This window comes from Melanotaenia boesemani, chromosome 24 (assembly GCF_017639745.1).
Source record: "Melanotaenia boesemani isolate fMelBoe1 chromosome 24, fMelBoe1.pri, whole genome shotgun sequence".
Taxonomy (NCBI): domain Eukaryota; kingdom Metazoa; phylum Chordata; class Actinopteri; order Atheriniformes; family Melanotaeniidae; genus Melanotaenia; species Melanotaenia boesemani.
In genome coordinates, this window is record NC_055705.1 from 11,103,441 (window position 1) to 11,164,388 (window position 60,948).

At 36.8% G+C, this 60,948-nt stretch overlaps 3 protein-coding genes across 4 annotated transcripts; 2 read left to right on the forward strand and 1 right to left on the reverse strand.

Moving 5' to 3' along the window:
* Window positions 1-27,095: 27,095 nt before the first annotated feature.
* On the forward strand, window positions 27,096-34,359 carry LOC121635167 (protein FAM171B). Its single transcript, XM_041978253.1, has 8 exons — window positions 27,096-27,489; window positions 28,143-28,376; window positions 28,910-29,002; window positions 29,133-29,291; window positions 30,745-30,915; window positions 30,999-31,115; window positions 31,196-31,319; window positions 31,426-34,359. Exons 1-8 carry the CDS (start codon window positions 27,270-27,272, stop codon window positions 32,741-32,743), a joined length of 2,436 nt encoding a protein of 811 aa, XP_041834187.1. The 5' UTR covers window positions 27,096-27,269; the 3' UTR covers window positions 32,744-34,359.
* A 5,478-nt stretch (window positions 34,360-39,837) lies between these two features.
* On the reverse strand, window positions 39,838-44,809 carry zswim2 (zinc finger, SWIM-type containing 2). The gene is made up of 10 exons (XM_041979042.1): window positions 44,705-44,809; window positions 44,095-44,251; window positions 43,936-44,012; window positions 43,522-43,562; window positions 42,044-42,278; window positions 41,531-41,782; window positions 40,626-40,710; window positions 40,402-40,484; window positions 40,161-40,329; window positions 39,838-40,085 (listed from the first exon to the last, which is right to left on the reverse strand). Exons 2-10 carry the CDS (start codon window positions 44,242-44,244, stop codon window positions 39,888-39,890), a joined length of 1,290 nt encoding a protein of 429 aa, XP_041834976.1. The 5' UTR covers window positions 44,245-44,251; window positions 44,705-44,809; the 3' UTR covers window positions 39,838-39,887.
* A 1,047-nt stretch (window positions 44,810-45,856) lies between these two features.
* calcrlb (calcitonin receptor-like b) lies at window positions 45,857-60,471 on the forward strand. Of its 2 annotated transcripts, none has more exons than XM_041979326.1 (13): window positions 45,857-45,983; window positions 48,382-48,450; window positions 50,310-50,460; window positions 52,016-52,126; window positions 53,813-53,925; window positions 54,019-54,110; window positions 54,212-54,317; window positions 55,379-55,532; window positions 55,616-55,676; window positions 55,763-55,829; window positions 58,960-59,178; window positions 59,286-59,327; window positions 59,443-60,471. In XM_041979326.1, the coding sequence occupies exons 2-13, from the start codon at window positions 48,385-48,387 to the stop codon at window positions 59,647-59,649; spliced, it is 1,389 nt and encodes a 462-aa protein (XP_041835260.1). In that variant the 5' UTR covers window positions 45,857-45,983; window positions 48,382-48,384; the 3' UTR covers window positions 59,650-60,471. The 2 variants fall into 2 exon arrangements, with proteins under 2 accessions (XP_041835260.1, XP_041835262.1); XM_041979328.1 differs by having other exon boundaries at window positions 48,385-48,450.
* Window positions 60,472-60,948: the final 477 nt, after the last annotated feature.

Here is a 60,948-nt window from a genome sequence, read left to right on the forward strand (position 1 = left end):
TGCCAACATTGAAGCTGCTTGAAGACTCAGTCACAAAAGTTGATGCTCCTCCTATAATGAATGACTTTTAAAATAAACTTCTGGTTAAATCAGTTTTGAAGACAAAAGCCAAAATTTAATATTGTAAGCCACTAAAAAGGAAAGTTACTTTCAATTTATACATACTTTAAAATAAGTATGTGTACCTTCTAATTTTCAACTCAATTAACCAGAAACATTTACAGTAAGCTAAATGAGCCCACATCATTTAGCTCACATGGACATTTTCAGTTACCTGTTTCGCAGCTGGACTTGCTTTTTCTTTGCAAGAATCTTCAGTTTCACCTGTTCTTAAATAAAAAATAAAATCCAAGCATTCAGAAGAAAAAAATTCCCACTCATGTCTAAACTACACAATACATTTGATATATGTATACATTTTAAGTTATTATTGTTATTTTAAATCAAGAGTGCACTCATCAAATGTTTGCTCCATGTGCTCCCACCCATAAAAGTCTATACTGTCAAATGGAAAGTAGATGTTCCAGTTGCATTAATGGACAGGGGATTCTGGATTTAAATCACTTTCAGGTCATGGGCAGCTGGTAAAACCAGCTCCTAGGTTCAACATTAATACAGAGTGGCCTGCAATGTGGAAGGGAGACTTGCAAGAATAATAACAGCAGGGGTTTAATTATTTCATGTTTGTTTGAGTGACTTCATCCTTTAGTCTGGTGTTATAAACACAAACTAAGGTTATTGTTTTTGTTAAAAAAAAAGTGCTTATATCAGTACAAAAGGATTAGCAGAAGCATTAATGATTTTCATTTTAAATTGTTCTTTACTAAAGAATCATATGGCCATATGTGGTTTACTATGGTTTCAAAATTCTTCATTAAAGGGAGTGAAAAAAAGATCCAGAAGTTCAATCAGACTTTAATTCTAACTGATACGACCTGGAAGGGATGTAGCAGACAGATCCCTTGTACAATATGGTGCTTCAGACTTTTGAAAATGTTCATACAGTGACACCTGCTGGACATTTTAATAACTACATTCACTGACTGCTAACGGTTGATTGATTCTTTTTGCCAGCAAACTTCACTGTTCGTAGAGAACACTGAGGAAATGTAAGTAAGGCGTTTACCTTTTTAAAACAGAAATGTGTTAAGGTAACACATCAGAACCAAGTGATATCACCATTCATTTTATATTTTTATCACCATACATAATATTTAACTTTTTCTAATTTTATTGATATAAACTATATATAATTTATATAATTTATTTTAATTTTCTATTTGAGGAAGTTTTGGTTCTCACTGAGAATTCCTTTGCTCCATTGAGTACGTGAAGCACTTGAAGTACTTGAAGCCGTTGTCTGTAAGCAGCAGATGTAATTACAAAATCTGACCAGCAGGTGTCGCACTTTAACCTTTTCCTTACGAACCTAACTGCTTTTCAGAAAGCATTTATTTATATACATGGTAACTGTAAACTATTCTTTAATCTATATTATTATTATTATTATTATTATTATTATTATTATTATTATTATTATTATTATTATTATTATTATCATCATCATTATTATTATTAGAGTTTTGACCCCCAAAAGTCAGGGAAGACATTTATTTAACATCTTGAGTTATTCTATGAGACAATGGTCTGTTCAAAAATCTTTTAACTATTTTCATTTTTAACTAATTCCTATTTAATATTTAAACATTCTCTCTGACCTATTACAGAGATATGAATATATAAACAAAATCATTCCACTTCCTGTTTGGACCTTTACCTGCAACTGGGTGGATGGGAGCACATGGAGCAAAAGTTTAGTTGAAAAAAGTTAGTCAATTTTCATATAGTGCAATGATAATCACTTTGAATCTATATATGCATCAAACTGACGGTGTATGTATAGTTCAAAAGGTTCCAGAAGTGTTTAAAGTGGGTTCAGATAGGACTGAGATTGGATTTTGGTAAACCAAAGAGTAACTCTGATTTTGATGTGTTGAATTCAAGCTAAACTCTTTCCTGACATGTTAATTTAAATTGTTTAATAACCTGCATAAAATATTAGTTTTAAATGAACAACATTCGGATGTAGAGCTGCATACCTTAAGGGTCAAGTTTATTTAGTTTAGAGTCTTTGTCTAGTTATTGTCTTCCATTTTGTTTTCCCCATTTTGTTTTTTGGTTTGGCCAAACCACTATAAGTTATTGTCATTGTGTTAGGTCCGTTTTTTCCCACAGTTAAGTTTGATTTTATTTAAGTTACACTTTTGAGTACCATTAAATTTAGTTGACCTCTTTTAATGGCCGGCTAGTTTATTAATTCTTTTGGATTTTTGTATTATTTTTGGGTCAATAAAAACCTCATTGCTCATTGTCCTTTGCAGTGCAACTCAAGTTCAGTCAGACTGGATGGTGAACAGCAGTTTTCGACTCTTTTCATAGACTCTCGTTCTCAACAGTTTCCTTTTAGTTTGCTTTATATCATCCTTCCCTCTGATATTACATATATACATATGTACATGCAAGCATGGGCAGATATATACATATGTACATGATTATATTGAAAAATGGTGGAACAAACTTCCAGAAATACTTAACTATTTTTATTTAAAAACTAAATTCTATTTCTATACCATCCAACCGCTTAGCCAATGTAAAAAACATAATTCAGTATTAGATTGTGTTTATTTAAAGAAAGAATACACAGACAATAATTAGCATAAGAATAAATATATTTCATTTTAAACTGTTCTGTACTAGAGTAACACGCAGCCTAGTATGGTTTTAGACAATCATACATTAAAGTGAATGAAAGAAAGGTCCAGTCAGACCTTAAATCTAATCTCATAGTTCTAACTTCATCTGTTAATAATAGTTAAATATGTTTATATTTATCACATTCTAACCATCATACCTCTGGTTTTTCCATGATTAATCGTTGTCAGACATAATCTAGGAGAGAGTTTCAGATGTGAACTTTCCAGTGAAGCTGACATGAGCTCATGATTTAAGTAACCAGATAATTTTCAAATAAATTAGTTTGCATACATGATGTTCTCACTTGTTCTATTGTTGATATGTGAGAGGGCAGAGACGTTATCCTTCAGGGGTTTGTGATCATCATGATCGGGTCATTTTTACAGTGCTGTAACAGAAAAACTGGGTCAGCTGGAGAGCTGCTGTCAGCTTCACTGGAAAGTTCTCATCTGAAACTCGTTGTTTTGGTTTGACATTTATAGTCCATGAAAATCCGGAGATGTGTTCATTTAAATTTGGTAATAAAAAATATTTATCTAAGCTTAAAATTGAGCTGGATAGATGCTGGATTTCTTTTAAAATACTCATCTTTTTGTCATTTTACTAAATTCAAAAAGTGGTGTTTGAGCAGTTTTTTTGTTTTAAATAGTGTTGTCTTTAAATTGGATTTTATTTATTTATTTATTCATTTACGTTGGGTCCAATATGGTATAAAACAGGTTAAAGTAAAGAGAAAAAAAAGAAAAACAAAGTTCCAGATGAAGTTTAAATGTCAGTTCTGGAAATGGACTAATTTTTATTACAATAATAGCTGCTACCATTCAACAGTAAATGATATTTTCATCTGAAACTAATCTGCCTGTGTTTCAATGTGAGTAATAGAGCCTCATATCTTCTGAGGTGGTACGGTATGTAAATAAACTGAAAGCCACTGGTCTAATTTTAAAAATCTGGATGATATGTACCAGACAGAATATCACTGCTTCACGTTCTGAGAATGTTCACACAGTGACACCTGCTGGACATTTTATGTAACTACATTTGGTGACTGCTGACGGTTGAGTGATTGACTTTTTGCCAACAAATTTCAGTGTTTACAGAACTCACTGAAGAAATGTAAGTGAATTTTTAAATGATTTTTTAAGTAGTAATGTGTTGATATACGCTACTCATATTTTTCCTGACTCTAAGAACTTTTTTACTCTGTTAAATATATGAAGGAAAATCTTGAAGCTGATGTCTGCGAGCAGCAAAAGTAATTCCAAAATCTGACCAGCAGGTGTCGCACTTTGCCTTCTCATCAGCAGAATACTACAGTGACAGCTTTTACAGAAGTTATTCATTTAGAGACATGGCAAATCTGCAATGCTCAGTTTTTATTTAGAGGGCCAGAGAAGATCATTTACTAGAATTAATGGTACTTTTCATTTCCAATAAATGGTTGTTGATTGATTAGGTGAATCAATAAATTATCACCAGGCTTAAATCATTAAAATGACATGACAATGAACAGAGAATGAAAATAATTTAAAAACCACAATTATTTAAATGGTCACATAAATATATATAATAATTGTAAAAGACACAAGGTTATCCAGGTTATTTCCAGTGTTCTCAGACCCATTTCACCGTATCTCTTGAGGTTCATTCAGGTTTTCCTAATTGTAAAAAATGGAAACATCGATTTAAACCAGTTGTTCCAACACTAACAAATTCTCTTCATACTTTGATGATTTCTCAGAGCACTTTTAAAACTTAATTTTTCAAATTAAATAAACAAATAAAATAAAAATGGAGACTTAAAATGTCCAATTTCAGCCACAAATTTCATTCTGTGATATTTATCCTTTATCATATAAAACATTGCACTGTAAGAAAATTAAATAATTGCCTTTGCAACCCCAAATAGCTCTAAAACCCTGAGCTCTTTTCTCTATAAACTTTTTTTTTAATAATTAATTAATTTGTTTGTTCATTTATTCATTATGGGGGTCAGACTTTCAATATTAAGTAAAAGCATTTATTTATTATTCAAACAGTGGTCTGTTCTTTTTTTATAACTCCATATATTGTTATTTGACTTTAAAATTCAAAGAAAATTTCCCTGATCTTAATTTTAAAAAATAACATTCAGAGATATTAAACCCTGTGTCTCTTATTCTGTTGTTTTTTTTTAAAAAAAACAACAATTAATTAATGTATTACTTAATTTATTTTTACGTAGTCTGGTACAACATCATGACAACAAAATTATACACTTTATATATATATATATATATATATGTGTGTGTGTGTATGTATATATATTCTATAGTGTAGTTCATTATGAGCATTATACAATCTAATACAGCAGGTGTTGCCATGATATTAAATTGGATGAGTAATTTTACTTCCATCATAAACTCTGGTTCACATTCATCATTTTTTTTGCCCTTAAAAACTCTGTTTTCATGCATTACAGCCTCACTGTCTCCACACAGAAGACACAGCTTTGTTCTTTACATACGTAAACTTACTCTCTGTTTTCAAATTCCACTTTTCACTTAGCCATTTTCATTTAGGTGAGCAGCTAAGTCAATGCTAGAGAACGAGCAAGGGACGACCTCGGGGATCCGTGATTGACGTGGCAACGCGCTGGCAGTGCATTGTGGGAATTGTAGTATTACAGTGGTGCGTGCGCTTTATTAACGGGCCAGCTCTAATAGTGATTAAATATGATCATCCCGGCCAAAAATAATTCATTCGCGGGTCGGATGTGACCCACAGGCCTTGAGTTTGACACATATGAAATAGAAGAAGCAGTTTTTGTTTGCAGGCAAATGCTAAATATTGGAAGGAAACAAAAAAGCATGCAACATCAGGAAGTATTAGCTGTTGGATGTTGGAGATTAAACACAAATTTAATTCCTGAATTTCAATGCATGACTCCTATAGTGAAGAGCTAAGATATATAACTTATGGCAGAATTTCGAGCCTTGTTTTATATCTCCCATCTGTATTTAGCATCCTCCTGATTGGAAGGTTAAAGTGCGACACCTGCTGGTCAGATTCTGTAATTACTTTTGCTGCTTGCAGGCAGCAGCTTCAGTGTTATCTTTCATGTACTCAACAAGAAATTCTTACAGTCGGAGCCAAAACCACTTTAAATATTAACGGATATAAAATGAAAAGAAAGGATAGAAATATGAATAATATATATAAATAAAATTGGCTGAAAAAGTAAAATGTCAAATATAAGATGGTCACAAACATTTAGAGTGAATTGTGATATCACTTTAAAACTTTTTCATATGAGTTCTGATCATGACAGTGTGTGAAGATCGGTGTGTTACTGATAGGTGTCTCATATTGTTTTACTATTTGCAATGGCAATAAAAAATATTCTTATATAAAAATGTGATGTTTTACGTTATTTCTGTTTCATATGCTTGGATTACAGAGCAATGTAACAGTTCTGTGTTGTGCTTATGTGCGACCTGAGCACATTTCTGATTTAAAAATGAAAATACTTTACTTACATTTCCTCCGTGTGTTCTGTGAGCTGTGGAGTTTGATGGGCAAAAATTAAATTAATGAACTATCAAAGGCAACAGATGTAGTTAGACAAACTGTCCAGCAGGTGTCACTGTGTGAACATTTTTAGAAAGTAAAGCAGCAGAATTGTGCAGATCTGTCAGGCACATTTCATCCAGGTCGTGTCCACCGTACATATGAATGTATCTGCATATGCATGCACGTGTCCATCAGACTACACAATGATGTCACACAAACCAAAGTACTAATGTGGTTTTTTTTGCAGGTCTCTCTGCAAGCTTCAGGCCACCTTGTGTTACTAGGGCTACGACCAATGCCTTCACATCAAGGCACAATCTGCAAATTACTGCTCTTCAGCCAGGACCTCAGACAGGAGTAAGATCTTAGGAGTAAGATTTTATCCATTTGTTGACATCAATAAATTGTGAAACACGTTGTGCTCATGAGCCCTTTCTGGCTGACTAATATTACCATCCACTAAGAGGATATTAATAGACTATTTGTGTGTTTTTGCTGTTATGCTTGCTTTACATCACTAGATAGGAGAAGTACACAAACAATTACAACCTCGGCAGACCAAAAGACAAATATCATGGATAAAAAATGCTTTACTCTTTTTTTCTGATTAGACATTCTATCTGGTGGTAAATATCACTTATTTTCAGCATTTCGTCCAGTTTTGTCCTCAAAGGCGCTCAAAGAGTGCAAAGCTGTGTTTAATGTTCACCCAAACGATGTTAGGTGTGGGCGTGTACGTGCGCACGCATTTATGTGCCGCGAGTTTGTACGCGTACATGTGCGCTTGCATGTACTATTAGGCGTAAAATTCGATTTGTTCTTCGATTCGTGACAGATGACGCATGAAGGCCATAAACGTTCTGACATTCTGTTTTTGACATTCGGAAGAAACTCGAAGTCAGAAATTTGGAGAAAAAACTTCTTGTTCACCAATTATTCAGCGAACATTTTCAAATTATAACAAAGTAAGTCATTTTTCATAGTTATTTATACAATAGCAATAATATTTTAAATAGCTTTTCCACATTTTCTATCAGAAACTTTTTAAAATCTGTTTGTAGTTTTTTTAAAAAAAAAAACATTTTTTTAAAAAATGTTTTTGTCAATATATTTTTTGTTTTAGTTCGTGCAAAGCTCTCCAGCTTTGCACGAACTTAAACTTAAAATTGCGCTTGTTTTCAAGCGCAGTTTTAAGTTAGGCTGCTTGTTTGATTTAAGTTTTACACAAACTAAAAAGTTTATAAGCTCTTCTGACTCCCTGTTAATAATTGCAAGCTTAACAGTTACTATAGCTGAGAATTTACAATTTATTCTTGCCATGACATGGAAGTACATGATTTTATATTTAGCTTGCAAAAGATTCAATGAAAATACATGATGTTGAATTTTAAAGTTACTTTCATGTTTGGTTAAATGTAAAATCATGTTGTAATGTTTTCTTATCATATAGTGATGACAAAAATCAGCATAGTTTAGACACAGAACTAAAAAAAATCAGTCTTTTGTGAAATTTTATCAATCCACTGAGTTGTTTCTGATATTAGATTAAGAATTAAGAGGAAAAAAATTTTTTAATATATTTATTTTGTGTCACTAACCATCTCTCCATTTTTCTCTTTCGGATTACAGTCATGTCACGAAGAAGTGCTCGACTGATAGCCCTTGGGCACGATAGTAATGGTCTACCGACCATTAATTACAAAGCGACACCTTGGAGGTAAGTTAAAGTATTAATATGCATATTTTTTCCCCAGCCCTGTCATTTGGTTTTCTATGTAACAACTTTAAAACTTGTAACTAACCTAAGTTGTATTTTTCACATTCAGATCAAGTAAAAGGCGATTAGTTCGTCCTCAAGTCCCGGAGGAGATGATATCTCCTGGAGGAGATGAGTTTCCCCTTTTTGACAATAACACTTTTGAAAGAGAAGAAGACTGCAATAAGAGGGAAATGCCAATTTCCATCATAGGAGTCATTTTAATCATCTTCGCTGCTGGTAAGTAATCTCCCTTCTCTAAAGTTATTCAGCAACCACTATTTGATAGTTTTCTATAATGTTTGTTTTTTTAACCATGCCACTAACCTTATCATCTTATATTTCTCCCACAAGGACTTGCATTTCTGATTAATGGTATGAGCATATATGGCTCAGAACTGTATTTTAAACAGCCATGTTTTAAAGACATGCATAAGTAGGATCTAAAGATAAAATGGAAGGATCTACCAGAAGCTGAGTTTCTACCAAATGTGGCTCTGGCATCACTAGGTAACTCATCATTTTCAAACACAACATGGAATTTTATATTTATCAGACTGCAGGTTTTTGTTTTTGAGATTTCTAACTAACTTTATTTGTATGTTTTTTGTGCAGGAGCAAACATTGTAACTGGCAGGACCTCAGCATCATACCAGTGGATAAAACCATCTTTATTCAACTTTCTCCAAACACGCAAATTAGTTTCTCCAAATGTTGTCATACAGGTATGTACTACATCCAGAAAACATAATGATGAGTGATTATTCAACTAAATCTGACAATTTTTTTAAACATTAGACTTACCAACTAACCATAATTTCTTTTTCTGTTCAGGGATCATCAAATCTGCTTCCTGGAAACTGCTGGTCCTTTGCTGGTCAGCAAGGACACATAACTGTTTTCCTGTCTCACAAAGTCCCCGTCAGCCATGTGACACTGGGTCACATATTGAAGTCGGTGTCTCCATCTGGCACCACATCAAGTGCACCTAAGGAGTTTTCTGTCTATGTAAGTCACCAGTTTCTCACTACTTTAAAATCCTGTCTAACCCTTTTTAACTTAACAGATACAGAAAACACATAGAGTTGACCAAAAATATATATTTTATCTTCCAGGGAAAGAAAACAATAGAAGATGAGGGAACTCTCATTGGAACCTTTATGTATGATAATGATGGAGACCAGTTCCAAACCTTTAAGATAGATGTAAGTATAATGCTATGCTATCATGCATGTGGGCATGTGCATACATAAAATGTATCTAACGTATTGCTTTGTTTTCATCATTTATTTACATATGTCCCTCATCACAATAACACTCATTTGTCTTATTTTGTCACACAGGACCATAACGAGGACATGTTCAGTTTTGTCAAGTTAAAGGTGAACAGCAACTGGGGCGAGCCGAAATATACCTGTCTGTACAATTTCAGAGTACATGGAAAGATAAGTAGCCCACACCCCATCCCTTACCAGAAACTACTAGAGTAGAATATTACACATAAAAAATATGAATTTAACTAAACAAAACAAACCCTAAAAGATCACCTAACAGAACAAAAAATGCAGATAAAACAACAACCGCATAGAAAAACATGGATTAGAATTTTTGTGATCCATGGAGATGTGACTAGGAGATACTGTCAGGGCCCGGTGTGGGGACCCAAGATGCTTAACCAAGCAGGAGGAAGGTGAATGGAGGCGGTGCATGTTTATTAGTAAAAAAAAAAACAAAAGTCACTGCTACAGCAGTTTCCAGAGAAACACAAACCAAACTTAAAAAAAGGAAACAGTGTACTGAGGAAACAACTACAACTACAAGGAGAAAGGTACTAAGTAATAACAATGATCAGGCAAGGAGAAACTGAAACCAACGGGTTATGGCAAGCTGTTTGAACATTTATTCCATATCCTTGATATCAAACATCAGTTTCCTTTACTAGTTTGCGTTATGCACAAACCAGTTAACATGTGCTCACATTTTATGGGCATTTTTAATTAACTAGTGGAACTCAAAATTTGACTAGTAACAATTTTTTAACAACTAGTGACACTTTTGTGCAAGTAGTTTGAACAGAAGGCGTAGAAGTGAGGCCACTTGCTATAATAGTCAGATAAAATGAATATTTAGTCAGCGTTTTAATGCACTAGTAGGACCTTGGACCAAACTAGTTGACTAGTATGTTTTACTTGTTAACTAGTAAACTGCACAATATCATCACGTTAACTAGTCAACATTTGGTCTTCTCCTCTAGTTAACTAGTGGCCAGCAATAATCTGCACTAAATAACCAAGTGAAGACCAAATGTTTAACTAATTATCTAGTAAATATTAAAAAAGCTTACTATTTAATTAGTAAAAGCCTATTTTTATCTTACTAGAGAACAAGTGTGACTAAAGATGGATTACTAGTTAACTAGTTAAGCCAAAATACCCTCTAGCAATACTAGTGAGTGACATATCTTCTCAGCTTGTGAACACCCGACTGACGAAATCATCACTAGTGGACTAGTTAAAACGTAGCACTCCCTAGTTCAACTAGTTGATTTTATGCAAATAAATGGGTGGGGGAGAGGCTTATTGAGGCATCCTATTGGCTCCCCAATTCAAAATTTAAAATGCCTACGAATCATATCTCCAGGATTTCATAACAGCCCACCCAGTTCATTACCATTTGAGATACTAGCTAACATGTGGTCCAGTGAACTGCAAATACCCACCTAGTGGCTGCAAGTTGCAGCTTACACGTAAACTTGTAAAGACAAAGTGCCAACTAGTTGACTAGCTGAAGTATACTTTGATGTTACATGTTACTAGTGAGACTAAAAACCATGAACTAATTAACAAGTGAGGATCTAAATGGTTACTAGTTAAACAAGTTGGTATCTTGTTTGATATTACTTGTTAACAAGTAACATAAACTATCTTTTACTTGTAAACTAGTTCAGTGGAAAAAAAGTATCTACTTTACCAGTGAACCTAATGTGTGTCTTACTTGTTAACTAGTGCAGGGCATTTTTATCACTAGTCTGATTATTTTCAAAAATGTAGGGCCTTAGGCTGAACATGTTGCTAATTGTTCTGACATGTTGGACTTTTACTTTAACTTGTTGCCCCTAATTAAGCACAAGTACACAACTATAACGACTAGTGAGAGTTTGTTTTCAACATGTGTGTTTTTTGTCTCACTAGTTGATATTATAGATGAACTGGTTAACATGCATACCTTACTACTTCAATAAAACCGCTAACTAGTCAGCATGCACCAACAACTAGTCAACTAGCAAAGTGCTGCATGCGCCGCACATGTTAACAAGTGAAATGCTATTACTTAAACTAGTTAACTGGTTTCAGCACATGTTGACTAGTGTGCACTTTTCTTTGACTGAGAAGATTTGAATGTAAACTAGTGCAAAGGAAATGTTAACAAGTGCAAAAAAATGCTAACATGCAAAAGTAATGTCTTACTAGTAGCATATACTTATCCACAAGTAACAAGAAATGAATAACTAGTTAATGGACAGATCTAACATGTAAGAAAAATGGCCAACATGTCATGCCAAAGGCTTTACATGTTTGACAAATAGTCTGGCTGGTAGGAGACAACACTCTCCACTTGTTTACTTGTGCAAAATAGAATAGGTGTTACTAGCTTACTAGTAACTGTTTTGGTAGCTTACTAGTTCACTAGCAAAATTGTAATTGTGTTACTTGTTAAAGAGTGAAATAACAAAAGTGGATCTCAAACAATTTGTGCCTCACAAGCTAACAAGTAAATCTTTATGTCTTACTTGTTAACTTGTAAAATAAAAAGTGAACCTCAGCTAGTCATCTGTTGGCATTTTTGTCTTGATAAGTTGGCATGTAACGTTTTAAAACCTTACCATAATGCTAGATCAGTAAGAAAAGACTGTAGCTAGTGCAACTAGTTAGGATTTGGACCTATAGTTAACATGTAAACTGAAATAAGCTGCCCCTAGTTAACTTGCATAATCTTAAGGTCAGCAGGTTCACGTGTATATTGTATGTAAATTAAAGAGGCGGGAGAAGGATTCTGATTGGTCAGTGATCAAACTGTGTGCTTCAGAACCTTAAAGGGCCCTTTCCTAATAATGTGATAATATAATAATAACAATTATGATAATAATAATAATGATAATAATATTGATAAAAATAATCATCATCATTATCACCAGTTGCTGTTTGTGTGCACAGTGACAGTGTGTAAGGGGGGCTATCATGAATTTATTTTTTAAATGGCTATGTATGTATTTGTGTGAAGGTTTGTATTATTTTAATATGCATGAACTGCTTTTTTTTTTTATCTGTGAAGCACTTTGTGTTGCCTTCGCTGTGAAAAGCATTTTACAAGTAGAGCTTGGATTTGATTTGATTTGATTTAATTTGATTTGATTACAGGACCACACCTTGAGTAAGAAGCAGCTCAATTAGCTCCGTTGTTATGTCAAGATGGGGTCTTGCAATAGGCAAATGATTCAGTTATAAAATTTTAAGATACCAAAAATAAATTAATTTCAATTTATTGCTATGTTGTGATAGGACAGTTAACTTTTGCATTCACACTTGAGACCACTCTACCCATTGACCATAGAAAACGTCTCCACAAAAACTGCACAGATTAGGGCAGGATGGGGTCCACACCATGGCCATAGGAATGCAGTAACTTTAACGCTGCATCACTGAGTAATGAAAAAAAAAATGGTTTCTTTCCTTGAACTCTGCTATTTCCACCTCTTGATGAACAAGTGCAGGAAATTTGAAACTGCACTGGTGTTACTAGTTATACTAGTGTTACTAGTCGCACTAGTTCAATTTAACAAGAAAAAGTTCTCACTAGTTTGCTCGTAGGAAATTTGTGCAGTTTAAACTGCACTAGTGTTACTAGTCATACTAGTGTTACTAGTTGCACTAGTGTTACTAGTTCTACTAGTTCTACTAGTCGCACTAGTGTGACTAGTTGAACTAGTTAAATTTAACAAGAAAAAGTTCTTACTAGTTTGCTTGTAGGAAATTTGTGCAGTTTTAACTGCACTAGTGGTACTAGTATACTAGTTTAAATTAAAGTAAATTCTTCACTTGTAAACTAGTAAAATGGTAAAACTTCACTGGTATTACTAATGTTATTTGTGGAAAGCAGATGAATGACGTAAGGTGCTGTAACAAGTGTTTTTATTGGTCAAAACACAATTATTTATCAGTTTTCTGAGAACCTGCTTTTAACAGTTGGTCAAGACTGAAGCAATATGTTTGATAACATATTGATTAGACATCATTATAAAGAACAACAGCCTGTCCGAAACATCACATCGAAACACACAGTTGAACTCTGCAAAGGTCTGTGATCATGGCCGGTCTGATCAGATCACATGACATCTTTACAGCAACGAATAAGGAAAAAACAAAAAAACAAAAACAAAAATAAAAAACAAGAAAAATTGGTCACCTTGAGGCTGCTCTCAGCTGCACAAGAAACCTCAAATATGAAACTTATCCAGTTTTTTAGTTTTTTTTTTTAGGTTTTTTTTTTTTTAAATAGGGATATGATGGACCAGTGTTGCATTTCTCTCTATATTAGTAATTTTTGCTATTTAACTTAACAAAATAAGATGATCTTTGGGTATTTTAATTGTAATAAGTAGTACATTTATTTTTAATTAAGATTTGATGATTTTCTACATTTTGGGACTAATATGAAGCACAGCAAGCCATCATTACTTCACAAACTTTGTAAGTAGTATGTGATTATTGTTCTTTGTGTTCTTACTTTGAATTAGACTATCATTATTTCCTTTCTGGGTATTTTCATTGACAATATGTTTTTGACCAAGTTAAAAAGAAACAAAGGGAAACTTTCACAGATGGTGAGCTGTTGTGTTTTTTCTGCTTATATCAGAAAACGATAAAACTGCTTTGTGTTTCAGTGTTTAAAAACAGCTAAAAATAACAACACAACAGTAACTCTTTTAAAGCCAAAAACCATGTAACATGTTTTATTTGGCTGTGCTGAATAAAATAACTTATTTTTGTTCTACATGTTTCGTCAGGCTTTCCTCTGCAAACACAGTGAAAATGTGTCGGGCTTTAACGGGTTAAATATCCACTGGGTGGAGCTCCGGCTGGAGATCCAATCAAATCATTTTGCTTAACCTCTCCCCCGCCTCCTGATTAGCATTCAGTGCAACTAGTGTAACTAGTGACAGTTTAGATCTTTACTTGTCAACTAGTAAGCATTTATGGTACATTCAAATAACTAGTAAGATCAAACCATGCTTTAAGCAGATAACTAGTAAACATGTTGGACCTCTCTAGTTGACTAGTGGTGTTAGATTTTTATTTAACTTGTGTAACAAGTAGACATTTTGGATTTTACTAGTTAACAAGTAAGCCTTTTTGTCACAACAAATAACTAGCTAGACCAAATGGGCTTTATCTAGTTAACTAGTAAACATTTTAACATCTACTAGTTGACAAGTAAGCACTTATGCCTTTACTTGTTAACTAGTAGGCATTGTCATGCTCACTAGTTAACTATCCCAGGAAATTATAAGTTAGTAGTTAACAAGTAAACAATTTTTTTTTTCTTGACCTGTGCACATGTTAGAGTTTTTGTATCTCACTAGTTAACAAGTACGGCATACAAAGTAAATAGTTCAGCTCATGGGGCCACTAGTGCATAAAAAAGGCAACTAGTTTGTTTTTTTAAGGCGCTTGTATGGAGCTTTGTTTTACTAGTACAGCTTCTGTTGTAACTAGTTGAACAAAGTGTCACTAGTTGTTGAAAAATCGTTACTTGTCAGATTTTGAGTTCCACTAGTCTGTTAAAAATGCCCATAAAATGTGAGCACATGTTAACTAGTTTGTGCATAATGCAAACTATTAAAGGAAACTGATGTTTGATATCAAGGATGTGGAATAAATGCTCAAACAGCTTGCCATACGACACATCACTTGTGAGATGTGAGCTTTCAGTAGAGGAGTCGTTTGTTCGTGTTCATGCTTTGGGGTGGACACGGGGACACATCATTTGTGTTTACATATTTTTCGGACTTTGTGTAGCTGCTCTTTAAATTGTTTGTTGTCTTAACTGTGTTTGTTGGTGATAGAAATGGTTTTACTGAGCTGGTAGCTGAGATTCTGGACTTTCTGTGGATACCACACATGTTTATAGTTACATCTACAGACCTGACGCTACACCCGGAAACGAGATGTTAACCCTTAACTCCCGGTAGCGGAGGCTGCAGGTGCAGTCAAACAAATGGATGGAAGTTATTGTGCATATTGTGAATATTTCTCTCTCCTCACCATCTAGAAGCTGTGAGATTCTAATCCTGCTTTCTGTCTGTTCACCTGATGCTGATATTCATCACATATTGTTCCTTCTGTGTTTAGAAGGAAGCAGCTTCACAGCTTTAAATTCATCCTGCTGACTTTTTACCTTTTAGTTAGTAAATCCTGAACATTTCATCCTTCTTTCTATTAAATATTTGATTTTATAAATATATATGAAGAATTATTTTAACTGTTGCTGTTTAACGAGAAAACTGCTGCTAAGCCTGTTTATGTGTTTAGTGCAGGGATCTGCAGCCTTTCCAATCCAAAGAGCCATTTTTTCCCTCAGCCAGCTAAATAAAACTTCTTTAGAGACGCAAATGTTATGAGACTTTTCAAAAAGTCAGCTTAATATATATTTTTAATAAAGAGCCACCATAGGATATTTGTAATTTTTGAAGAACCACATTTTTATTTTCAATTTTTAAGGTTTTAAAATAAAGGAAACACATAAAACCTTTATAAAAAGAGGATAGACAGACTTTCTTCTAAGGGATGTAGATATTTGTGGAAAATGCTGTAAAAGAAAAAAAAAACAGTCCCTGGTTTTCAACCTAATGACAAGAAAGATAGATTTAAAAAAAATATTTTAGCCACGTATTTAGAGGCATTTTGGAAGGTCCAGAGTCGCAGGTTAAACACCCTTGATGTGTGTTAGTAAAACAAAATTTACTGCATTTTCTTTATATAGCTGTAGGCCTTCTTCTAAAGAAAAGAGACATTTTGCGTGTAACGATGCGATTAATCGCGATTAAAAATTTTAAGCGTTGCCCAGCACTAATGGCTGTCAAATAAAATTAGAATTTTAATCTTAGGGAAACTGATGTCAAAGGGTCAGTAAATGCAGCATACTTCTATATGTTGTTCAGCATCATCTCTACCGTGGCATATATTGTTTAGTTGTAATAACCAGTTCAATATTTCATAAAAAGAAAAGTTCTGATGGGGCCAGGCAGGAGCACTGTCCAGGAAAAGTGGGATTTTAATGAGACCTTTTATTAGGTCTGGATTTTAGGAAATATTGAAGTGATTATTACAACTAAAGTGATCTTCTAATGTAAAAAAGTGAAGATAAACTTGTAAAACAAACAGCCAATGATCTGTTTAATCAACAGGTGTTTACTTTGGGTGATGCTGCTGTAAGACATTTATCACTACTGCACAAACACTTACACTTCAATGATGAAAGCAAAAACCTGTTTTTATCAGTTTTATCAGAGTTTCTTCATCAATGTTGGCTGTTTAACGTCACATCTGGTGGTTTTATGACAAAAAATTTTACCAGGGAGATGGTTGGTAAGATGATTTTGTCTGATTTCTGAATTATGATCTAGAACATGGTAAGGCAAGGCATGTTTATTTATATAGCATATTTCATGTACAAGACAGATCAATGTGCTTTACATAAAACATTACAGCAGAATGCAGAAAACAATACAAGCGCATTTAAAAAAAGATTAAAAGAAATAAAATTAATTAAATAAAAACAGAAAGAAAAAGCTAAAATAAAATAGATTAAATACAAGAACTAAAGTTCCAGTATGGGAAAAGACAGTATTAAAACATGATCAAGTTTAAAGATTCCAGCTTAAATGAATCAGATGCAAATTTGGACGTCTAAATAAAAACTAGTGAAATGCAGCAGAGAACAGGTGGGTCTTTAACTTGGATTTAAATAAACTGAGTGTTTCAGCTGATCTGAGGCTTTCTGGGAGTTTGTTTCAGACATGTGGAGCATCGAAGCTGAATGCAGCTTCTCCATGTCTGGTTCTGATTGTGGGAACTGATAAGAAACTGGATCCACCTGAGGGTTCTGGTAGGTTCATACTGGGTCAAGAGGTCACTGATGTATTTTGGTCCTAAACCATTCAGACCTTTATAGACCAGCAGCAGAACTTTAAAGTCTATTCTCTGACAAACAGGCAGCCAATGTAAAGACCTCAGAGCTGGACTGATGGAATCCACTTTCTTGGTCTTAGTGAGGACTCAAGCAGCAGAGTTCTGAATAAGCCGCAGGTGTCTAAATGATTTTTTCAGGTAGAACCTGTAAAAACACTGTTAAAATAACCAAGCCGACAAAAGATGAACGTATGGACTAGTTTTTCTTATGTCTTGCTGAGACATCAGATCTTTTACCCATGATATATTCTTAAGGTGATAGGAGACTGATTTTATGATTCCCTTAAAGTTAAGGTCTGAGTCCATCAATACACCCAGGTTTCTGGCCTGGTTGGTGGTTTTTAGGTGTATAGACTGAAGCTCTGTGGTGACCTTTAATCGTTTGTCTTTGGCTCCAAAGACAATCACCTCAGTTTTGTTGTTGTTTAACTGAAGAAAGATCAGGCAAATCCAGTCATTAATCTCCTCAATGCATTAACAAAGGGCCTGTATGGGGCCTCTGTCTCTTGGTGACATTGTAATATAAATCTGTGTGTCATCTGCATAGCTATGGTCACTAATTTTGTTTTTCTTTACTACGTGTGCCAGTGGAAGCATATAGATGTTAAACAGAAGAGGCCCCAGGATGGAACCTTGGGGAACTCCACATTTAATTCTTGTCTGCTCAGATGCAAAGTTACCTATTGACACAAAGTACTTCCTGTTCTCTAAATAAGTTTTAAACCAGTGTAGTGCAGCGCCAGAGAGGCCCACCCAGTTCTCCAGTCGTTTAAGCAATAAATCATATTCATTTGTTTCAGATGCAGCACTGAGGTCCAGTAAGACTGGGACTGACATTTTGCCATCGTCTATATTCAAACATATGTCATTAATGACTTTGATCAGGGCAGTCTCAGCGCTGTGGTTCTGTCTAAAACCTGACTGGAAGACATCATAGCAGTTGTTTTGTGTTAAAAAGTTGTTTAGCTGATGAAAAACAGCTTTTTCAATGATCTCACTTTAAAAAGGAAGATTTGAGATTGGCCTGTAGTTGCTCATTTGTGTTTTGTCTAGATTGTCCCTTTTTAGCATAGCTTTGATTACAGCTGTTTTTAGAAGTTCTGGGAAGAGACCCAAAATTAAAGACAAGTTCACAATCTGGAACAGATCTAGCTCTAGAGTCTTTGAGACCTTTTTGAAGAAACCTGTGGGCAGGATGTCCAAACAGCAAGAGGAGTTCAGCTGACATAAGATGTCATCCAGATCTTTGCTGTTAATAGGATTAAATTGTGTCATAGTGTTTAAACTGGTTTTCAATGGAAACAGTATGGCTGTTGAACCTGCTGCATATGAATCAACTGTTTGTCTGATAATCTGGATTTTTTTCTGTGAAGAATTTGGCAAACTCATTGCAGGCCTTGGTGAAATAAAGTTCAGGTGCTACTGATACAGGAGGGTTTGTTATCCTGTCAACAATAGTGAGTAAGGCCTGAGCATTATGACAGTTTTTGCTAATAATGTCAGAGAAATAGGACTTCCTTGCATTTCTCAGTTGTAAATTATAAGAGTGAAGTTTCTCTTTATATGTGTCATAATAAACCTGTAGATTTGTTTTTCTCCATCTGCACTCGGCTTTCCGATACTTTCTTTTGGTAGAGATGAGGCAAAACAACATACAGAAGTAAATTATATACTGCATTTACTGACCCTTGGACATCTGACATTTACCCAAGGGAGTGTCAGTTAACACTAAATATTTGTAGCATTGGCTCATTCTGTTGATACAATACAGTAAAAATGGGCATAGTTACGAATGGTGATTAATCATGATTAATTCGTAAGCTGTGATTAATCTGATTTAAATTTTATAATTTGACAACCCTAATATATATATATATATATATATATATATATATATATACATATATATATATTAGTGCTGGGCAGCGATTAAAATTTTTAATCGCGATTAATCGTATGACATGCTGCGATTAATCGCAATTAATCGCATCGTTACACGCAAAATGTCTCTTTCCTTTAAAAAAAAGGACTACCGCTATAAAAAGAAAATGCAGTAAGTTTTGGTTTACTAACACAACATCAGGGGTTTCCAACCTGCAACTCTGGAGCTGCAAGTGTCTCTCTGGACCTTCCACAATGTCTCTAAATACGTGGCTAAAATATTTTTTTAAATCTATCTTTCTTGTCATTAGGTTGGAACCATGTGGACTTATTTTTCCTTTCTTTTACATCATTTTCCACAAATATCTACATTCCTTAGCAGAAAGTCTGTCTATCCTCTTTTTTTTTATATAAAGGTTTTATGTTTTTCTTTATTTTAAAACCTTAAAAATGGAAATAAAAATGTGGTTCTTCAAAAATAACAAACATCCTATGGTGGCTCTTCATTAAAAATATATATTAACTTGCCTTTTTGAAAAGTCTTGTAACATTTGCGTCTCTAAAGGAGTTTTATTTAGCTGGCTAAGTGAAAAAAGGCCCTTTGGATTGGAAAGGTTGCAGACCCCTGCACTAAACACATAAACAGGTTTAGCAGCAATTTTCAGATAAAATAATTCTTCATATATATTTATAAAATCAAATATTTATGAGAAGGAAGGATGAAATGTTCAGGATTTACTAACTAAAAGGTAAAAAGTCATCAGGATGAATTTAAAGCTGTGAAGCTGCTTCCTTCTAAACACAGAAGGAACAATATGTGATGAATATCAGCATCAGATGAACAGACAGAAAGCAGGATTAGAATCTCACAGCTTCTAGATGATGAGGAGAGAGAAATATTCACAATATGCACAATAACTTCCATCCATGCACCTTCAGTGTTTCATTATCCAGGTTTCTGGCCTATAATTTCTCTAAACTTTCATTTTCAGCCTCCGCTACCAGGAGTTAAGTGGTTGACATCTCGTGTCCAGGTGTAGTGTCAGACTCCTCTACTGAAAGCTCACATCTCACAGATTCCACAGATAGAAGTTTCATGTCGCTATGACTAAGATTCACCGAACCAGAGGCAGAAGAAGACCCGATTTATGCTTCTCGTTTGTATTAGTCAGAAAGCATGTCTTCCCTTTGCTGTCTTGCATAAATTAAAACCGCATTTATAAAAAAAAAAAAAAAAAATGATAATAAAAATGTTTCCCGTCCAAAAATTACGATGTTCTGTCCATCTGCATGTTTTTTGACAAAGAGAAACGTCGGTTCTTTTTTCTTTCTGTTCCAGACTAGTGATGTGTCGGTCACAAACGATTCGTTCAGTATGAACTAATTCTTTATATGACTCGGGAGTACCGGGTGCTCTCAGTGAGCGATTCGTTCATTTTCATGCGGTACCTCCTCTCGCCACATGGCAGGCAGCTGCATAAACTCAGTCAGTAGGTCAGGACAGGAAACAGAAATGATTCGTTCAGGACTCGCTCATGTCCGTCCTCAGGTCCTCGTTCTTTTGTCACGTGACAGCCAGGCTGCTCAGGCATTTGTGACAGACAGCTCGGGCTCCACCAGCAAAAGTGACAGACAGCTCGGGCTCCACCAGCAAAAAAAAAAAAAAAAAAAAAAATATTAACGCGCGATTAAAGAAATTAACGCCGTTAATTAAGCGTTGCGTTAATTAAGCGATTAACGCGTTAACGTGCCCAGCACTAATATATATATATATATATATATATATATATATATGCATACTCGCTCTCCATTTGTTTCTCAGCAGGTATATGTGGTTTTGCTATTAATGTGTATGTATCTAGTGTGTTATGACATTGTTATTGTTAATAACTTCTGCTTATTTATTTATTCCTCAGCAGGTTTTTATGTTTGTGTGTGTATAAAAACGTGCAATGGCAATAACAATGTCATTATGACATTATTGTTGCTATTAACTTGTGCTTATCCTTTTCTGTCTCATCAGGTATCCCTGGCTTACCTTTATATATATGTATATTGTGTGTTATGACATTATCATTCACATTAACTTGTGCTTTTTCATTTCTCTCTCAGCAGGTATCCCTGACTCAGTCTCTTTGTTTGTTTTAACTCTCTGTCCTGTCCTCTCCATCCCCAACCGGTCGAGGCAGATGACCGCCCTCCCTGAGCCTGGTTCTGCTGGAGGTTTATTTTTCTTTCAAAAGAAAGTTTTGTTTCCTCTCCACTGTCGCCCACGTGCATGCTCAGGATGGGGGATTGAATCGAAGATAAGATTCGATACAATCCGTTGGTTTCCTTAGGTGACCAATTATATTTATGAATTGGGTTATAAAAATTAAAAATTGGACCTAATAAAACATTTCATTTCTAAGTTTAATGGTTGTCTCTGAAATCTTTATTCGTTGTTTCTGTTTTTCTGTTGTTAATATTATGATTCCCTTGCCACTTACATGGTAGAATATGAAACCGACTCCACAACAACAAATTGCTTGCTTATTCAGAACTTTTCTGTTTACAATATTTCTTTTACACTCAGGGTTAGAGTAAGAAACACTCCTGCTTTTTCATGTAGTGTCCACTTGATGTGACTGTAATCAGGAGATTGAAACTATTGACACATTATGAAGGCATGATGAAAAATTTAGTAAAATGATAAAATATATTGCATCAGAACACTTTAGTTTTAGAACTGATGGGGCACAAAGAAACCAGATTTAAATAAACTAGTAGTGATCACAAGCTGCTAAGACCCGGGGCTCGAACCAGTGCTGACTGTGCTGAGTAACTGTAAATATAGGGCCTCATTCACCAATATCTTCTTACAAATCTTCTTTAATTTGTTCTTAAGTTGTGCTTGAGAAGATTGTATGAAAATCTTCCATCAGATTCGTGAACATGTCCGTAGACCGCGGAATTGGTCGTATCTATTCTCTTAGATTGGTGAATACCAATCTCTTCTAAGTTAAAAGGATGGACCAGCTGGCCCTACTTTGTGTAGGTAAACACCCCAAAACTACGCATAAAAGGTTGTGACTTACTGGTGTGCAAACAGACACAGAATGACAAAATGATGAATAAATACAAAAAAATAATAAAGACGTGCAATGAAGCATAATTTTCTTCATTTTTAAAGAGCTGATTTGATCATAAATTATCACATTCTATTTTACAGTCTTTTATCCAAAACGACTACACAAGCAAGAATTCAAACAAGATGGGACATCATAGTTAAGTGGTAGTCAGACTGCTGTGAGTCCAGTTGGACCCAGGTGCTGTCATGTAGTGCTGCAAGCAGTGCATATAATTTTTTTAGTTTTTTTGTAAGCCATTTTGTTTAAATACAAGCTCACGAGTTCATCAAACAATATCATCTTGGGTATAAGTTCACGCCGCTTATTCAGCACTTGGTTGAGCCAAAGAGTTGGAGAAATCTTTCTAACTCATTCTGTTGAGTAGAAGAGTTTAGCTAAGTGTGGAAATGCTCCTTAAACAACAGAGTCTTTAGCTTGCTTTTAAAAGTGGATAAGGACTCTGCAGTAGATCATTCCACCACTGGGGGACAACAGAGAAGAAGAGTCTAGCTACTGATTTTGCGCCACCTTGTGGTGGGAGCACTAGGCGTTTTTCGCTGGCAGAGCGTAACTGTCGAGAGGAAGCCAGAAGCAGAGCTTTGAAAGACGCCAGATTTAAGAGAGGAGTTGATAATATGGGTTACTGCAGTTTTGATTGTAGGTAAAATGCTCTGCAGGATGTCAGAAGGAACAGGATCAAGAGGACAGGTCGTGGGTTTTGAGCTAACTAGAAGTTTAGAGACATTTAGAGAGCAGAAGGAGCAGAGTGAGGCACCAGTAGCTGGTTTGGTAAAGCTGAGTTGGTCATGTTCAATGAATTGGTTACTGATGGTAGCAACCTTTTCAGTGAAGTAAGAAGCAAACATTTCTGCAGTCAGCACAGTGAGAGGCTGGGCAGGTGGTGGAGATAGAAGAGAGTTAAACACCATGAACAGCTGTCGTGCATTGGGAGCATTGCGGATCTTGTTCTGATAAAAGACTATCTTGGCCCCTTTAGGCTGGATGTGAAAATTTCAAGTTTTAGCTTGTACTCAGACAAGTCAGCATGCTGTTTTGATTTGTGCCACTTTCTCTGTGAGCCATGGACTGGGAGGATTTTGTCTGGTTTTGACAGCAGAGGGCAGAGTTTGTCCAGAGAGGAGGCGAGAGAGGAGCAGAGTGTTTCTGTAGCCTCATTAACAGACAATAAGGAGAAGTCTGAGTGGAAAGTGAGGGTAGAGTAAACCTCATCAGACAGCTGTATAGGTCTGAGGGATCTCAAGTTTCTGCGGTAGGACACCAATTTAGGAGCCGCTTGAGTGACGTGAGGAAGGAAGAGTATTGCCAGCTTTGTGTGTTGGAGGAGTCTGTACCAGTTTTCGATTGAAAGAGTAGATGAGAGCCAGAAAGTCATTTGCCTGTGGTTTGCCAATGTCAATGTTCATGTCTCCCATGACAATTAGTGGTGTGCCATCATCAGGAATGTCAGAGAGAATCATGTCCATTTCAGTGAGAAACTCATCTATATTGCCACCCGGAGGACAGTAAATGACCAGAATGTATGCAGTGATGGGTGTAGAAACATTTACTGCATGATACTCAAGTGATGGGCAGTTAGCCATAGAACGGAGAGAGGTAAAGTTCCACTTTTTAGAAATAAGAATGCCCGTTTCACCTCCTCGTCCAGCTGAGAGAGGTGTTTGGGTAAATTCTGCATTGACAGAAAGGGCAGCTGGTGTAGCTGTGTTTGCTGGACGGATCCAGGTTTCAGTCAGGGCTAGGACCTGAATGTCTGAGATTTATCACATGGTGAGCTACAAGTCATAACTTGGACAGCAGTCTGCAGTCTGGTCCCATGAGCGCATCAACTTGCACATCCTCATGGTGCCGTGGCTAAAGGGGGAAGTGGTACACTAGAGAATAAATGTCATCACATAGCCCACTGTACCTTAAGCAAATTTCCAGCTGTTGTAGCATAATCTTAAGATGTGGTTCACCTACGAAGCATGTCATGAATCCTCCAGGTGAGTCTGATACAGAGGCGGACCACAAGGAAAGTAGGACTGAAGAAGATCCGAGACTTGACCCAGATGAGTGATGGATTTATTTAGCAAAAAATGTTTGCTTTTTTTTTTTTTTTTTTTTTTTTAATTATACAGCATCTCAGCTTTCAAATTCTGAGCACCTTAAAGCAGACAAAAAACACTGGGTTACACCAATGTTTTAATGAAGCAAAATAATACTATCAATCAACAATAATAACAACTATCAAAAATTTCACTCACAGTCAGCTGCTGATTGAAGTCACGTCAGATCACTGGTCCAGGAAATACATCCCACATCCACTAAGAGCAGAAAATATAAAACAAGAGGGCTAAAGTTGACTACACAATTAATATATAGAAGACTAAATAAATGCATCTTATTCTCTTACATGTGATCCTGGATAGCACCTCTGCTGTCTTTTCCTGCTCTGTTCTTCTTTCTTACCCTGATTTCATATCCTGTCTTTTTGTCAGTGTTGGGAAAGTTTAATTTGTACATGAACTAGTTCAAAGTTCTATTCACACATTTTATAAACCAACTAGTTCAGTTCATAGTTCATAATTCAAAATTTTAAATTAAGTTCACAATTCTAAAAATTAACTAGTTCATAGTTCTTTTTTCCCAATATGTTATTGCAAGCGATTACCCTCAGAATACGGCATTTTCCTGGTGTTGCCACCCATTCAGTCTACCCTGGTAGCCAGCTGCAGCTTTCACTCCTACAGGATTAAAACATGAGGAAAAACTTGCTTGAATGGTCTTTTTTAAATGAAGAATTATTAAACTATCGAGGTAGGAAACAAAGGATGTACCTCAAAGGGCAACATTTAAATTGCAAAACATGTCAACATTATCTATCTTTTCATTAAGTTACTTTTCAATTTTTGGTGAGTGTATTTTTATTTATTTATTTATTTGACTTGTTTGTCCAAAGAAAAGTTCTAGAACTTGGGTCATAAAAGTGCAACCTTTAGCCCAAATGAAGAAGTAAAAAACAAAACAAAAAAAGACATGCAAGACCTGCAAGTTTATGAAAGCTGAGGGCTCCTCTTTTCGTCAAAGGCTGCAAGTCTCCGACAACATACTGCAAAAGGTTTTCCAGCTGCGGCAGGAGATGAAGACAACACAGCTGCTGTATGCCTTATTTAGTTTTGGCTGGTAAAGGATCTGCTTTAGCACGCCGTTGCCAAGTCCTCAGCTTGTTTTTGGTGACATTTAGTTCACATACCTTGGAAGGCTAGCCAGGTGCTTTATTTATGCCGTTTCAGGTTTACTGTTGATGCTGACTTTTTGACTATAAAGGTCATAGTTTGTTTTGAAGGACAGCCAATTCTACTTTCTCAACATCCAGTAGTAAGCTGGGGCTCTTATTAGATAATTTAATGATTCCTGATACTATCTTCTTCTTTATTCAATTTAGTTTTAGAACTTCATATTTTCCTCCAAAGATTGCCCACCTCAAATTTCAAAAGCTCCCAGTTTTTAGTAAACTGATTGTCTTTTATAGCCTTGGATGAAAAATGTGCCATTAATTCCTTGATAGCAACTTTTACATCATCATATTTTAATAAAGAGGTATTCATACTCCGGTATGAGCTAATGGTAGGTTTTAATGGTGTCAGATGTAGAGTAATAAAATAGTCTTGTGGTAAGTTAATGGAAAAGGTCCAATATTTACATCAACAGTGTCTTTGTTAAAGATCGAGCCAAAACTCCAGCCGGGACTGTCTTGAACCTGATGTATTGCTCCATGTAAAGGAGTTATCATTAGGATTTTTTACTCTCCAAATGTCTATCAGATTAAATTTATCCATAAATTAAAGATTGTCACATGTTTTATTTGGCTGAGCAGAAGGAAATTTATCCAAATTATTGTCAAATGTGTGATTAAAATCCCCTTCGACTAACAAAAGTGCATTTGGATATTTAGCTAACCAGCCATCCAAAACTGTTTCGATAGAATGGATCAAACTATTATTATCAATTTTTGTGTTATATCCATAAATGTTGGTCACAAAGAATATTGCATCATTGAATCTAATTATTTGACCTATTTAATGTCCGTTCGTATCACATTCAGTAAGTATGACTTCACCCTAAAACCTGTTTTTCAAAGTCTGGCAGAGCGTTCATTGGCTGTATATAAAAATGTAGTATGTGTGCAAGTGACCAGGCTTTACAAGTTTCTCATATATAGATATTCTTGAGAAACCTAACCTTGTATTGTTTATGCATGTTTAACAACACTTATTTGCACACAAGCTTATTTGCACAGAGATTTATTCATTTTAAGAAAATTCAAGAAGTCAAATATTAAGAATTATTAAGAACCATGTTCATTATGACTGCCGGTATATGATTTATTTATCATTACATTCTTACCTTAATATTAGCATGTCATTTAATAAAAGGGTTAAGTTTAATCTGGAGTCTAAATTTGCCGACAGAAGGCCACCAGACCTTAATGATGTAAGAGTCTCGCATGACTCTCCAAAGATGTTGAACGGAGTAAGACATCTCACTCCCACTGTTTTATCGTGTCCAACACAAAAGCGGCACAGTTGATGTTATAGTCAACAAAAACATTTCAGAAAATTTTAGAAATGGTCAAAACAATAATACTGATGCTTCAGTTTTACGTTACAGACTTTTCTACACAACTTTGGTCTAAATACTTGCAAATAATTAACAATACAGTTACGTAACTAATCCGAGGTGTACATCGTACTAGATTAAACGATCTTCGGCACATACGCCCAGCCTCAGCACCAGCGCATCCTCTCTCCGCAGGGTTTCCCCTCGGTCCGCACCAAGATAACTAGAAACCATGAACGGGACGAGGCCTTAGTGACGCGGACAAACACTGCTGCACGACCTCGTTCTCCTCCTCGAGCTCTTTCTCTCGCTCTCCGTTATGTCTGTGAGCCTGCCGCCCCTCCCGCCATGCCCGCTGCTGATTGCTACCTGCCGCCGTTCTTGTTCCTCTTTCTCTCATCGCTGCTTTTGATTTCTTGCCTGGATGGGCTGGTGAGGGCAGCGGAGGAGGGCGGCGGCCTGCCCTCCTCCTCTTCCTCCTCATCCTCGCCCAGGGACAATGGCCTCACAGCTGCGATCGCGGACGCAGACACGGAGCCATTTCTCACCCCCTCGGCTCTGGTAGCAGGTAAACAAACACAAAGAGGGTCTGCTGGGGGCCAGTCATTGTTAGAGAGAATGAAAATTAGCTGTGAAATAACTGAAATAGATTATCTGCTTATGTAAAACCAACGATATAGCTGTTTTAAGAATAACACAGTAAATAGGCTTATTTTTAAAAAAAAAAAAAAAAAAAAAAAGCTAGATTATAAATGCAAATATGCTTTTTACTCACAGCAGTTCAACTAGTCTAAAAGGATTAAGATGGTCAGTATAATGTAAGGTTTGAGGGATTAAAGTTTTTATATTATTGTATTAATGGAAGAACGTGATAATTTCTGGCTGCTCTGCTGATGTTTACTCTGAGTTTCTGACCTAATTAAGGCCCTACAGCTTTAAAACCAAGAGCTTATATTTAAATGCTTGAAGACAGATTGACTGTTCAGCTCCCGCTCCAAAGAACTAACATGGCTAAATAGGGAAAGGTTGCAAAGTAGCTGTTCTCTGCTGTCACTTGGTTTTGATCTATTTTTCATCTTCCCAGCTCAGCTGTGCTTGCCTCATCACTTTTTCATGGCGAGAGAAAGGTTACCAAGCTCCTCTGAGGGGATGCACGTGATGCTTCAATCTTGCAGATAAATCTTTTTTTTCTTCTTCTTCTTCTTGCATGCTTCTCTGCAGAGCCCCAGTTTGCCCTGAAAGTGCTGGTGAGAGATCTGGTGACCCGTCAGCCACTGTCGGGTGCTTCAGTAGATGTTTATGTTAACCATTCTTTAAGGAGTTCAACTCAAACAGGAGAGAAGGGGGAGGTTCTGCTTTGGGTGGAGTACACTCCGGGTCTCAGTCTGACTTTGCTGGGTAATATGGAAGGGTACATCCCCACCCCCCTTCCATGGAGCACCACCAAGAGACCGAGTAAGTGACAAAGGGATTCTTGTGTTAAATAAGTCTACAACTGCGGCAAGGGAGGCTTTATTAGTGGGTTTTATTTACTGTATCCACAGAAACCCTCACTCGCACTCACAACTGCATTATTTATGATCATTACAGATTAATAAGCTGTCTGCAATGGCACAACTTGTCTGATGTTGTCATTTTATCGACTGTTTGTGGAGTTGAGGTGTCTGCCACCATCTTTGTCATGTGCAGGATCAAACACAGAGGGGGGTGGGGGTCTTAGTCACTCTGATCTCATGTAGCTGCAAGAAAGGGGCCTCCATCTATTGTCCCACTCCCTCCCATGGGTTAGAATATGGCAGAGAAGCAGCAGGAAATAGGTGGTTTAAAGGGAGGATGGAGAAAGGGGGGGCTCTGCATCATCAGTGGCACCTCCCTTTTGTGCTGCCTGAGCCAGACAAGTGAACTCTAACAGGAGCCTTGACAATGATGACGCCATCTGCTGGAAAAAAATCAGAGGAGCCCATAGATTTTCTGTGTTTGATTTGCAGTTTTTTCTGCTGTGACGCTGCTGCTGCTCCCTCACAGTCAGGGGAACATCTGGTTGTTTGAAGACTCAGTGTTAATCACGGGGAAGTTACCTGGTAAGTTCTTAGAGAGGAAATAACAGCCTTTTATAAGTGGCATATCACATTTAACCCCTATAAATAACAGCAGCATGTTGGGGTGATAAAATTCGACAACACTGATTTTTATCCCATCTTGTTTTCACAGACAGCTCCTCCCAACCAAAGGTGAAGTTCCCCAAAAACCTCCTCACCATCCCTGATAAAAGCAACATCTCTTCAGTGATGGCGTACCTGACTGTGCCACAGCACCACCTGGCAAAGGATTGCATGAACTGCACCCCAGGCATCATCAGCAGCAGATCAGGTGAGGGTTTCATACACCCTCAAGTTTATTTCCACATATTCTTCATTAGTCAAAATAAAAAAAAAAATTGATATGAATGCAAATGATATAACATTTTGTGTGATAAGAATATTTTAAAAAGTCATGAAATGATAAATATAACCTTAAATTGCTGTGTTACGTGACCTGAATGACCTGAATTATTATAAGGCAAATTTATTTGTATAGCATGTACAAGACAAATAAAAGTGCTTTACATAAAACATTAAAAACATTACAGGTGGTGCAAAGCTGTAACTACATCACAATATTGGAGAAAACAAATAACTAGCTTAATTGTACCTAAACAGTTCTCCATGGCACACCTAAAGTAAATTCAGAGCTGTTCTTGAACCACAGGTGGTTCAAATGTGACCCTATGTGGTTTTGCACATGTAAGACATATGTGACAAACATGCAGAACACATAATTTGCACATGAGAGATATGTGGTTTGGAAATATTTTCATGGTAGTAACATTTAAAACCCACATAATGAGAAACCCATATAACCATGTGAAACGCATGTAAATTCTCACATGAAACCCAGATAATCTCATGTGAAACTTATGTGTTTTTGTATGTTAAAATAACATTAAATATGACCAAAACCACATGGGTTTCACATGTTATTACCATGAAAATGTTCCAGAACCTCTGTGTTTTCCATGTGCAAGAATGTGTTTCACATGGACAAAACCACATTGTTTTACATGTGAAACACATGTTTTTTTTTGTAAGGACATGGAGTAAAAGCTTGGTCTTTGCACCTTTAAATGCAAGCATGCTCAAATATTTTACCCAAACATCCAGAAAGACCAAATGTTTCTAGGAACAAACTGGAATAGTAGTGACAGACTAGTCATTGCCATGCCAACTACATCGCTTCACTTTGTCTGAAGTGTAGATTAAAGTTTTGCTGCCAGTATTATGTCATTTTTTCACTTCAGAAACTTTGAACCAGAGCACACGTTTATGTTTATTACAGGACACAATGCAATAGTGCTCTACGCAGAATTTTTCCTATACAAACAATTGGCATATCCTCATTTTCTGAATGTCATGGGCCATTTTTCTGCATCAGTATTAAACAAGTTCAGTTACAGTTAGCTCTTGAAAATGTGGCAGAGGACGGACATAATGCTGCATTGTGGACTCTTGGCTGTAGATCTGACACATCCACAGTTTCAAGAGGGGTGTAAATGAAAAGCTAAGGAAGCTGGTTATGTTTCAAGAATGTTTACATGCAAACAGGACTTACAAGAGGAAGGAAACAAGAAAGATTAGTCAAAGCTGCTGGATCATTTTACATGATTCAACAGGAAATTTATTGAGGAAATTTATTTTTGGGGATTCTTTGGGAACAAGGAGGCAAACCTAAGACATAAAGGTATATAACTGTCTTTCACAATTTCATTGCCTGAACTCCTCTGCAGTCTTCAGAAGCATTGAGCTGAAGGCAGTAGCAGCCATCAGTGTCCTGCTGTACTCTGATGGCAACGAGCTCCAAGTTCGGGGGCCCATCCAGATCAGCCTGCCACTGGGACACAACACACACCTAAGGGCATCTGATACGGTGCCAGCTTGGGCCTTCAACCTGAAGACAGGTAGGAATAAAACTTATGGAAAAAGCACCTTGCAAAATATGACTGACACCATGCTTAAATGCCTGCATTGATGCTCTCTGAAGGTGCCTGGGAGAATCACGGTCTGGGAATAGTTAAGACAGTCGGTGATGAGCTGGTTTGGACCTACACTGCCTCCCATCTGGGCTACTGGATTGCTGCCCCTCATCCCTCATCAAAAGGTACAGTATCTACCTTCAGTATCACATATAGATGCTGTTTGTAAGACGCTGAGACATATTTCAAACATTTAATCTTTTAGATTATCTTGGACATGTTAGCTCTATGGACTTCATATCTTACCACACCTACCTGCTGATGGGAATACTGGCAGGAACACTGGCAATAGTTATTGGATTTCTGTCCTTGCTTCTGTGTCACTGCGGGTAAGAAATCTACCAGAGATTTTATCAGTTCATATATGTGAAACTATGCCTTATTAATTCATATGTTGGTTGAGGTCCTAAAATGTTTTGTTGTTCACATGTCCAGAGGTTCCCACCGAGAGCCAAGGAGGAGGAGGGCTCGCTTCTCCAAACTCACAGTGGTGAAGAAAGACCAAACCACCTCCACCCACATGGAGGAGGGCTTATTGTTCCAATCTGGTGACAACAGCCTCGCCTCCTGCAATGTCCAGAGTGAGCCATCATCCACACCAAGGCACAAAGCCAGTTACAACATCTACGTGGAGGATCCCGGAAGTCTCCCAGCAGCTTCTTTTTATGAGAACATCGCTTCAGACCGGATGAAGGGACCCCAGCTGCCACCTCACTACATCAATAGTGAAGAGGTGGCTCGGATACGGGAGAAAGCAGAGCAGAATCGGGCCAACATGAACGACAGTTTCTTTCCAGATAAGCTGGTTCACATTTACAACCAGCCGGTTGCTATCATTCAGGCGCCAGAGCTGTTCGGTGCTCAGGAGCAGCTGTCTAGCTGCAAGTCTGCCACTTTTCCCAGAAATGGAGTCGAGTATGATGCTCACTCAGAGCCTGCAAGCCAGGACAACTACACCCAGACACTTCCCAAAGTCCCTCACCACCAGTCCCAAGGTAGGAGCAGACCACAGCAGAGCAACCAGGATGACCCCCAGCCTCTGGAGACTCCTCCACCAGGACATGGCCCTAATACTGGGGTTTGGGGGCGCTACAGTAACCTCCTTGAATCCTCCGTCTCTGTGCCTGGGACTCTAAATGAGGCAGCTGGCATGGAGGCCTTCAGTGGTGGGCACGGTGTGCCCAGTGAGCTACAGGGGATTTCTGAGCGCACCTTGCTGGAGCTGACTCGAGGAAAGTCCTCATCGTCTCACCCCAGGGCCTGGTTCGTCTCCTTAGATGGAAAACCTGCTGCCCAGGTTCGCCACTCCATCATTGAACTCCAGACTCGCCACCGCCCGCCCAGTAGCAACGACACCAGCTTGGACTCGGGCGTGGACATGAATGAGCCTCAGCAGAACATCCGTGAGACAGAGCGCGAAAGGCCTTCGATAAGGGGCTCCTCGCTGCAACATCACGGCCGAGGGGGGCGGTATGGCGAGGAGCAGGATCTGAGTAGTAGCGAGAGTGGCACCACTGCCACCTGTACACCAGAAGACCCTTTCTTCAGGAACATTTTAGACGGGAGCAGTGGGGCTATTCCCAATATTCCTGAAGAGCGGGATGGCATGGATACATCGAGCGCTCAGGAGGACAGTGAGTCGAGGGGTACGCCGCCTCCTCGGCGCCTGAGGAAGGTGAGGGAGAAAGGGAAAGCAGAAAAGAGGAGTACAAAGCATGTCAGGGAAGGCAGACCTCTGACCAAAAGAAGTTAGACCACGATTCTTTGAAGGCTTCAAGATAAGCATTTTTCCATTCATGCTGAGTGTTTTATATTCACACAGGCATTGTTGTTGTTGAGTTCTGTGATTGTACAACTCTGCCAAAGAAAGCATAAGCTAGCTCAAAAAATCTACAGTGTGTAATATTTGAGCATTATGCTGCTGCTGTTAGATTAAGTTTGTGCACCTTGTTCTCTTGTTACCCCGAATCTGAAGATCACCAGCGAGATTCTTCACAGCAAGCGTCCTCGTGAACACGATATCCCACAGTTTCTAGTACTGGCATTATAGAGGGTGCCTTCTTACTGCCTGTAATCATGAAGCGCGCTTATTAGACACAGATATTTGTCTTTATTTAATGGAAATCTGGTAAGTTTGCAGGATGGACACAGTGCACTTATCCTCACCAAAAATGCCTGCTGTAAATTAAATAAGAAGCTTTTCCAATAGCTCACGTCTGATTTTGAAATCCCACTGCCTCAAATTGATCTAGCTTCAACTTTCCACTTGACTCCAACACTAAACAGGAAGGAATTTTGGAGTAAAATGATGTACATTGTAAAGCTAAGCTGCCATTTTGAAGTTCACACTTGATATTCAAGGTTTTCTGACTACAGTTGTTCTTGTATGCATGAGATTGAATGTGTCCTTGTGTGTATGAGCATGTTGTGCATTTTATGGTAGAGCTAAAATAACATAATCATAGTTGTTAGATTACTTACTAGGTGATTGAATTATTTATTTTACCGTCTGGTTTTGAAAGAGACTGCTCTGCTGCCAATTCGATCTGTTCCAGTCACAGGTGTTCAACACAGTTAACGGCATGGTTTAGTCAAGGAACTTCATATTATGCTCACTTAAGCTAAAATATACTTGCTTTTAACCCTTTAAGGTGCAGCTAGGAGTGGTGGTGTATTTTGCATTTGGTTGAAGCAAAGTTTGTGCACATCCTCAAAAATGAACTTAGACATTTGCAAGCTGCAATATGAGAGCAACTGCTGGGGAATTCGGGATATGTCAAAACCAGATACAAGGTCTGAGGATTGTTTGTAGTTGATCTTTTTTTTTTTTTTTTTTTTTTTTTTTTTATCTGCCATGATTGCAAAACTAAACAAATGCTAACTTCACCTCATGTTTATCATTTTGTTTACACCCTCTAAATTTACCAGCTGAATTCTCTGAGGGGCTCCCTAGTGGAATCCTCCGGTAACAAGTGAGTTCACAAGCAGGTATGTGAACAATTACGCTAACAACATTGTCGGGTGTCTATATGAATGCAAGGTTAAGATGCAAGTATATTATCTGCGTTACAAGTTTGTTATTTTATTCAAGGGATCTAATATTTTTCTCATATTGTACATTGCTGCTGCACATCTTCTCTTCTGTTTAAAATCTTCTGTTTTAGCTCCTTAAAAGCAAAGTGACTTTTTCTCATTCTTTGTTTTAGGTGTGCCAAAGTAGCCATTCTGCAGGCTTTATACAAATGAAATACATGGCAATATCATTAAATAACATTAGGAAAGCCCAGACTGCCTTCAGACAGTTCAGAGCATCATCTTCTATGTAAGGAATACATTTTTTTCAGTTAGGACTTTCAGATTCATCTTTTATAAGCACTTGTCTACTGAGGGAATTGTCATATACAGTGTTATGCTTTGTAAATACTTTTCAGACAACACAAAAGCTGTGCCTTGGAGATCTGCTAAAACTATATTTAGTTTGTAATCAGCATTACCATCAGAATGTAATTTCATACTTAAAGAGGTAGGTAAATGTTTGAACTAATCTTTCTATTCAAAATAAACTCAAAACACACTGCAAAATATTTTGCACTGGTAGGAGAGTTGGCTAATTAGCTAATCAACCATCTTTGTCCAGCAACAACTGTCTCCATCTGGTTTGCACATATAATATTAAACTAATCTGAGTATAAGTTGGTGTCCAACTAAAATGAAAACAGCAGATTTTCAAGTGCACATTGCATATGATCAATTTTTTACAGATTGTGGCTAACTTTACAAAAATTTCTACAGAGAAGAAACAATTATATATATATATATATATATATATATATGCATTCTGTCAAAATTTGTTGAAACTTTACTGTGAAATTTAACCAGGGATAAAATACTGTGCATCCCTGCTTAGACGCTTTGGCTAAATCTGTGTACATGTCCCTGCTAAAGATGACTTTCTCCAATTTTCCCAGCAAAGTACCACAATGAAGTTAATATTTTAGCTTTCTATATTCCAGTCAGCCTGAGCTGAAGTTTATGGTTGGTGCTAACACACTCAGCTACGTTAAACACTGCAAACATGTACCTTCTTAACATGCTAATGCTTGTCATTAGCATAGTGATACCATTTAGCTTGTAGCGTAGCTTTCAGAGCTGCTAGCAAAGCTACAAACATAAATATTTAGTCAGAGGTGTGTTTTATTTTAGTACAATGTCAAAATTAATATGTCTTGTGTGAACTGACATGGCAGCTTAAAATCTGAGTCATAGTTATGGCACTTACAGCTTTGCCATATGTTTTGAGTCGTAAAGGCAAAAAAAAAAAAAACAACACAAAACAAAAACAAAATCAATAATATGGTAATATGACAATGAAAAATGATTAACCAGGATGTAGGAATATTTTCACCATAAACTTTTCTACAGCAATATTACCAGTAAATCAAATTTTAAGATGACTTATCTTTTAGTCTTCCATTATGGTACTACTGTTACATTATTTCGCTGATGAGTTGACTAGCTTTGATTCTGTACATTCATACATGTTCTTAGTATGTATATTGTAAACCAACATTTTCTGTAATACGTGACAGTGATTTTACTAATTTGTGCTGTTTTTGCTTCTAGTCATAGTGATCAGACGATTTCGATTTTGATGCTTTTGTGTGGAATATGTTGTGGATTCTTTCTGGGTTAACACAGAGTGTCTTTTCAAGGAAAGGCTAGGCCTTTTTCATTTTCCAAGTAGCCACAAACTGACACAAACACTTCATCATTTTGTGTAATCATACAAGAAAATATTGTATTTTTTCTTGTTAGCTTAAAAACACCATGTATTTAAGCTTCAACAGCATTACAAGGAGAAGTCTGCTGATAATTCTTGACAAAACAACCCTACTGCCACTCCGGTTTTCAAGTAATCCTGCTGAATGTATCTGTACTGATTTTGATGTGATCTGTAGTGTGCTCCTCCTGTGTTTAGCCATCCAACCTCACAGGCTTCTGTTTCTTCCTAAACAGACACCTCTTGTGTTTACCTCTGTAATAATAGTAGTGTCATTAGTCTTGCTTTTTTGTGCACTAAATTAATAAACTTACTTCATACCAAATATTCAGTGAGGCCTTTAATTTACTACACTGTGCTCCAAATGATGCTTGCGTTGTTTTTCCTGTCACATTTTTAAGAAAGTCACAGTTTCCATACAGTGTGGGAGAAAGAGGGATCTTTCTGCAAATGATAAGCAAGAAATACTGCAATGCCTTGTGAAAGGAATGAAAACATTGGACATTTTACCAAACCTAAGCAAAATCATTGTGATGTTAAAGGTTTTTAGTGTGATTAAAAGAGCCAGATTTGTTCTGATAAAGGCATATCAAGGAGTCTGTCAGGCAAATGCATTGTATTAAGAGAGCAGCAGTTAAAAGTCATTGATCAGCAGCAGGCTGGTATTTGAAGTTGCTTGTGTCTATGAAATCCCAAGAACCTATTGATATATAAAGCTGTATTTTAGCCACCGTTAACCAGTGATCACAAAGGGAAATATATGCAGTGGACTCAGAAATACATGAAGAATAATTTTCTGTTGTGTTCACTGACATATGCTGTGCTACTCTGGATTATCCATATGGATGGAGTTCTGGATAGCTGGTGGATGGTCACCATGCCTCGACAAAAGCTGCCAGGTAAGCAAAGTGATTGTGGCGTGATGTTTTGGGCAAGAACAGAGGCACTGCTTGCAAACAAGAAAACAAGGCAAATGCTTGGGGCCCAGAACAAAGTCTTCGAGAGCCAACCAACTTTGAATCAAGACAGAGCAGGATCAATGTGGAGAGTTTGCAATGACAGTGGCTGACTACTACAGAAGTATTGTGTCTGGCAGTGACAAAAGAAAGATATAAAAACACAGGAAGAGTAAAGATGACACCAAGACAGTGGTGAGTAGAGCATAAAATCCAGAAGCTAATTTAGCACAGAGCTCAGTCTTTGCTCCTGAAGACTATTTGGGTGTCAGGAGGCTGAAAATAAAAAGAAATAACTTGGATAATATTTCAAATTAAAGCTGTCTAGTTCAGCTAAAGTGTAAAGCTAAGAATGTTAAGTTATAGAATTCATTGGCAAAAAATCTAATGTACTACTAAAGCTCATGGATGAAATGTATTATGTACAAGTGGTGTTTATATTTTATTTTCAATGTCCAGTAGAATTCATGCATCTGAAAACTAATTATTTATGTGCTGTATTAGCTGTAAATGTAATCCTAAAGGGTCATAATGCAGTTTTCAGCACATAGTTTAATCTTCTGTATTGGAACTACACTGAAAGATGTTGCCCCTTGTAAATTAAATGAAAAGAGTAAATAATAAAGTAGAAGTCAATAGAAGTGAAAGCTGTCAAAGAACATTAAAAAGTTGCATTTGAAGAATTTAATGCTGTAACAACACCTTTAAAGTTAATATTAACATTTTATTGTCATAGTTATAAGTATACAATAGCATAATATAAGGGCAATGAACGCTGGTTGGTGGCCCCCTGTGAAATTTTACTTGGGGCTTCCAGAGACCCTAGAAACGCCTCTGGGCAAGAATTATGGGGGTTAGGCCCCTTTAGGCAGAAAATATACTTGCTTTTAAACCTTGTGTTTGTGGAGGCATTCTGCTTGTGCACAATGTTTGGCACTGCAGGATTCTACTATGGGGCTTGTTAAGAGAACTCAGACCAGAAAGAGCTCCTGAATTTGTAGGTAGGTGTAAACAAGACTATAAAAATGGTGACAAGATAATATTTGGTTTTCATTTGGCAAAAAAACTGAACGTACTGAAATAGTAGATGATATGTAAGACCCTTAAAATTAAGACGCCGTTTCTTTTGTGTGATTTTTACTTCTGTCGACTGTGTGACCTTAAATCTGGTCAAACTGCACCCAGCAGCTTATGGCAGCTTGTAAATGTGTGGCGTATTTTTGAGGACTAATGAAGCCTTAAACAAATGCAAATTACACAAGGCAGCCACGATAATCACACATAATTAAACATCCATTTCAAATGTTGTCAGACTTAGATTATCGGGCTGTTTTTATCCCGGTTTTCCCCCTTCCCGACCAAGGACAGCAAACACCTGATTATCTTAAGTTTCATAAAATTATGATAATTTTTTAAGATAATCTTATAAATTATCCTATAAAATTATCACTTGGTCTGAGGTGTCTTAAGACCAAATCCGTCCCAACAATCAGCTCTGAAACGGGGCGTAGCCGACAATCAGAAGCATTGAACGTGTTCAAGATTTATGACCAAAAGTCTTCGTGTGTATGGAAAGCCGACGACTCCTGACTTGTGACTCTATGGGTTGTGATGTGGAACCGAATGTAGCCAATCAGAGAGTGAGCTGACTGAGGAGCAAGGAAGGATGTAAAGTCCAGCTTTCTGAAAACTGACAAAAATATGCACATAAAGGATGAAGATGGATAGGCTAGAAGGCTCCATCAGTACATGTATGCACAGATCACAGAGGGCGAGCCATTTTAAAGGTCTAAATTGTCACTTAAGAGCTTATTGACAACATCCTATAAGGGGTAGATATTTTTTACACGTATTGGTGCACAGAAGGAGAAAACAGGTTTTTAATTTCTGTTACTACTGCTACTTGCTGTAGACTCCTTAGTTGTGCATTGTTGGTGATTTGAATATCTGATTATGTATGGATCTGTGAAATATTGCAATGTAAATAAATACATTGCATGAGTAATAAATTTTAGCAAAGTAAGATTTCACATATTGGATTTTTTTTTATTCATCAAAAGGCAGACAAGATAGGGAGCTGTGTACAAAAATCCTAAATACTGTATCTGAATTTTCATTTCTTAAAAACATATTTAATGTTTTGAATCTGTCATGAAGAGTATTCTAAACAACTGTATTCAGTCATTTGCATTAGTTATTTGGGAGAAAAAAACCCAAACTGCATATGCATAGTAATTAGAAACAGTGAAAACATGACTCAAAATTACAATATACTGTTATACTTCAAGAATGAAGACTTAAAAATCAGAACTAAGATTAAATAAAACTTTTCCTGACACTATCTAATGACGCATACGAGATGTTGAAAGCTTTAGTGTTGCTCCTCATCAGCTGCAGTTTGGCCTACCTTTTGTCCCAGCAGCCATTGCCCTGTTGAACACGTAGCTCTAATTTTTTTATTTATTATTTTTATCATAGTCCTTTTAAATATTTGTGTTTGTGACTGATTGTTCTTACTGCTGTACAACAAATTACCCTCACAGAATTATAAAGATTCCTCGAACCTTGAACCTGGCAGGAGAGGTCACATTAGTAGGTGTCTGGTTCACATCTACACAAAACTAAAAGGACGGCCTCTTTTCCTGTTGCCACTACAGTGCATCTTATATCCAAGGCAGAGGTGTTTTGTTTTTTTTTTTTTAATTGATGCCTTGTTGCAAGCTTGTTTAGCAGTGCTGCTTTCCATCCGTTAGCTTTTGACCTTCTTATGACTTGTCCTCACTGCAATGTGTAAGGACTGCTTGCCTGGTGATTTACCCCGATGCACAACATGGGTTGATAAAAGGCCCATATTACTTTCCCCATGTTATCTCATGGCTAAAATGTTTATTTACTCCTCTGAAATTAGTTTATTTTGGTTCTGACTGCTACTAATCATTTCCATTTTTCAATTCACACTATTTCAATGCTGACCGAATAAAATAATGGGCAGGTATTGGTCTTTATTACCATGTGATATCATTGTTGTTTTAGTGCAAAAGGTATCAACCAGGGACATGATGTATTAGACTCTACACAATGTTTTGAGTCTATCAAATATGATACAAAGGCTTAAAAAAAGTTTTATTAAAACAAAAATAATCAGACATGGGTAAAATAGTTCATTTAAAATCACTTCTGGACAAGGAGCATCCTGACAAAACAGACAAAGTAGTCCTCCCCTTTCTGGAAAGGCAGGAGGCCAACCTCGGAGAGGCAGTTCCATCTCTGACTCTTCTAGTTGTGGCAGACATCACATATCCATCCAGGGGGCAGGAGTTTGAGGCAAGCAGGATCTGGTCCACACAGTCCGCGTGGAACTGAAGAGCAAGATGTTTTTTAAACATTTAGTAATATACTGTTTAGAAGATAATGCAATCACACATCCCAGTTACCTTGTGAAAGCAGGGCAGAGCCCGTATGAGCTGACCCAGGCTGAAGCCCCTCAGACAGAGCCGACATTGCTGCCCTTCGTCTAAGAGACGAGACCTTGATCTCACTCTGAGAGCAGGCAGGCCCTTCAACATACTGTCTGATAAAGGATCTGCAGCTGCTGCAACAGTACTGAGGAAGAAACGAGGAATACTTAGTAACAACGTGTAGAAAGTCGGTGATGTGGAAGTCTGACAAACTTACCCATCATGGTAAAGATGGCAGTTTGCTTCCTTTGCCTCCCCTGATGAGTCTTCCCCAACACGGAGCCACGGCTTTGTCCTTCTCTGTTTCAGGTTCAAAGTTGACGGTGATGTTATGAGTTAGCATACAGTATACATAAAACCAATAAAAGTGATGTGAAAGCTTAAGTTCCATAAATATTTATGTGACAATTCACTGAAAGCTGCTAGACTCTAATGACTTACTGTTCTTGAAGCTAGGGGATGCTGTGAGTGGCAGCCCCTCTTCACACATTTTTCACACAGATAGAAATTACTGCAGACCATGCATCTGGACAAAAACACAAATTCTAGATTACAGTTAGGAAGTAGAAAAATGTGATAGATTTAACAGGAGAGCATCCGCAGTTTCAGCTAAACTGGTTTTGGTGCAGACAAGCTGCACATTCAGTGAGTGTTTTGCTTTTTCACCTGTTGCTGAAGTTAATGCTAGTGAGATGTTAAAAGACTGAAGTGTGCATCGCTGGGCCTCTGTTAGCTAAAAGGCTTCATGTTGTGTGAAATGTTGATTTGGAGCTCGTAGGAAAACCGAGCACGCAACCGACCGAATATGAATTATATGAAATGATTACCATTTTTAAATGAGATTTTTTGATGTATGATGAATTTAAAATCATTTGAGCCCTACAATTTATGACCATTTAAAGGGCTTTAATGTTTCATTTGGAGGTGGCAGCATTAGAAAAAGAAAGCAATTTAAAAATCAGTGACTTCATTTAAACAGATGCCATGTTGAGGGTTTGACCCTGATTTGATGGTGAGGTTTGCCAAATTTCTATAAGATTCTGAAAATTTAACTTCTAAAAAACAAACTTATCAGCTATTATTTTTTAACTTGCACACAGAATGAAATAAGCAATCAGGCCACTTGAAATGGTTTCTGTTGCAGCTGACATTCAGTTTTCCACATTTTGCTTTATCTAAAACATAAAATACATTGAGTCATCTTCACTTTAGAACAGCTAAACTTTATAAATGCTTTCTAAGCAATTTCTTATAGACTAAAAAATACTAAATGTGTAAAACTTGAAGGGTGTAAAATGCCTGGAATTAACAGGGTCATACCACACTTGTGACTGTAGTGAGCTTACTTGAAACATCTGCCAGTGACAGGGCAGACCTGGCAGCTGTGGCAGCGCACCCCCAGGTGTCTGTCTGGCCTCTGCCTTTCAGCTCTGGTGAAGAGACTTAGAGAGTTCTTCACCTGCACGTGGAGCGACTTTAAAGAGCTGAAGTTATTCCTGCACAGAGGACATTTCACCATCTTCTGCATGTCTGAGAGGTTTTGGTGATTTGCCCACACTTTGATGCAGGAGATGTGCACATTGTTGCCACAGCCGAACCTGGGAGAGACAAGGACAGCATGTGAGAGTACAGGAAATCTGTCAGCAGAATGCTGAAAGTTCTCTACTGTGGCTATCTGGAGATTTAAATCTAATTTTATTACATCCGATGTTGCATAGGCAGCTTCCTCAACAGATTGGTGCGCTGAGGTGGGACTAATAATTCTGCATGGGGTCATGTTCTGGTCAGCATGGCTATAAAAGTTAAACCAGAATATCATCCTGACACAATGATAGTGTGAAAGCTCGACCTCAACACACCTGCAAAAAGACACTGGCTGTTTTTTCTCCAGCAGCTCCTCTTGACAGATCGGACACACATCCTGGGCTTGAATCACTTTCCGGCAGACGCTTCCAGCCTCCTGGCTTGGGCCTGGTTGGCTCCGGGTCCCAGAAGCGGTAGAGGGGTCAGCATCTGTCCACTGGGCTTTGAAACAGTGTACACCCTGGAGCAACTCCAAGATCTGCCTTTCCACAAGTCCAAGCTGGAACGAGTCTAAACCAGTTATTTTTAACATGTGTATAAACAAGAAGATACCCAGGAGGATGGGCCAGCTCCCTGAAATGACCCAACAAACTTTTCACAGCAAACATAACAGAACTCAGCCTGAAACCTGTACAGAATAATAGGACCTTATCATGGTATCAAATAAATTAAAATAAAATAAACAGTTCAGGGAGCATTTTCACCTTTCAGCTAAAAGTAAATATGGCCAAATTTGTAAGAAATATTTGATGGGCCATCGTGATGTGTAGGTTAGTAAAACTGAAATCAAATAGATACATCTGAGTGAGCAACTCATGCATGATGTTGTATCCAAGATCATATTTGCTAACATGAAACAGAGATCACACCAATGTTTAGGTCAGTGTGAAGCATCGGTGAATAAATACATACAAAATCTGAAAAATAAAAAAGTTGTACACCAAATATCCACTTCAGGGTTCTTCCAAAGTTAAAACATTAACCATTTTTGTAGAATATAAAATTTCTTTTTGTTTTGAGGTCTGACAGCTAAACTTTTCACTCTGACCAGCTGTCATTTTATTTTCAAAATGTACAAAAATATATTTGTAGCACTGTTAATCTTGAGCAACCTCATTTCTTTAGAATTTGGTTTATTAGAAATTCAATATAATCTTTTAAACATGATCTAAAGACACTACAAAGCAATGACTAATTTGGCATCCAAATTGCATCCTATCAGTACTGTGAGGTCTCTCCAGCAGGCGGTTGCAAACAATAACAGTTTGACAGAAAATAGTGATTCTACACCATCAAAGTAATTCCCAAAGAGCTTTTAGCTGAGCCGATAAATACTGACTTTCAAACTTGTTGCAATCTTACAGAATCCATTTTCATCTCATGTGTTGTATCATCATTAAAGCAAACACAGAAATCACTGCATCAATTTCCTGCTTCTCAGGTGTGAGATGAAGAAATGTGGGGTGGCTCTGGATTTTCACAGTACCGTAGTCTACGCAAACAAAAGCAATCAATAAAACTGAAGAACATGCTGTTGTCTTATTTTTCCAGAGCTGCTTTGAAAAGTTTGAAAGTTTCTGTGACAAAAAAAGTCATGTTTCTATGTCCCTAATTTAGCAATAAACATAAAAAGCTAAATGAAAAATGTGGCTTCATGAATCAAAACGCAACCTAAACATTTTATATGCCTCTGTTTTTTTTTTAAAAAACTGCATTGAAAAGGTATTTTTAAAAAACAAAAAGGAAAACTTACACTCATGCTCTCTGGGTAAGCTGAATTTACACAGTAAAACCCTGGAATGACAAAGCTCAAAAGTTTGTCCTGCAGATTGTAGAGTGCATATCAAAGTAAACATTACCTTTTAACAAATTTACAGCTTTTCCAAGAGCCAAAACTGAAATCATTCTACACATTATTATAAAATACTAATTAAACAAAAGGCAAAAAAAATGTTAATTTAAGTAAAGTCTCATACAAAAGTGCTCTTACTTTACTTTTACATGTTTTGTGACCAAAGATACTCAAAAGCACATAATCAATTCATTAAAAAAAATATATATATACTTTTTGTGCAAGATTTAAAAATATTTAAAATTTTAAAAAAAACTTGCTGTGTTTAAAAATCTGTATTAAAGTAATTAAATATTTTTCTTGAATAATTGATACCAGCAGATGTGTTTGCACAGTTCCTGCTTCTTGATGAACACAGGACAGGTGCAGGTGTGCGGGTCTCCAAGGCGGACCTGAACAACATGAAGAAAACATGCTGTGCATGATTCAGTCTCTGATGTGTGTGCTTGCACGCAGAATGCCAGATCATTTTACCTTAAAATGAAGGGTCACTCCATTTTCTCCGAGCAGAAATGCTGTTGGGCCGTAGGTCTTTAACAGTTGCATATCGGTGCTGAGGGCTTGTTCCTGGTGGCTACGCACTGCATCGCTGACAGTTTTCCTCCAAGCTGCTTTCCTGTACATCCTGTTACTGCACAATGCTGACAGTTAGCAATCTAAAAACTGAGCTACAGAGTTTGGCTAGGTTGCTGATAGGGCATAACGAGCCTTAACAGGCAGGTAGGGGATTAATTGTTGCCTGATTGAACCCCAAATTATAATATAAACAAGGACATCCACATGGGTGCGCTGGCTTTGAAGGACCGCGTGGCTTGATCATTCGTTCATGTTAACTCTACCACACATAAACAACTCCACAGTGAAGTTATAAATACTTATAAAAATTTGCTTTATATCAGTTCCCCCAGTATTTTATGATAAGCCTTAAGCCATAAATCTACAATTCCTCGCCACCTTTTTGACAAGGGTTTTACTCCTATTAACATAACAGCTAATTTATAATAAATTCATGTGTATAAAAATCAAATGGTAAAAGGGGGAAAAACATTTCAAGACAACAAAACGAACTTGAAACCGAACTTACGCTGCTTGCTCTAACCATGCTAATTTATCAACTTCCGGTTAAAGCTAATACAACCGCCTGCTTCAATCTTAACGCTCATTAATTAAAGTCAGGTGTGTTACAGCTAGTCACGTCTGCTCGAGCAGGTGTCGAGCACGTGACACGGACATTTTTCCCATACAAAAAGAATGACAAAAGTCACGTGACCACTCCAACCGGGGCCTCGTTTTGGCGTCTGTGTGGCTGTGGGGTCTGCTCCTGGGTGCATGGGTATAGGGCTACTATCCTCTTGCTGTTTACAGCTTGTTTGCTTAAAAATGGAATATCAAGGCAAATTTAACCTGGTGAATTTCTACCAAGTCCATTCTCTTGCATGTCAAAACATAAATACTTGGAGAATGTTTTTTTTATTTATTTATTTTTTACAGAAGCTGGTATTCTGCCAAAAACAAGATCTGTATCTTTGATGCATGTCCACTGTAGAGCCTTGTGTTTAATGCAGCCATCACACAGTAGAAAGGCCGTCACATTTTCCAGGATGGTTGTTTTTACACATATTGTATTAGTTTAGATCTATCTATCTATCTATCTATCTATCTATCTATCTATCTATCTATCTATCTATCTATGAAATGCAGTTGTGGTATTAGAATAAGGTTTATTGAAAATGCAGAGGATATGCATTTTGATCTGCATGGGAACTGTTGCTATGCAGCTGGGGACCAGCTGAGGGCGACATTGCTAAAGAAAAATTTTTTTTTGTCTTGTTTTTGTTTTTGTTGCATGAATTTGGTAATAATGTTAATAGTGTATTGATCAATAGGGTTATTTAATAAGCATTTAAAAGTTCAAATAGAAAATAATAAAGAGATTATACTTCACTACTAAGTGGTTATTTAATTATAAAAAGGCTGTTATTTGTAGACTATTATTTGTCTATAGTTTATAAAGTTGATATAATGGATTAGAAAGGGGCAAGAAGTCAAACATATATTAACATATGGCAGATGGTATGTTTAAAATTATTATTAAAAATGTTTTGTAACATTCGTCATTACTCTCTAGGGATGTGTCTCCACAAAAGGTATGCATGTGATGTCATCTGCAGCCATAGTCAGTTTTTATCAGCTCAGCTCAGCTCAGTGTCGCCTCTGCCTCCTGTGCCAAACACACTGAAGAGCTACTTCTGAGGAAATCACACCAACAGCCTCTCATTGTTTTTATTTTTACAGCAAAGATAAAATCTCTGACTGAAGGATTATTTTTGCTTCTGGAAAACACAATTTCTTCTTGTGCAAAGGTAAGCTCCTTCTGAGTGAAAGAAAATTTCCCTCAAATTTAATTATTTTTTTATTTATTTTAAACGTTTAATTAAAGGTTAATAAATCAGCCGATGTGAAAAATATTGTTAAACAACTCACATTTATTTCAAATTGTGTACAAAATATCACAGTTCAGGGAAGCCGTGGAAACAAAACACCTGAAAATCCGTCACAGCTAACAACAAAAAGCTGCTCTCAAGAACAAATACAGCACCAATGTGTGTTTAAAATCAGGCATTTTACAGGAGAAGTGTGTAAATCTTTTTAGTTTAAGTCACCGCACTAATGTCTCAAAGCATTTACAAAGTTCAGCTGCATGTGTTTGAATATATTCAAGATATTTTTCTAAAGAAAAAGTGCTCCTGATTTAGCAGAAGATACGGGGTTTCTAGACATGTAGTTGTGTTTTTCATGCAGCCGTCTGTACATACAGACTTTCCAGAGAAATCTAAGAAAGTTTACCTCTATTATCTTTTTATTAAACTAAAAGTGCAAAAGGAAGTGCACAAGACTCATCTAGTCTCATACAATTTTAAACAATTTCTCATTTTCAACATCATATATTGTCACTTTAACACAGAAGTGCTTGCTTTAGACTTTCCTATTACTTTTAATGTCCAATAAAGAGAATCCACAGCAACTCTAACTGAAAAAAGGGGGGTATCACCACTAAAACCTAATTTCTTCCCAAATCAGACTGCAGACTTGTGCAAAAGTCTTGAGTCAGCCTTCATTTCTTTATATAGAGCTTCCAAAGAAGCCAATTTCCTTGTAAGTGGTTTTGAGGAGTTCTCCATGCTGCACAGTGAAGCATAAAAACAATTAAAAAGGTTTCTAACTCAATGGATGAACCATTGATGTGTCAACATTTAATAGACAACTTAATGAAGAATCTATTAAAGTTTTTCTCTTTATGAAAAATACCAAAATGACAGTTTGACAGACATAAAATAATATTTTTGCAGCAAGAAAGTGATTCCCAAAGAGCTGTTTGCTTGTATATCTTAGCATGGTGTGCAGTGTTTCTTTAAAAAATCCAGATGCAGGGACCTAAAAGCTGTATTTGGACCTTCATCCCTCTACTAGTGGCCTCATCAGAAGTGGCCTCCCTGAAAGTGAAAAAAGGAGGAAAGGCTGAGGTATGTCAAATAACACAAGAAGTGAACTGAAAGTCAGTGGCAACCAGTCTTATGGAGAGATGAATCCTCCCCAGAGTCCTGATCTCAACATTATTGAAACAATGTGGGATGATAATATCAGAAAGAAACAGACAAAAAAAGCAGCCAACATCCCAAGAAGAGCTTTGAAAAATCCTTGAAGAAGTCTGGAGAACAATTCCTGGAGACTATCTAAAGAAAGGAATTAAGCTGTGTGCGTTGAAGTTGTAAGGTGGTCATACTAAAAAAAAGATTTTACTGTGCAGCAGACTGACTTGACAAGGAAAACAAACTGCCACCTGATTTTATCATGCTAAATACAGCAAATGTCATCATTTCCACTGCGCTAACCCCAACGCCTTATCTACAAAAAGTCAGTATTTCTGCAGATTGGAGATAAACCTGAGATGCATCATTTTCATCTCTGCTGGTTTTGAGACAGTTTTACATATATGTCAATGCTTACATGACAAGCTTGACATAGTAGCTCAAAATGTGGACATGAAGCCTCAGCACTCAGAAGTGTTGGTAAAATATGGCCTATATTTCTGTCTTTTGGCTCAACCTTGGTAAAAGCTGCTCAACATGCATAATGCAGCATGCAGGAAGGAAGCTGTGGGAAGAAGAGGAAGCAAAAGGGCCAAATCGGTAACCTTGAGGTTCAAAAAAAAAAAAGGGGGGGGGGGGTGGGGGGGGGGCTAAACACTAAAACTATAAATTTGTAAACCGTTTCACACACTGTCATGTTTATATGACATTTAATTGAAGTGAAGGATAAGGAAGCAGGTCATGGTCTTGTCTTCAGTTTTTTTTTTGTTTTTTTTTTAAAAAAAGCAGTTTTGAAAATCGGTGACAGAAATGGTCAAAATACACCATACATTTGCAATGCATGTTGCAAAGTTAACCAAGCACATGAGAAGCAAAAGAAACACGCAAAACATGCAAAAAGCTCAAACGTGTGATTTAATGGGTGTGACAGTGCAGAGCACGTGAACTGGAGAGTGAGCTCCTATCAACACATTGTGTGCTGCTGCAGCTCAGGAAACACTTGGGGAAAAATATTTCCAATAGTGGTGAAATTTTCCCTATTCTTCCAAATCCAATAAAAATAACTCCCAATGAATGATAAAAAATATCCCCCAACTGCACAGCAATGGACCCTTGTAGGCCGAGTGCATAAAGAGTTAGTAAATTTGAGATATTTTTGTCTTTTCTTTAGAAGATGAAGATCAGAGCACAGATGGATTTGAACATCATGTTTCTCCTGACCCTTTGCACCCTCAACAAGGTATAGTTTTATGGATTTTTTTTTACAATATTTAACTATTTTTTAAAAGAGTTTATTGTATGTAATGATGCATATTTACCCAAAAGCTCTTCTTTGCATTGATGTAACTTTACAACATTTACATCTGTCATTTATTATGTAACCTGTCATTTATTATGTTATTTACTATAAACACTGAAGCTTTCCAAGAACACATAAAGTCAGTAAATCCCTTTGCTCTGTCACTTGAATACAAGATAATTTATGTTTTTTTTCTGCTTTTCTTTACTGGAGCCTTCTTTTGTTGCACCACTTTTCTCTTGAAAAACTCTAAAGGTAATCTATTTGATCAAAGTTTGGACTTTGTCAGGATGCCTTGGATTATGCTGAAATGTTCTATTTCTGTCAGGTTTTAGGAGACAATAGGACTACATCCGCATGGAACCATTTTAGTTTTAAAAAGTTTTCTGTAAGGATAGAATCATTGTAATAAATGTGTGTACATCCATACAAAACCACTAAAAATGCTGAAGTATGCCAGGCCTGTCAGTAACGCTGTAACGTGACAAAAACAGAGAAGAAGACATGGAGCATGTGCATAAACTTGCGTGATGTAAACAAACAAATAAGATAATGGTGACAAATCAAGCTAAAAAGTAGACATTTGTTCACATTTAGATTGATTTACTTTGGGACCCGATTGATAAAATTAGGGTTTTTGGATCCCATAATGGCAGTTTTATGTGGATGAAACGTCTAAACAATACAAAAAACTTGAGCAGATACACCCAAACTCGTCTGTGTGTGGACATGGGAGCCTTTTGTTATTCATCAAAGCAATTCTCACTCATAATGCTGCAGATCACATGTGTATTTCTAACGTCATCATCCAACATGCTGGACTAGCAGAGCATGTTCTAAACTGAACAATGTATTATGGCTCCTAAATCAAATTCCAGCTAAAGTAAAATGAACAAAATGTCACAAACCTACAGAATCTCAGACCTCATTGTTTAAAGTTCTGTGTCTGGTATGCACAGCATCTTTAAATGCAATCTTTTCTTTTGGAAACCATGCAGCTCCACATCATCACACTCCCACCTCCGTCCTTCACTCTTGGGACTTTGCAATCACGCTGGAAGTTCTGTTTATAATAATTTTCATAGTTTTTTTTTTTTTTTTGTCTGTCCATAACTAGATGCATTAAGTTATATATTCTATATGTTTGTTTCAGTATATGAAATTGTCCAGAAATATTGTTTACACAAGGAATAATTTATTTGCTGTTACTGAGAAATGATACTGAGTTCAGTCATGTGACATTTAAGTAATTTTACTAACTTCCATACTGTAAATGACAACTTGTCAAATTATGTAGTGTATGGATCTTAACTCTGTTCAGACTGCAATTCATTTGTGCCATTTAAAAATTATTCATAAGCATCTACTTGAATAATGTTTACAGAGTTTTACTACCTTATTTATTTATTACCATCTCTTCAGGGACAGAGCCAAGGGCTGGTCATAGCCATAGGACCAACAGTGAAGCGTTAAATAAACGATATATATCATAAAATATCACATCATCACCTTCCTAAAATAATGGCCTAAGTAATTTTTTACAAAAATTATATATTTTTTGCCTAAATCATCTTTTTGTGATGCTAGCCACCTCTGATAATGTCACCAACATCCTCAGATGAACAGATCGATTCAATGAACACGTTTACAATGAAAGAAAATAGAGGTTTCCACCTCTGTCAAATTTTCTAGCTTCACCACTGCTTCAGTTACAAATACTGTAAATTAACAGGTTTTAGACTTTCCTTTCCCCATCTCATCACATTCTGTATGGTCTATTTAATGTTCATTTATCTCAGCTACGGGTGGTGGCGACATCTGAAGAACAGTACCAGGATCACCCAAATCATCTGGCTGAACCAAAGCGGATGCAGGACCAAATTCCTATGGCCCAGTTCCAATGTTTCCAGAGGATCTTGAAAGAATCCCACAATGTTACAAAATCCACTGGTGAGTAGGAAAGCAACAGGAACCACTACAAAGTACTCAATTATAACTAAAACTGCTGCAAGACAAAAAAACAATTATGTGTGTTTAAAAATATTGGTGAACACAAGATATTAATTGGTGATGCCAACATTTTTCTTCTCAATACAATGCCATTAGTTTATGGTACTTTTTCATCAATATCAGTACTTTTTGCCCCTTAAAGGAAAATCACAATATGCATTTCACCACACTAGATGAAATGATGGCTGCATCACTTCACCTGCCTCTTTTCTGATACTCCCATCACTCTGGAACTGGATAAATCTGGACTCATCAAAGCACATGGCCTTCTTCCATTGCTCCTGTCTTTAAATGGTAAATGGTAAATGGACTTGTACTTATATAGCGCTTTTCCAGCCAGTTTGACCACTCAAAGCGCTTTACACTACTTATCACATTCACCCATTCACACACACATTCACACCCCGATAGGCACATCGGGAGGCAACGTGGGGTTAAGTGTCTTGCCCAAGGACACTTCGGCATGTAGTCAGTGGAAGCCTGGAATCGATCTGCCTACCTTCCGGTCGAAAGACGACTGCTCTTCCACCTGAGCTACAGCCGCCCCTTTATGCTCTCTAGCTAATTAAGCTAACTTGGCTAGCTGATAAGTGATTTCTTACAGCTACACAGCTGTTTAGTCCCAATCCCTCCCCTCACATTGTTCATGTGGACATGCTCTTACTTTCACAATTAAACATAACCCTGAGTTCTACTGTTGTTTTTCTTCAATTTAATTTAACCAAATGTTTGAGTGATTGCTGAAAACAATCGTTTTGACGCTTTTAAACCTGGAAGACAACATGATTGTTTAAGTAATGAGAAGCTACTCATTGCATCAATTTGGGTTAAATAACTTGTTGCAGCTAAGAGATAAGAACCCATGCAGAAATTATCCAGTAGGAGGCTCAAACCTATTTGCTTAGTTAAACACACGTTACATCTTCTTTTTTTTGTCCACACATTGTGTCTTTATTACAAAAGCGATATTAAATATGAATAAAACTTATCAACATAATCTATGTTGATAAAATACTGAAAATATGATAAAATATATTAATGAGTAAACTGAAAAAAATAAGATGTATGTGACACAAAGGACATGGAAGGAATATACTGGGATTGGTTTTCGCATTTAATTTTATTGCCTAAAACTCTTAGAAGTAAAAACAAATGACATGTTTTGCTTTGGAACAGTGTTATCACGATATTCAAATAATTATCAAATCTGATATTTTGACTGGCAGATATCAAAGTATCAACTCCAGAGTATTGATATGCCAACCATGAGGTCAAAGACCATCATTTTGTTATAAAGGCGGAAGCCCCTTTTAGTTAATGTTTTCCTTTCTTTAAAAGTTGAGAAATGTACAACGATTGTGAAAAATGTATGTCTCTTTTTCTAAACAGACTCTTAGATAATAATAAAAATATTATTAGAAGAAAAAGCCTAAACTAAAAAAGCATGATTAACATCAATAACATATCACCTGTGACACATATTTTGTTTTTTTAGCGGAACCGATGTGCAACACGACATGGGATGGGTGGCTGTGCTGGGATGAAACTGAAGCTGGAGTGAAAGAACAGAGCTGTCCAGGCTACTTTAAGGATTTTGACACACAAGGTGAATCTTTCTGCCTTTGTATAACATGAATTACCATCATATAATGTATGTAGCATTCAATAAAACAGGGGTAGCCAACGTCAGTCCTCGAGGGCACCAATCCGGCAGGTTTTCCAGATTTCCGTGCTCCAACACACCTGACTTAAACTAACAAGTCATTGTGGAGATCCTTATAGGCTGTTGGATCCATTTAATTTGAGTTAGGAGTGCTGGAGCAGGGAAATCTGGAAAACCTGCCGGATTGGTGCCCTCGAGGACTGACGTTGGCTACCCCTGCAATAAAATCTGTTGGAAGGATTTGCAAATGTTATTGGTAAAAAGATTGTAAAGTCTTCATTAAAACTGCAAAGCAAATTCCAAACTGCCAGCTTCCTGTTGAGTTTAGGTTATGGCTCCAAAAAGTTTTTTTTTGTTTTGTTTTTTTTTTTTTTGTTGTTGTTTTTTTTGTTGTTTTTTTTTCAGTATTAAGTTGATTACTTGGAAAATGATGGCCTAATATACTGACATTTAAAAAATGAAACTCCTTGCTTTTATTTTACTTATCTTTGTTGTTCAGCTGTGGCTGTGGTTAAATGCTTTATAAATAAATTGATAATGTTAAATGTTAATTTATCATTCTATCATTATGTTAAATTTTTAGTTCTTTAAATGTGTCTGAGAAGTCTGAGTTTTTTTTAGCACTTTTAGCTCCTTAATTATGTCATTAGTTTTGTCTTTTTTTATGAGGAGCACAAAAATGTAAAAAATTATATTTTAATTAATCATTTTAGGGAGAATGTGCACATGACAATGATGTAGAAAACTCGCTAGCTGTTTTCAGTTATTGTGCCAAGTTAGGCTAATCACATTCCACCTTCATCTTCACATAATGTGCAAAAATGAAAATAGTATTGATTACTTTACTTTATTTTATTTTATTATTTTTGTTTTATTTTTCTGTTAACACAAGGCACAACTTTTAAAGCACAGTTTCAGTCTAAGGGTTAACAGTCCAGGATTTTTTGTAAAACAGAATAAGAATAAGAAACTTCTTATATACAAATTTGGCCTTGACTTATTGTCCACATTCAAATGCAGTTTTTTGGCCTGGATAATCTTTTGAAAACACATTCCAGCATGAACTATTTAACTGATTTTCGGACTAGAAAAGTAGGATTTTGGCAACAACATCAGATTCTGCACAACTGTTATCCCCAATCACCCCTTTTGCTTACATGGCAACAGCAAAGTAAGACAGGGTAGTGCTGCTGCTAATATAACTGACTGCTGCTTAAAACAGCATGATCAGACCTTGAGTTGGAGTAATAACTGTGAGAAGGATAGTTTGTTGCTGAAGAATAGGTTGAACATCTTTGTATGTTCACTATCACTGTTTCCTATACATAGAAGTTGACAAGGTGCATGCACACTATATCTATGTGTTTCCACTAGAGATTTTCTTTTTTGTTATTTTTGCTTTTTTCTTTTGTAAATGGTGCTGTGTAAATATGATGTTTTTGTGGAGCAGAGGAGGAAAAAACATTAAAAAACAAATACAAACTGTATTTGTGTAGACTTAGCCTAGATGTTTCCCAAACGCTAACTCAATTCTCAAACTTGCACAGTAAAAGAAATATAGTCATAAATATAGAAACAATTGTGTCCTTGTCCCACTTTTCTAACCATGATTTACAAATTCTTGAGCAGCGATGGCATCTAAAGTCTGCACAGAGACGGGCGAGTGGGGTCTCAACCCAGAGAGCAACAAAACGTGGACAAATTTCACCAACTGCAGAGCCAACATTACTCATCATGGGACGGTAAAAAAGAACAAAGCACAACATGGAAAATTAAACAGCTTTGTTGGAGGTGCATCATCACTAATGAATGACTATTTGATGTGTTTTCTGCAGGCAGCAATGACTCACTTCTACTTGATTATGATTGGACATGGACTATCACTTGTCTCACTCCTGATATCTTTAGGAATATTCTTCTATTTCAAGTAAGTTGCCTAACCTGGAGTTAGGGTTTTGAGCTGGTTGCTTAGTTGTAAATCTATAAGGTTAAACTATGTACCTGTCTCTAATCTTCCAATTTCTGCAGGAGTCTGAGCTGCCAAAGGATAACTCTCCACAAAAACCTTTTCTTCTCATTCGTGCTGAACTCAGTCATTACAGTTGCATGGTTCTCGGTAAATAAAGAGGATTCTGTGAGTGATCAGACTTTCTATTTTTTACATAATCATGTACATATACATCATATTCGGAAAAGTTGGAATGCTGTGAAAAGTTCAATAAAAACTGGATTTTTACACATCTTCCTTCTTGCATTTGATTGCAGACAATATGAACCAAAATCTCCTTTAAATTTAATCTTATTTCTCAGTGTCCATGCTTTATTTCAGGTCTGCAAAACAATACAAAAAAGCTGGGATGTGAACAGTTTAGGATAAATTAATAAGTAATGATGTTACAACGAAACAGGCAATTAACTGGTGTTTGCAGTATCCATGAAATGTTGAATTTTTGATGAGCAAAGACATGCAGACAATCACCCGTTTTTGCAGCTGCGTGAGAAAATCCTTGAGCTGTTTAGAAATAGTATTCCTCTAAAAGCAATTGGAAGGAAGTTGTCTGTTTCTCAAAATACCGTGCACAAATTCATTAAATGTCTTAAGGAACTTGGAAGCTAGGAGGCATGTAGGATGGACCGTCACACAGTGGAAAGGCGTACTGTGATCAAACCAATCAATATTTAGGATCTTTTTTTAAAGTAAATTAACTTTGCTATGGACAAAAGGCCAGTTCAGTTGCAAAAACAATTCATGTGTTGTGATGGTATGGGGTTGTATTGGTGCCTTGAAAAGCTCCTGTGGTGGCAGCATTATTCCAGAATAGCAAAACATAGAGTTTCATATGTTCCCATCAAGAAAGCATCTTTTCCAGGGATGTGCATGCATCCATGTCAATAAGAGACATAATCACATTCTGTATTATGGAGGCATTGCTAAGGAAGAAGTATTACTGCCTGCAAAGGTGTTGCAGGTCTGAAATACAGAAATAGATTGATATTAACAAATTAAAATGAGAGGCAAAAATAAAAAATACATTGAGATTATTGTGTCTGCAATTAAATGAAAGTTTTTGTTCTATTCTGTTTTTTTTTTTGTTGCATTTTCCATATAATACCAGCTTTTCTGATATAGGGCTGAAGAACATGTGCTTACAGTCTGAATGACATTGAAGTTGTGACTTTGGTTTTCTCTTTCAGGGCAGCTGCAAGCTGCTTGCATTCATCCAGATATATATAATGAGTTGTAACTACTTCTGGATGCTTTGCGAGGGTATCTACCTACACACTCTGATTGTTGTGGCTGTGTTTGCAGAAAAACAGCATCTCATGTGGTATTATCTGCTGGGATGGGGTAAGTAAAAGCTTATGTTGTTAAAAACAGCCAAAATATTCTCTCCTGTCTTATCTACAAATGTCATAAAATTGATTTTACAGGTTTCCCACTTGTGCCAGCAGTCATATATTCAATAGCGCGTCACTGCTATTACAATGACAAGTAAGTTTTTTTGATTGTCACCACACATTTGTGAGTATATCAGGGGTTGCCATATTAGACTTCTGACATCTCCATGAATTTTACAGATGCTGGGTCAGCTCAGCCACTTCCTTGCTGTACATTATCCATGCTCCCATTTGTGCTGCATTAGTGGTAAGTAACCCAACAGTTAAAATGATTTCATTTTAAAACCCTACTCACAACCACTACAGACAATAATATGTGCTATTGTTAATTTTTTATTAAGAGGATAATGTCCAGAATGGTTTGCATTAAGTGTAGCCTGAGCCACTTTTGACACATTTCCAGCACTGGCAAGTGTTGTGAGGGGATTATAGGCGATGTTTGATGGATATGTAGCTAAGTTTAGGAAGTATCACTCAAGCTGAATCAACACCATCATCAAGGTCAAAGGTTGGCCACAAGAAAGCTGGAAGTTTAGATGTCTTATTGTCACCCTTTTGGACCTATTTATTTAAGTATCCTCTGCGGGGAGGTGAAATTGAATCAATCCAATACCGCCTAAATCCAACTCTCTCAGATAAATGTCAAACAGAAAGAAAAAGAGAAAGGCTGTGTCCTAATGTCCACCCTACTCCCTAACCCCTCGTTCACTACATAGGGCTGCACTATATAGCACACTACATAGTGCACCCATTCTGCTGGCGATTCGGACACGAAGTTGCCTATTTTTTCTTCGCCGCAAACCACGTGACTACCAGCCGTCACCACGGCAACCACAACAAGTGTCAAGATGTCATTCCAAATCCAATCCAAAGTTGTGTGTAAATATTTTTATTTTTATTTCTTATGTTGTATTTTATTCTTTGTTGCATATCTGTTCAATAAAAAATGGTTTTATGTGCCTTGTTGTGCCATGTTTAGGTTCTGCTTGCAATGCATTGTGGTCTATATTGACCCGTCTAATGACCATTGATGCTCACTACTTTTCTAGATGCATTGCGGGTAATTATGAGTGCCCTACTTTTTTCTTTCTGGACATTCGAACACTCCTACAAAATGGCATGGCCCCTATATAGGGCACTATGTAGGAGTAAGGTGCACATTCGGACACAGCCAAAGACATTTGAAGCTAACATTCTTTTCTTTGTAACCAAATCTATTATATTACGTATTTATCAGTGTTTTTATGTTCTTTAAGGCCCTCAACCAGCATAACTATATTGCGTCATTGTACATTGAGGTTTTGATGCAGTCTTTAGTCAAGCATTATAATCTCATTATTCTCACTGAGGCAGCTAACACTAGCTAAGTGCTAACTTGATTATGTAATGTAATCATCTGATAATCCAGCTATGACAAGGTCAAATTAAAAACATAAAACATGTGACACAAAACATAAATTAAAGCTTTGCCACCAATTATGTATTTATTAAAAAAAAATTTGTAGTCTTTCTTAAACAAGCTTGATTGACAGACTAGCTTACTGGCTAGGGAAGAGTAGGGTAAGATTAACCACTTTCTACTTTTTTTGTCTTAGAAGAAAGGGAAAATGACTCAGAAACAGAATGAAAACATATACCTTTATTTCAAGATGTCTAGTATCAAATTAAATGATCAGAATGTATCTCTGACAAAGCTGCCCAAAACAATGACTCCTCAAAAAAAAAAAAACTTGCACCAGATTAGGGGTAGGTTGAACCAAGTCAGTGGGTAAGGTCATCCATCTGGGGGTAAACTGACCATCTGAGTTTTATAATGTAAACCTTAGCATATTGTGCTAACAAACAGTGTTAACCGTTTTGAACTTGTGAGAACAAACCCTTAGTTATCTTTTAAACCATTTAACAATTTAATTGAAACAACTATTCAATATTCCAACTGTCAAGGATGAAGGGGAGTTTGGACTGTTGCTCCTTCCCTTGTTCCTCCCTTCTCCTTGGGGAGGAGTATTTTTCTTTCTGTCAATTCTAATGCTAGTTCACAGCATTTTTTGGAGTAAGGCCATAGAACTGCTCTGCAAGCTTCTTAACCCATAAGAGCCCGATGTGACATATTTACATACAGTTTCTGAGACATTTTGCTTCAATATATGGTATAAACTTTGTTCAAAATCCTGTTGAACACACTCTGATACTCGTCTTCTGTCCCCTAATAGATAGGGCAGAAAACCATATTATAATATTTTTAATATATCACATGGTAATAAATGGTAGATATCCCACCCAAAAAATGTTAATTTTTTTTGTTACATTTTATTAAAGGGCCAAATAAAGGCCTCATATTAAAAACATTGGACTTTTCTTACCATTTCTTCATGGGTCAGGCCTTTCTGGGTTAATATGGTTTGCTAGCCCCTTCTCCACCTGCTCTGAGAAGACCCTCTTTGCTTCTGCTGTTCCACTGTACCCGACTGTTATTTCCTTTGCCCCTCTCTTTTTCATGTACCTCCTCAATGTTGACCTATCAATATTTCTCTTTTGCAACTGATCTGATAGACTTTCCACCCCTGACATCATTGGCTGCTCTCTCCATCTCTTCAAGGGGCGTTGAGTCCCAGCTTGTTTTCCTCTTGTAGGTTCTTGGCATGATACCTTTTTCTAAAGATTAACATATGACAAACACACCAAAACAGTTGAGTATATGCAAATTAAATATAATTTAAATGTCTGAATGACTGAATTTCAGTGCTTTAAGGAGGGGTAAGTTGAACCATTGGCTTAATTTACTCCATAGCCTTTGGCTTACTTTGCCCCATAGCCACCATTTTAAAAAAAACAGGCTAGCTTAGAAATTTAAGCAAATCTTTAGTGAAGTGATTTTCATGATTTTATAGGTTAGCAAGTCACAAACATGTATGATATATAACTTTTTAGCTGGATTCATTTGCTTTGATATAACAATCATTTTATCTGATATGCATAAAATTTACTTTGACAGGCAAAAAACACTTTTTTGTATAAAAAAAAAAAATACTTACCTCTTCTCCCATGTGCTTCTCTGCATCACAGTTGGATGGAAAAAATGGGTGTGTCCTGAATTTATGTTCACTTGACAAAACATGTGCAAGGTTACCTAGATACAAGGGGTGGGTCAACTTACCCACTGGCTCAACTTACCTCACTCTCCCCTACAAGATGGCTGACTTGAATATGAGCAGCTTTTGGCTTTTAGAACTGGATAGAGATCTGCAGCAAGACAAACTGACGATGAACTGTTTTAATTATCATGTAAACTTTCAAAAAATGTTGATCCACTTCATATACTCTATCAAAAGTGGTAAATCTGCATCAAATGCACTAACTGGCTGCTTTGACTCCAGGTGAACTTTTTCTTCTTATTAAACATCGTACGGGTTCTTATCACCAAACTACGAGTGACGCACCAGGCAGAGTCCAGCCTCTACATGCGGGCTGTGAGAGCCACCCTCATCCTTATCCCTCTGCTCGGCATCCAGTACGTCCTGCTCGCATATAAGCCACATGATCACTGGATCACTGAGATCTACCTGTACATCATGAATATCCTCATGCATTATCAGGTATGAGCAGTTCAGTGCAATTTGAAACGGTTTTTGTTTTTTAATAATTAATGTGGGAAAGAACAGTTGAGAAATATATTTCCTAACAATATGTTTTTTAAACACAGGGTCTCTTGGTTTCAACAATATTTTGCTTTTTTAATGGCGAGGTGAGTTAACTTTGACTCATAAAACAGATTTATATATTTTCCACCCAGTTTTAGATTAAAATGCAATAACCGATGCATACATAATACAAACATGCTCTTTCTTTTTCCACTGCAGGTTCAGACAGTTCTTAGAAGACACTGGAATCTGCAACGGATGCAGTTTGCTGGAACTTTCGCCAACGCTGACTTTTTCCGCTCTGCTTCTTACGTGGCATCGTCCCTCACAGAAGTCCACCGCTGCTACAGCACCGAAAGCCACATCGAACACATAAATGGCAAGAGCTATTCAGATGTATTCAGATCGGACAGTCCTTTTGTGTGAAGACAGTGATCGACGTCCAGTGTTTACTCTTTTCTTCCCAATCCGAAGTTGAATGTTTTGTCAGGGTTACGTGACTGGTCATGGCAACTTTGTACACACTTTTTTTTCCTGTGAATATAGCTTCAAGAAGAAGGTGTTTCAGTTAGTTGTTATTTCTTCCTGAGGTCAACAATAGTCATTTTAAAATCAGATGGGTAGGGTTGGGAAGGAAAATGCAATAAGGGTATTGAAGTTATTTAAGTTGCCATTCTTTGGTGTTTCAGCAAAGGTGGCTGAAGTAAGATAAATAAAAATCAAATAAAGTGAACTTTTTTCTGTTAGATTTCTTAGGTAAATGCAAAATTAAGGCGACTTGTTTATTTATGTATAAGCAACAGCTACAGAACCTTTAGTTTGGTCAAGCTTTCTATTTTCTTTTCTCTTGTATGAGATTGTTCCCAATGCTGGAGACTGATTGTGAGGGAGGGGGGAGTGCATGTGTTTGTACAGAATAAGGCATATAGTGAAGAAAATAATATTGATGTGTATATTGTAAATAATTTTTTTCAGTTTGTTAAAACACTAAACACACTGTAATGTATTATGTACTGTTTTACTGATAAGTATTCCTTGATAGTATGGACATTTTGAGATTAATGTAAGTAAGTATGTGTTCAGAAACCAGTTTAGCCAACAAGCATTTGCACACCAAGTCTTTATTTTCTGTAAGTTTTTCTTTTTCTCTTTTTTTTTAAACTGACAATCAACCAGAACTGTTATGTACAGTGAATTCAACGTGTTTCATTAAACTATCCATTTAAATATTCATAACATGAGACAGTATAGATGACTTTCTGGTCCTCACTTCTTTATTGGAGAGAAAGAAAAAAAGAAATCTTTACGATTCCCACATATAGTGGATCAGTTTACAACCATATGCAGAAAAGAACTCTAATTTTTATTATCCCCCCCCACAAAAAAAGTTTTAAACTTAGTGTGTAGATGCAATTGATAAACTCTCACCAACCACTTTATGAGATATGCCCTGCTTGTACCAGGTTGGAACCTCTTTTGCTTTCATAGCTGCCGTAAGTTGCATTCACACCAGGATAGTCCGTAGACTTGGTTCGATTGGGGACTCGGTTAATTTCGGTGGTGCAATATTTTTCCTAACTGAGATTGCGTTCATGCTGCACCACTCTACTGAATCAAACATTTTAAATAGGCCCTTTTATAGGACCGAATTACTGAAGAAGGACACAAGACATACAACGAAGACGACAACCTTTTCATCTATCAGTTAATGTAGGACAACTTTGG

Excerpts from the sequence above, each read along its gene's own strand:
- LOC121635167 (XM_041978253.1), top strand. The coding sequence starts at position 27,270 with ATGCCCGCTGCTGATTGCTACCTGCCGCCGTTCTTGTTCCTCTTTCTC. Across the intron at positions 29,292-30,744 it reads CATCATCAGCAGCAGATCAG|TCTTCAGAAGCATTGAGCTG; the intron begins GTGAGGGTTTCA and ends ACTCCTCTGCAG. Across the intron at positions 30,916-30,998 it reads GGCCTTCAACCTGAAGACAG|GTGCCTGGGAGAATCACGGT; the intron begins GTAGGAATAAAA and ends TGCTCTCTGAAG.
- calcrlb (XM_041979326.1), top strand. The coding sequence starts at position 48,385 with ATGAAGATCAGAGCACAGATGGATTTGAACATCATGTTTCTCCTGACC. Across the intron at positions 48,451-50,309 it reads CCCTTTGCACCCTCAACAAG|CTACGGGTGGTGGCGACATC; the intron begins GTATAGTTTTAT and ends CATTTATCTCAG. Across the intron at positions 59,328-59,442 it reads TTTGCTTTTTTAATGGCGAG|GTTCAGACAGTTCTTAGAAG; the intron begins GTGAGTTAACTT and ends TTTCCACTGCAG.
- zswim2 (XM_041979042.1), bottom strand. The coding sequence starts at position 44,244 with ATGTACAGGAAAGCAGCTTGGAGGAAAACTGTCAGCGATGCAGTGCGT. Across the intron at positions 44,013-44,094 it reads GAGTGACCCTTCATTTTAAG|GTCCGCCTTGGAGACCCGCA; the intron begins GTAAAATGATCT and ends CATGTTGTTCAG. Across the intron at positions 40,485-40,625 it reads ATCCCCTAGCTTCAAGAACA|AGAAGGACAAAGCCGTGGCT; the intron begins GTAAGTCATTAG and ends AACCTGAAACAG.